The sequence below is a fragment of the Macrotis lagotis genome, chromosome X (assembly GCF_037893015.1).
Source record: "Macrotis lagotis isolate mMagLag1 chromosome X, bilby.v1.9.chrom.fasta, whole genome shotgun sequence".
NCBI classification, from domain to species: Eukaryota; Metazoa; Chordata; class Mammalia; order Peramelemorphia; family Peramelidae; genus Macrotis; species Macrotis lagotis.
In genome coordinates, this window is record NC_133666.1 from 562,747,976 (window position 1) to 562,820,064 (window position 72,089).

At 33.8% G+C, this 72,089-nt stretch overlaps 2 pseudogenes; both read left to right on the plus strand.

The window, feature by feature from the left end:
• The first annotated feature begins 20,913 nt into the window (after positions 1 to 20,913).
• On the plus strand, positions 20,914 to 21,006 carry LOC141503784 (U6 spliceosomal RNA; annotated as a pseudogene).
• Positions 21,007 to 32,477: 11,471 nt separating this feature from the next.
• LOC141499351 (retinitis pigmentosa 9 protein homolog pseudogene) lies at positions 32,478 to 38,940 on the plus strand (annotated as a pseudogene).
• The last annotated feature ends 33,149 nt before the right edge of the window (positions 38,941 to 72,089 follow it).

A 72,089-nucleotide genomic window follows, 5' to 3' on the forward strand; every position in this document is an offset into this window, starting at 1 on the left:
CACAATTCAAAAATCATGCATTGAATCTTCTTGTCCTCTTCTTTCTCCCAAAAGTTTCTCATTCAATCAGGAAACATGTTTCTCTGCCTATAAACAATATCATAGGACTATCCTAAAAGTAACCTTCAAGTACATCTATAATGAAGAAAAGTTATTAGTTATTAAATTATCAAATGATTAATTAATTGCTATTAAAATATCCAAATAGTTATTAAAAGTTTAAGAGCCAGAGCTTTTGTCTTATTAATATTGATCTGTATTTTCCAGCAGTCAATGGTAAAATTTCCCCTAAGAATGAATTCTCTCAATTCCAGAAAGTCTGCCATTAATACACTGGGTTGGATTGTCTTAATCGAAATTAATTTAAGATAAATGACTATCTACCAGTCTTTTCATAGTTATTTTTAAGAGGATATATTTAATGAGGTCTTGTACTTTCAAGGAAATTTGCAGCCAATACAAGTCTAAAAATCTATCAGAAAATTCCTCCTATTTGTTGAAAGAATAATTTTAACAAAGAGCAACAACAGAGTTAGAGAATTGACTTTGGGTTAAGAATTATATAGATTTAAGTGTCTTTTCTGGCAGACACTGATTGTGTGAGCCCTGGATAAGTCTCTTAAATTTAGTGTTCCTCTAGGCAATTGCTTAAGATTATAAATTGAAGAAAAAGCACTGACATTTATTGGCAAAGGGAGTTTGTAGGAGTTCCCTCTATTAGTGACATCACAAGTCTTATCCCTAATAATAATAAAGCAATAAACAACAAAATGTACACAGTAATCCCAAAGACAAAGAAACAATGCATTTCTTCAAAGAAGAGTTTGCCACTAATTCACTGTTTCACCTTGGGCAACCAGTTTACCTTTTGGTTCACAGTTTCTTGATTTGTGAAATGAGGAAATTAGATTATCAGCTCTTGGAAGTACCTTCCAGAAATAACATTCCATATTTCCGGGCTTACAAATCAGTACCTCTTCTACCAATGCAGGTGGAAGAAAAAGGAAAAGATACTGTTGACAGGCTCTGTCTTGACTGGCACAAAGGCGAGACTGGGATTTGGGAGGAAGGGAAGAACTGTTACTAATTTGTTTCATGGTATGGGGGGGGGATAAGAGGGGGGGAAAGGGGAGGAGAGGGAGGGAAGGAGGGGGGAGAGAGAGAGAGAGAGAGAGAGAGAGAGAGAGAGAGAGAGACAGAAGATGAAGGAGGAAAATAGAAGGAAGAAGAAAAAGAAGGTGGACAGAAGAGGGGAGGGGAGGGGAGGGGAGGGGAGAGGCCAGGAAGAGAGAGGAAAAGGGAAGGAAGGAAAAGGGAGGAGGGGAGGGGAGGGGTGAGATAGAAAAGAGAGAACTAATTGAAGGCATTTGTATTTGCATATATTTAATTTTCTTGGAGTTGATAGTGCTGTAGCCTCTGCCAAACCCCAGTGGAGCAATTTATAGTAGGTGTCCTAAAACCTTTTTGGTTCCAAAATAGTTAGCACTTTTTTTTGGAGGGGGGGTACCCTGGGGAGGGGAGGGGAGAGGGAAGGTGTAAAATACACCGCAAGCAATTTTTTGAGCATGTAGTCCTTTCCTCTTCACCCCTTCCAGAGGCATGAGTTGATTTCAGCTTGCTTTAACATCTTCAGGAATTGTCTATTATCCTTCAGTGATAAAACCAGAATCAAGGAAAAATGAAAAGAAAAAGGTAAAAACAGTCATAGTGTCCTTGCTTGGGTATTAACAGAAATTTTCAGAAAAATATACAAATGGGTAAGTCTTGTCCTCCTCCACAAGTTGAAACTTTGCCAATGACTGCTTAGTGAGTCAGATTTTATTCTGAAACATTTTGACATTGCATCAGGGATCTGTGCTCAAATATCCTGTAAATGAAAATTTAAAAATAGTGGTGGTAGAACTGTAGCCTACTTTGCTCCTAAATATGAATGGATTCAGGTAAACAGAGGATCAAAAAGTCATGACTGTAACATAAAGATGTCATAGTCTGAGCAAAGAATCATTTCTTCTAGTTCATAGAGCAGAACCTATGTTCAAGATGAAATCAAAAGATGTATTTAAAGTGTGCATCTGAGAAGAAACATTTACATAGACATCATCTAATCTATTTTAATTCTTTTTTTTTAGCAAGGCAATGGGGTTAACTGACTTGCCCAAGGTCACACAGCTAGGTAATTATTAAGTGTCTGAGGCTGGATTTGAACTCAGGTCCTCCTGACTCCAGGGCATGAGCTCTATCCACTGTGCCACCTAGCTGCCCCAATATCATCTAATTCATGCCCTGAAATAAATTATTGGACATATTCTAAAAGTTTACTCTAATTTTTGGTTTAAAAATCCTTACTAACAGCAAGGGTTCTTTTCATTTAACTTTTTTCTTCTTAAGAATGAATATAGAAAAAATATTTTGGAACTTTGGAGTGTTCCTCTTTTTGTAGAACTGAGAACAAGATTTTATTAAGTGCAATTATGTGCAGGTACTGTGCTAAATCCTTTACAAATTTTACCTCATTTGATCTTCATAACAATTCTGTTTCAAAATTTTACAATTCAGGAAACTTAGGCACACAGGCATTTCAATGATTTGCCTAGAGATAATACAACTAATGTCTGTGACCAAATTTGAACCAAAGACATCCTGATTCCAGGTCTAGTTCTCTAACAACTGTGCAAACTAACATTTATTAAGATTTGACTATGCCAGCTATTTTTAATGCATTTAGATTTCAATACATCATCATTTTCTTTTCCACATATCAGTATTTTATAGAATTAGGGCATTGCAGAACTTGGGTGACATGTCTAGCTTCTTGTATCAGTCTTATCTGTTGGAGGGACTAGGTCCTAGAATAGTATTTTATTTATTTATTGCTTAATGAATTATCTTAATTGAACCTGAAATTTTATTAAATTTCAAAGTTATATATCTCAAAGCAACAAAAAATCAAAGTTAGGACAAATAAACCCTAGAGAATGGCTTGAATAAAATGAAGAAAGTGGGACTTACATTTCTCATCCAAGATCATAGTTAGTTATAAATAATAATGTCCCTGGGACAAAATATTTCAAAATGAGAACCAAATGTATTCATTTTCAAATATTCTCATAAGGATCATAATGAGAAGATTGTTGGTTATGAAATACCCAGTATTTATCCATTTTGAGTTCTCCTTATAACCAAGAATACCTGGAAATGAGATACACTGCATACCTAAGGAACAATTTTATGTAGTTTTATGTAGACTTGGAAAATTATTTGAGGAAGCAGTGGAGTGTAAGTATAGAAACAAGTAATCATCAAGGGAAGAGAAGAAGCAGGGAACATCAAACCAGGCAAATACCAGAGGAGAGAGAAAGAGGAAGAGGGAAAGAAGAGAGGAGATGGGAGGGGAGGAATGGAGGAAAGTTGGCATGGGAGAGGTGAGGAGATAGGAAGTCATAAGGGGAAAAATAAGAGGAAGTATGATACAATAGGTGGAGAATAAAATTGGGGCTCAAGTTCTGAGTTATATTCATGAAAAAATCACTGATCTCTTAGTACCTGAAGCAATTAAGACACAGGTTCTTATTCTTTTCTCATGTGTGCCATAGTCTACTTTGGAAGTAAAGTCATTAGAAAGGAATCTTCTCAGAATAAAGTTTTAAATGCATAAGATAAAATACAGAGAATTATAATAGAAATCAATGAAATTGAAATGAGAATTATGAAAATATTTTCTAAAAAAGTTCATGGGCTCCAGGTTAAGAACCTCCAAGACAAGAACATATAGACAAATTGCAGATCTGAACTGGGAAGGAATTTTGATACCAGGATTACACTACATAAATTTCATTATCCATCTGGATGCAGACACATATTAATATATCTTGAGAAAGAATGATGAATGAGTAGGAGCACATATATACAAGCACACTTATATAGCTATCCAAATTCTTAACCTGGAATAAGCAACAAGAAATAGGAGATTATGGGTATGGAACTTTACATTTATTGTCAAACTTGCTCAACAAGCTTTGTTGAACTGACATTTTTTCCCTTTTTTTTAAACAAACAATTACCTTTCTGGTTAGGAGGGGACATATATTTGGAAATTAAGGTTATATAAAAATAAAATATATCAATAATTTTTAAAATGTTTTTATTGACATCTGTTTCTTATATCAACATAGTGATTCCAAGTTATCCCTTTACTTGACTATCTCATATAACAAATAGTGTTTTTTAGAGAAGGAAAAAAATCAGCAAAATTGATCAATATTTTGAAAAGTTTCAAAAACATGTACGATGTGTAACACCTGCAGACTCTTCCCCACCCTTAATAAAAGGGTGAGTTTGGAGTGTCCTCTCATAGCTTTTCATTTTTTATGATTTGTTAAATTGACTTTTGATTTTTTGATGTGTAGTCACTCTTTCCAATTACACTGTGTAGTTACTATGTGTAATGTTTTCTTGGCTCTGGTTTACTTCACTCTGCATCAGTTCACATAGATTTTTCCATGCTTCTCTTTATTCAACACACACACATTTTCTTTCATTTTTCCTTTTTTTTGTTTTATTAAAGATTTTATTTATTTTGAGTTTTACAATTTTCCCTCAATCTTACTTCCCTCCCCCACCCCACCCCCAAAGAACGCAATTTGTCAGTCTTTACTTTGTTTCCATGTTGTACACTGATCCAAATTGAGAACACATACATTTTCTTACAACACAATACTATTTCATTATATTCATGTGCCTTAATTTCTGTAGTCATTCCCCGATTGATGAGCATCTGCTTTATTTCCAGTTTTTTGTACTTATAAAAAGTGATGCTATAAATATTTTGTTGTATATGGGAACTTTCTTCTTGATGGTTTCCTTAGAAAATAAGTCCAGCAATAAAAATGTGCATACCCTTTGATCCAGCAATACCACTACTGGGTCTATACCCTGAAGAGATCATGAAAAAGGGTAAAAACATCACTTGTACAAAAATATCCATAGCAGACCTGTTTGTGGTGGCAAAGAATTGGAAATCAAGTAAACGTTTTTCAATTGGGAATGGCTTAGCAAACTGTGGTTTATGTATGTCATGGAACACTATTGTTCTATTAGAAACCAGGAGGGATGGGAATTCAGGGAAGCCTGGAGGGATCTGCATGAACTGATGCTGAGCAAGATGAACTCAGAACCAGAAGAACATTGTACACCATAACAGCAACATGGGGTTGATGACCAACCTTAATGAACTTGCTCATTTCATAATATCAGGGACAATTTTGGGGTATCTGCTATGGAGAATACCATCTGTATCCTGAGAAGGAATTGTGGAGTTTGAACAAAGACCAAAGATGATTACTTTTAATTTAAAAAAAAACCCCACTATCTCATTATGTAATCTTGCTATCTCTTATATTTTATTTTTTTTCTTAAGGATATGTTTTCTCTCTCAACACATTCAATTTAGATCAATGTATAGAATGGAAACAATGTAAAGACTAACATTGGGGGGAGAGGAATGAGATTTAGGGAAAAATGGTAAAATTCAAAAATAAATAAATAAATTTATTTAAACATTACAAAAAAGAAAAGAAAAAAGCCCAGGAAGCACAGGAAAGGACATTTTTCCTCACTTTATTGGCATGATCTCAAATTATTTCCCAACCACCAACAATTTACTAGTGTGTCTATTATTCTACAACTCCAACAATAACTATTGCCATTTTTTATCATTTTTGCCAATTTGTGGGGTATGTTTTTTAAATTTTTATATCTCTGTATTAGTGATTTGTAGTATTTATGTGGTTATGAAAATTTTTAATTCTTCTGAGAACTTTTTTTCATATCTTCTGAGCACTTACCCATTGGCAAATGATTAATAGACATACATACAAAATATATATGTGTATATATGCGTATGTGAATATGCCTATATATGTTTGTATTCATACATATCAACACAAACACATACATACATATACACACAGTTTATATATCTTGGATATCAAACTCTTTTCAGACAAATTTGATACAAAATTTTTTCTCATTTGACTACTTCCCTTCTTAACCTAGTTGCATTAATTTTGTTTGAGAAGAAACTTATGAGATTCATATAATCTAACTTATCTATTTTATCTTTTGTAATTGTCTAACTCTTGTTTGGTTGATAATATATTTTTATCTACAACTTTTTTCTTCTATCTCTCTCTTAATTTTTGATAGCATTATGTTCAATATTAAGGTAATGTATTCATTCAGAATAGAGAGTGGAATATAGTATAAGATACTGGTATAAGCCTAATTTCTCCAGACTTCTTTCTGGTTTTTCCAGCAAGTTATTTTTATAAGTTTTTTTCCCCTAGGTAATTTATGTCTTCCACTTTAGTATATATAGGGTTATTGAATTGTATTGTTTATGATTCTCCTTTGTCAGTTCCATTGATTTATCTTTTTTTAAAAAAATAATATCAGATGGTTTAGATAACTACTATTCTGTAATATAGTTTAAGGTTTAGAAGTATTTTTCCTTCTTTTTCTTTGTTTTTTTACTTGAATTCCCTTTATATTTCTGCAGGGGTGGGGTGGGGGAGGTTTGCAAGGTAATGGGGTTAAGGGACTTGCCCAAGATCACACAGCTAAGTAAGTATTAAGTGTCTGAGTTCAAATTTAATCTCAGGTCCTCCTGACCCCAGGGTCACTGCTCAATCCGCTGTGCTACCTAGCTGCCCCTACAAGTGAATTTTGTTATCATCTTATTAGGTTCTACAAAGTCTTCCCATGGCAAATTGATTGTTACAGAATTAAAAGTGCAAATTATTTCACTACTAGCACCATTTTTATTAAATAGGCAGAGCGAATCCGAACATTAATTCCTTCAACTAATTAAGTTGTTCTCTATTCCTTTAAAGAACACTTTGGAAATGAATCTATTCTTTTTTTCTGTGGTTTTGGTAGACTGATTCCCAGATATTTTATAATATTTGTAGTTATTTATAATGGGATTTCCCTTTCGATTATTGCTTCTTTATATCAATAAATTTTTAAAGTGTTGAATTCATTTTTTTGCCCTAATAATTGAAAATCATAGAATCAAATTTCTTTGCACTGGCTCTCAGTTTCCTCATCTATAAAATGAGGTGGTTGGACTAGATAGCATCTGATGTCCCTCCCAGTTATACCACTTCAACTTCTATTTGAGGATCTTCTCATCTCTTTGCTACTTTTATAGTGCTCTAATGATAATAGAACTGTTTTTCTGGTTTCTTAATTTAGGTGAAATGTATATACTGGTACTATAAAGTGAATATCCATGGCTAATTCAATAGCCATTCATCATCCAACAATCTGACAGATCATAGACTTATAGCAGATAAACAATATGCCCATGGTGAAGTACCTGCAAAATTGGAAGATTAAAGACAGAATACAAGCATTGTCTCCTAGAGGGTGGTCTTACCACTGTTCCATTTTGCTGCCTAATTTTCATGAATGAACTAGATTATAGTCTCCCTGGCTTGGTTGTAAACACATTGAGGGCAGGTACCCCATCTTATTTGTCTCTATACAACCATCAGGAGTCAGGCTAGTTCCCTATCTAGAATAAATTCTCAGGAAATATTTGTTGAATGAATAAATGAATGTGTAATGTGTAGTTCATACCTTTTAACAGAGTAAATGAATTATGCAATAGAACTACAGTTTACTGCTTTTAGAAAAAATTTCCACTTCTTGCTATGAATATTTTTTAATATCTACCTTGTTTTCTTTTTCTTCCAGCCAAGACATCAGGAAAGCTGGTACACACAGTTCCTAATTCTGTCCACATTTCCTTGGGGAGATACGATTCATGGTAAAGGATCAGGGTTTCATTTTGAAGGTTGGGAACTTTCCACTGTCAAAAACACATCTGACCTAGGCCTCTGACAATGAGTCAGAGAAGACTTGAAAACAGCAAAGACCTTATGAAGACTGTATTAAAAAAAATGAAACCATCTCCACTCATCTTCCCTGAGTGGTGAAAGACCATTTTGTTCTAGACATGATGACAATTTAAAACTTTTTTTCAAAGGGATTTTTTAATATGCTATTGATGCTTTCTTCATGACTTTTGGATTGTTTCCAAAAACTGCAAGTCTGCAGTATGTGAAGAGATGTTGGCAGGGAACATGTGTCTGGATGAAGACCTAGTTCCATTGAGGCAGAGACCCAGTTGCAATCATTCTAAAACCAGCCAGAAAACTCCCAAGGGCTGAAGGGAACAAATTAAAACAATTACTTTCTCTGTCACTGAATGACTTTTTACAGTTTGGCTATCACAAATGTGCCAGAAAAAAATAGGTCACAGTTCAGGCTAAATTTTATTCTGCCCAGTTTGGCTGAATTTGCAGACTTACAGGTCAGTTTGGTATCATTTAGAATAGTGGCTGTTGGATGGGCCACACCTTACAAGTAATGCTACTTTCATCATGTTCTTTTAGGGTTGTTGGAGGTTCTGGGTTAAGAATTCCAGGGAAAACTTTCTTCTATTGGTAGATTTTTTTTTTGCTGTTTTTGCAAGGCACTAGGGTTAAGTGAGATGCCCAAGATCACACAGCTAGGTAATTATTAAGTGTCTGAGGTCGGATTTGAACTCATGTCCTCCTGACTCCAGGGCTGGGGTTCTATCCACTGTGCCACCTAGCTGCTCCCTATAAGGTAAATTTTTGCTTGTAAACTGGACTCTGGGCTGCTAAGTCTATGGCTAAGCCTGGCTATATTTCCAATTGCTACTTAAGGAAGGAATAATTTGTCATCCTATGAAAGAATGTTGCACTTTCAAAATGAACAAATAGTCTTCTTTGTATCAATAAAGTTATATTAAAGGACTGTTCTTTGAGCCTCCTCTGTTACTCAGCTAACTCACTAAGCTAGCTCTTTCACTATTTTTCTCATCTATTCAGTTAATGGAAAAATGATAGATCATGGGAAATCTCACTTTTGTGTGTTATTTCTTCAACTGTGTCCCCTTCTCCCTTTCCTCAAGCTTTTTTCCTGTGGGCATAACAGACTTACTCAGTTCAGCTTTAGATTTTGATATTGCTTTGGAGACAGCAAAGATTCTCAATATGACACTAACTTGTTATGCATATCTCCCTTCAAACCCTCCCTTTTTCCCCATTTGCTGTTTATTGTTACCCTTCTTTGAACTCTCCAGCAGGTTTGCAGACTACTTCTAATCTTCAGTTTTTTAAATATACTCAATTCATGCATTCAATCTGCTGCTGAGTTCAGTCTTATCTCTTCTATCATCTCCTTCTTTCCCCTAATATAGCCTCACCCTACAACTCAGAGGGGATTTCCCCACCTTCTCCCTCGACCCCAAGGGCCAATAGTTTCCTTTTTATCCTAATTGCATTGATTTTGTTGGGGGCAAAGCTTTTTAAATTTCTTTTAATTAAAATTATATATTTTGTCTTTAGATATTTTGAGATCACTTCTGTCTCTTATTTGGTTAAGAGCTCTTTCCTGCTATGGGGATGAATGGCAACTATTTTAGTTTGGGCTTTTTGTTGTGTTTTTGTTGGGGTTTTTTTTTGCAAGGCAAGGGGGGTAAGTGACATACTCAAGGTCACATAGCTAGGTAATTATTAAGTATCTGAGATTAGATTGGAACTCAGGCCCTCCTGATTCCAGGGCCAGGGATCTATCCACTGCGCCACCTAGCTGCCTCTTGTTGTTTTTTAATGAAGTGACTTATGACATTTGATCATGTATTGTTTTGTGATATATTGTATGAGAATTAAAACATATTTATTAAATACCTTACTAAGTAACAGGGAGTGTGCTAATGTTAGGGAATCATTTTTAAAATGTTAAAAGGGCAGCTTGGAGGCAAAATAAGTAGAGCACTGGCCCTATAATAAACAGACTGAAGTTCAAATCCTGCTTCATACTTGCTAGCTATGTGATTCTGAGAAAGTCACTAAATCTTTGCCTACCTTGGTTTCTTTATTTGTAAAATTAGGATAATAAAAACATCCCTCTCCCAGAATTGTTATGAAGATAAAATAAGACATAATACTTATAAGTACTTCTAAATGTTAAAGTGATTTATAAATGCTAACTATTATTATGGGGGAAGTAGTTCCTAACCTCAAAATATGTCTAAAAATAGCAATAAGTGGTCAGAGTAATTGCAGTTATATTGTTTATGGAGGGTGTAAATAGAATAATTAATAAGGAGATTTCAGGTTATTATTACAAAACAAGTTTGTGTGAAAGAATCATGTTAATTGTATATTGCAAAAAAATCTCAGCAAGAAGGAAAAGAGCTTAGAACATATGTAATAAACTTTTTGTAGTATATATGATTTCTATTAGTGTTTATCATTATTCCATATTAGACCCACCTCAGGATCATGAGGAGCCTTGGCAACTGGAAAGATAAAGTATTTATTATATCCAACCCAGTTTATCCCAGACTAAGATTTAGAATGAATCTTAGAGGTCCCTGATCCAAACCACATCTAACAAGAATTCTCTTCAGCATTTTTCTGGATTTCCTTGACTAGGCTGCAGAATTAAAACATTGTACACAGTCACAGCAACACTGTCTGATGATCAACCGTAATAGATTTAGCTATTCTCAACAATACAGTGACTAAAGACAATTCCAAAAGACTTGTGATGAAATGCCATCCACATCCAAAGAAAGAATTATGAAATCTGAATGCAGACCAAAGCATATTATTTTCACTTTTTTAAATTTTGTTTTTGTTTTTTCTTTCTCACATGTTTCTCCCTTTCGTTCTGATTCTTCTTTTACAAGTTAACTAAATATGTTTAATATTATTGTATAACATAACCTACATTGTAAACCTACATTTGCTAACTTGGAAAGAGGGTAGAAAAGAGAGAGATAGAAAAATATGGAACTCAAATGAATGTTGAAAACTTTTACAGTTTATTGGAAAAAAATAAAATACAATAAAAGTTCAACTTTTGGAATATTATTGAATATGCCTTTCACCAAGTGATTAATCAATTTTATAACATGAAAGGAGTATCAAGAGAGCCACCCTCAAGGCTAATGACCTTTAAGGAGGATGAAGGAATAGAGGCCGTATGTGTATATACACATACTCAGTAGTTTACATGGCTTCCAAGTATACTTCATCAAAGTATCTAAAAAAAAGAAAATATTTTTATAAGTGTTTCAAAGTAATATCTTATTAAAAGAGAAAATTTACTCCTTGTTGCTTCAAAGTGTTCCTGAATTCTGTCAATACATCTGTTAACCCCAAGTTTTTATCTGTCTTAGCCACTTTCTGAAAACTGTCTCTCCAATACTGAAAAAGATTTCTTAAGAGATCACTACCATTACTCATAAACACGAAGTATTTTTGTAGGGTTGGATTCTCCTATTGCACAGGAATAAAAAATGACAGAGAAAGAAGACATAATGTATTAAATAAAAGTCTTATAATCTTTACCATCATAGTTCAAATTTTCTCACAAAAGAAAAAACCTGTTCAAAACATTAAAGCACTAACATGTCAGACACAGGAGACATACCTGAATAGAAATGCATTTCAATTAAAGTCAGCTGAAGTCAGAATGAACAACTGAGATCTGAGATTTCAAGTGTTGTGTTTTTGTATGATATTTTCTTTTTTTTAAGCATTGAATGGAGATTTGATATTGGGAAATAACTCTGATCACTAATTTTTGATGGAAAAATTCAAATCAATTAAAATGCATTTAAGGGGCCAGTTAGGAGATACAGTGGATAGAGCACCAGCCCTGGAGTCAGGAAGATCTGAGTTCAAATTTGACCTCAGACACATAGTAATTGCCTAGCTGTGTGACCTTGGGTAAGTCACTTAACCCCATTGCCTTAGAGAAATATTTTTTTAAAATGATTTAAGTGGAAAAAGCAAAAAAATATGTCCTTAAAGTGTTCATATTCTACCTGAGAAATAATATATATGTGTGTATATATATACACACACACACACACACACACACACACACACACACACACACACATATTATATTTCATTGGAACAAAACAATGATGAAGTGTGGTCAAATAGCTACAAATTATATGTTGGGTCTATCAGACTTGTCATGATGCAGACATATAGGCTGTTAAGTGGTATAGTGGCCAGAATGCTATACTAGAAGTTAGGAAGATCTTAATTCAAATCTTGCTTCAGAAATTTACTAGATATATTGACAAATCACAATTCCTCAGTCCCCTCATTTGTAAAAATAAAGATAAAAATAGACCTCTCATCACTGCACTCGTAACACTTCATACTTTACTGCCTTTTCTCCTAGCAACCTCTTTACTTTAGAAGTGTTTCAATCCTAAAGGCCCCTCTTCAGAATATTGAATTCCTTCCTGGACCATTATTTTTAAAAATGCCTTACCTTTTCATGATCAATTATCTCCTGGCTTTGCTCCAGAATGTGTGGACTTTTCCACTTGCTCCTGCTTGAGTACCATCACTTCCCTTTGACTCTTTCCTTCCACTTCACTTTTCTGTGTTTTCTTCCTTTATTAGAATGTGATAAATTCCTGGAGGATAAGGATTTTAATTTTTCTTTTTATTTGCATTTCCTGTGCTTAGCATAGTACTTAGCATCTTATCAGAGCTTAAAGAATTTTTTATCTATCTAGTTATCTATTTTTCTTCTATCTATCTATCTATCTATCTAATAAGGTTATTATGAAGATAAATGACAATATTTAAAATACTATATAAATAGTAATGATAACTTTTATATTTATTTTTTATAAAAGCATATTAAGGACCAGGACAAAGAATCATAAAGTAGGAGTGAGGAGGGGCTATGCGTAAATAATACTATTTTGTCTCTTAGATGGACTATGACTGAACAGGTTGGGAAAATGGGAATAAGACTTTTATTTTTAAAGCTAAATCAAAAATCTGATTAAAATAAGCATCTATATATAAGTATAGAGCCACTTTTAAAACAAAAATATGACAAATTTTATTTTTTCAAATTTGCAATTCTTAATTCATAAAACATTTGAGAGGTGGAAAATTAGCAAAGATGTGGATAGAAATGGACAGGTAGAAGATTAGCTATATCAATTTGTGTGATTTGGTTTGAGAAATATAGAACACATATCAAGGAGTTAGGAAAATGAAAAGCCTGTTGTGAAAAAGCTTTCAGTTATATTACCATCTATTTAGAATTAGAAGAGACCTTAGTGTTCATCTAGCCTAGGTCCCTCATTTTTCAGGGGAAGAAACACATCCCAGAGAGAATCATATTTTCTGAGAGCTGGAAGAAAACTCTGTGGCATCTTCTCCAACTCATGTTGCCAAGAATTCCTTCCTTGACATCCTTGACAAAAAGATGTCCAACTTGTCAATAAATTTCCAATGATGAGAAACAGACAACCAGTAAATCATGTTCCCATTCTGACCCTATTTGTGTATAGGATGTGAGATGTTGGTCTATACATAGTTTCTGCCGTACTATTTTCCAGTTTTCTCAGCAATTTTTGTCAAATAGTGAGTTCTTATACCAGAAGCTAATCTTTGAGTTTATCAAATTATAGATTACTATACTCAATTACTATTTTTTTTCTTCTGTAACTAATCTATTCCACTGATCTACCACTCTATTTCTTAGCCAGTACAAATGATTTTGATATGCTTTATAATAAAGTTTTAGATCACTTTCCTTTGCATTTTTCACTAATTCCAATGAAATTGTTAGAAAGCTTTTTCTGTATATATAAAAAATACTTTTACTTTGAAAACTCTTCATTAGTTTCCATAAAATAATTGATTTCAGTATCATAAATTGAGCAGTAGAAGGGACTTTAGTGGTCAGCCAGAAGGGTGCTAGTTAATATTTAACAGGTGGGTCTCTAGGAAAAATAAAATGCTTGCACAAATACAATTTTTATTTTAATTTTTTTCAATTATATTTAGCTTTTTTAGCATTCATTTTTCTAACATTTTTCTCCCTTTCACACTTCCCCCATACTAGGATGACAAGTAATCTGATATAGATTATAGATGTACAATCATAGTACATATATTTCCATCTTATTAACTCTGTGAACAAAGAATCAGAATAAAGGGGGGAAGACATCTACGAGAAGAAAAAAAGGGAAAAACTAAATTTAAATAGTGAAATATTAGTATGTTTTGATCTGCATTCATATTCTATAGTTTTTATCACTGGATGTAGCTGATGTTTTCCATTACAAATCTTTTAAAGTTATCCTTGATGACTGAACTGTTGAAAGGAGTGTTAGTATTGATGTGTTCAATGTTCTCCTAATTCTGCTCACTCAGCATCGATTCATGGAAGTCAGACTTACTGGAATACAGTTGGACAAAACAGTTTCAAACTATTACTTTGATTTCTTCCTTATTGAATTCATCCTTTTCATTTTTGATGAGGTGATTTGTCTTATTTTTTAAATCAAATTAACCAAAAATTTATCTATTTTATTTTATTGTATTTTAGTTATTAGGTTAATAGTTTTCATACTTTCAATTTTATTAATCTTTCCTTTGATTTCTGAATTTCTAATTTGGTATTTAATTGGAAATTTTTAATTTGTTCTTTTTCTAGTTTTTTTAGTTGCATGCCAAACTCAATGATCTGCTTTTTATTTTATTCATGTATGTATTTAGAGATATACAATTTTGCCTAATAACTGCTTTGACTGAATTCCACAAGTTTTGATATGATATGTCATTATTATCATAGTTTTTTATTAGTTTTTGCAAGGCAATGGGGTTAAGTGGCTTGCCCAAGGCTACACAGCTAGGTAATTATTAAGTGTTTGAGGCCAGATTTGAACTCAGGTACTCCTGACTCCAGGACTGGTGCTCTATCCACTATGCCACCTAGCCACCCCTTATTATCATTGTTTTTGAAGAAATTATTGATTATTTCTATGATTTGTTGTCTGATCCACTCATTCTTTAAAATTAGGTTATTTGCTTTCCAATTATTTTGTGGTCAATTTTTCATGACCCTTTATTACATGTAATTTTTATTGCATCATGATCAGAAAAAAAATGCATTTACTATTTTTGCCTTTCTACATTTGACTATGAGGTTTTTACGCACTAATCCATGATCAGTGGTTGCATAGATACCATGTACCACTGAGAAAAAGATAAAAGACCTTTCTCCAGAGGTCTACAATATCTAAAATTCTATTCACCCTCTTAACTTCCTTCTTGTTTATTTTGTGGTTAGAATTATCTAATTCTGAGAGAGGGAGGTTGAGGTTCCCCCGACTAGGATAATTTTGCTATCTATGTCTTCCTGAAATTAATTTAAATTCTCCTCTAATTATATGAATGCTATACCATTTGGTGCATATATGTTTAATGTTAATGAATCTTACTGTCTTTTTTTGTTTAGCTGAAGCTTTATAAATTCTGCTCCAGTTTTTTACTTTTACTCTGTATGCATCTCTCCTTCAGATATGTTTCTTGCAAGCAACATATTGTGGGATTCTGTTTTTTAATCACTCTACTATCCATATTCATTTATGGAGGAATTCATCCTATTCACACTCATAGTGATGGTACTAAATCTGTATTACCATTCATTCTATCTTCCCCCTGTTTGTACTTTTCACTTTCCTTTTACCTTTTCCTTCCTAAGCAGTGATTTGCTTATGACTATAGCCTCCCTCAGTTTGTCCTCCCTTCTACCAGACCCCATCTTTCTTTTATTCTTCCTTTTCCTTTCTACTTTTAACCTCCCTTCTGTCCTTCCTCCTTCCTCTTTCTTTTCCCTTTCCCCTATTATCTCCCTATAGGGTAGAATAAGTTTTTAAACTAATTGGGAATGTATCTTTATTCTCTATTTGAGCAAATCCTTTGAGAGAAAGATTCAAGCAATGCCCATGTTCTCCCTTCTTTCCTTGTACTGTAAAAGAGACTTTGAGTCTCTTCTTATGATAATATTTACTCTCTTTCTGTTTCCCTCTTCTTTTCCCAGTATAATTCTTTTTCTCCTGTCTTGATTTGTCTTATACCCACACTCTCTTTTTAAGTACATTCCTTTCAACTGTCCTAATAAAAATACAATTCACAAGAGTTACAAGTATTATCCTCTCCTGTAGGAATATAGACCGCTTTGTCTCATTGTCTAATAATTTTTCTTTTCATTTATTTTTTTACATATCTCTTGAGTTTTGTATTTGAAGATCAAATTTTCTGTTCAGTTCTGGTCTTTTTATCAGGGAAGTTTGAAAATCCCCTATTTCCTTGAATGCCCATCTTTTCCCCTGAAGGAATATGCTGAATTTCACAGAGTGATTGATTCTTGGTTGTAATTCAAGTTCCTTTGCCCTCTGGAATCTCATATTCAAGTCCTCTTATCATTTAATGTTGAAGTTGCTAGTCCTAGTCTTAGTGTAATATTGACTGTGGCTTCTTGGTATTTTAGTTGGGTTTTTTTTGGGGGGGGTGCCTTGCAGTATTTTCTCCTTTAATTTATAATTCTTAAATTTGATTACAATATTCCTTGGAGTTTTTATTTTGGGATCTCTTTCCAGAGGTGAACAGTGGATTCTTTCAGGAAGTATCTTATCTTCTTGTTCTGGGATACTAGGACAATTTTCCTTGATAATTTCCTGAAAAACATTTTCCAGAATCTTTTTTTTTTTTAGGTTTTTTGCAAGGCAATGTGTTAAGTGGCTTGCCCAAAGCCACACAGCTAGGTAATTATTAAGTGTCTGAGGCCAGATTTGAACTCAGGTACTCCTGACTACAGGGCCAGTGCTCTATCCATTGCGCCACCTAGCTTCCCCCATACTCTTTTTAAGATAATGGCTTTCATGTAGACTAATTATTCATAAATTATCCTTTCCAAACCTATTTTCTAGTTCAATTATTTTTTTCGAAGGTGTTCTTTACATTTTCTTCTACTTTTCACCTTTGGTCTTGATTGATGGATTCTTGATGTCTCATAGAATAATTATTTTCCATTTACCCATTTCTAATTTTTAGGGATTTATTTTCCTCAGTTAGTTTCTGTGTTTTCTTTTCTACTTGGTCAGTTCTAATTTTAAAGGCATTGTTTTCTTTTTCCATTTGATCAATTCTACTTTTAAAGTTATTCTTTTCATCAGTCAATTTCATAATTCATAATTTTTCATAATTCTCTTTCCTGACTCTCATTTCTTTTCTCAAATTTTCTTTTTTCTCTCTTATTTAGTTTGTAAAATCTGCTTTGAGCTCTTCCTAGAGAATTTTTTGGATTTGTCAACAATTCATAATCCCCTTTCAGGCTTCACATGTAGGTATTTTGTCACTGCTTTTCTCTTCTGATATGGTGATTTGATAGCAACTTTTTATGGTTAATACTTTTCTTAGTTGTTTTTCTTTTTGCTCACTTTGAAAGTTCCTAGGGCACAGGGGTACAGGCTCCAGATTTTTGTGCTGGGGACAGTGGGTCTGTCCCTGGCTTTCCATATTGGGGTCTCAGGTGTTCACAGGGCTTGCTCCCTGAGTTAGGGTAGCCTGACCCAGTCCTACCTTTTGTACCAGCCTTTGGAGGCTATGTCTTCCAGGTTGGGGCTGGGGCTCTTATTGCTGGCCTGCTGTACCATTGTCCTCCCTACAGTGGACTGCACTCCCCTTTTACTTGTATGAGAAAGACATTTCCTGAAGTCTCTCTAGGATATCTTGAGCTGAAAAGTTGTTTTACTCTATTTTTGGGTTCTGTTGCTTTAGGTCTGTTCAGAGGCTTCATTTAAAATTGTTTCAAAGGGAAATTGGGAAAAGTTCTGGCAGCTTCCTAGCTTCTCTTTACCATCTTGGTTCCACCCAGGAAGTCTTGATGATTGATCCATTGACACACTTTTAAGTTTGCTGTGTATTACTTACATTTTCTTTCTTGCTTCCTAACTCTAGACAGTCAATAAAGCAGTGCTTGAAGTCCTAATTTGTTAGAACTTGACAGTTTTTGAGATATAAATACTTGCACTGAAAATTTAACAATTGACTCTCATGAGCTCTTGTCAACTGTCTCTAGCACCATCCTGGAACAAACTTCCTTTTATAGTGAGTAACTGAAGTGAAGAAAAGTTAAATGGTATACTCTGGATCATACACATAGTAAATAGAAAAAAATTAAATTCCAATTTGGGTCTTCCAACTTCACATTTACCAAATGACTCTCTAATATGTGACTATCACATATATAACCATGTGATACTTTCTTTTGTATTCCTCCTACTTCCACTCAACAGTAGTTCCCTATTATTTGCTTTTTTTAAATGATGCAGTTTATTATTGTTTTTTCCCTGGGTAGATGCAAAAACTACTACTCTCCTACTATTTGCTTCTGTTTCTTCAACTGAAAAATAGAGATAATAATAAAATTTGCTGCCTAAGAGTGGTTGTGAGAATCAAGTGAAATTATATCAAATTGCTTAACAAGTACCTAGTACATAGTAGGCACTATGTACTCTACTAGTTCCCTACTCCCCCTCTTAATAGATTAAAAATGTATAATCATGAAAAATATTGCCATAATAGCTATATTGTAAAAGTAGGTTCCCATTTATTTCTGAAATCAAGTATAAAATTCTCTTTTTGACTTGGAATATCCATCAAGACATAGCCCTGTCCTACTTTTTCAGTCTTCTTACATAGCCAACTCATAATCATTATGAGTAATAAATTCCTAAAGGCGATAACATAATTTAATTTGCCTATATTGATTTATAATTATGTAAAATATAGTAAAATATATATTGGTTCAACCCAGAAGTTATATGTAGTACAAATTATGATAATGTTATTTGTGAAGATTCACTATTCTAGACCTAGCTGTATTTTGCTACTCTTTCCCTACAATATAAGTGGCATTGGATTTCTTAATGTTCTCCTATAAGACATTCTACCTCCTTATTTCTTGCCTTTTCATATATCTGCTTCCGATGTCTGGAATGCTTTCCATTTTCACTTCCTTGTTCCTGATTCCTTTACTTCCTTCAAGACTCAGGGCTCATGAGCAATAGACTTTCCTGGAGCCTTAACTTTGTAGAAGGACACATGATAGTTTCTTTTCTTTCTCCTTTCTGCTCTTGATCTGATTTTCTGAACTTCAGAACTTGACCCCCTTCTCTTCCTTTTTCTCGCTCTCTCTCCACCAAGCTTTTAGATCTCCTTTTGTATATAGGTAGATATTCCTTTCACTTAGCACAATTTCCAGCACATATAAAGAGTTTAATAAATTCTTGTTTGCTTCCTTACTTCCTTCCCACTTTCTCTCTCTTTTATACACACACACATTCTTCCCACTACTAATACATTCTCTTTAACAGAGTACCTCCTACTTACATTTATATACATATATATACTCATTCATAAATATGTGTATGTATATATATATGTATGTATATGTACACATATATAGTTTTCTGTATGTTATCTCCTCCATTAGATGTGAATTCCTTAAAGGTGAGGAGAATAGTTTTACCTTTCTTTGTATACCTAGTCCTTAGTTCAATGATTAGAATATTAAAAATGCATTATAAATGCTTGGTGATAGTGACTCTTTTTTTTTATTCAGTCATTTTTCAGTCATATCTGACTTTCCATGACCTCATTTGGGACTTTCATGGCAAAGATACTAGAGAGGTTTACATTTCATTTTCCAGTTCATTTTACACAAGAGGAAATTGAGGCAAACAGGGTGAAGCAACTTGCTCAGGATCACACAGCTAATAAGTGGTTGAAGCCAGAATTGACCTCATGAAAATGAGTCTTCCTGACTTTAAGCTTAGCACTCTGTTATTTTTCTACTGTTTTAGCAAATGCAAGATGTCCTAGGAGTGTAAAAATCAGAGAAATCTGAACCCTAAGAGGCATCTTGATACTAAATTCCCCTCCATATGAAATTTCTACTTTCATTTTGTTTATAAAGAATCCTATTTGAGTACCTCTGTTTCTGAGCATCTGTGTAGGAGCTCTCTCCCAAACTGATCAATTTTCCTGATTTTTGAAGCTTAGCACTATATCTTACCTGCCAAGTCAGAGAATCTCTCTTTATTCCATGACACATGGCTTGAGTTGAAATCTGCTTGACTGCAGTTTTTCACATTTTACTCACATTATTCCTACTGCTTCTATCTAGGTTCCAATACATCAAACCTAATGATTCTACTTCTAATGACATCACTTCAAATAAAAAGATTGCAGTCATTTACTTCTTACTCTTCTCTAGGAAAAAATTTCTCAGTTCCTTCAAGAGTACTTTTTATAATATTGTCCTCAGTTCCTTCATTATGTTATCTGTCATTTTCTTCTGTACATATTTGAGAAAGTAAGAAGAGAAAAGAATAAATATTTATATAGTGCCTACTATGTACTAGGTACTTGTTAAGCAATTTGATATAATTTCACTTGATTCTCACAACCAGTCTTAGGCAGTAAATTTTATTATCTCCATTTTTCAGTTGAAGAAACTGAAGCAAACAGGCTAAGTGATTAGTCCAGAGAGATATACAGCTAATAAGGGACTAAATCTAGATTTGAACCCAGTGTTTCCTGACTTGAGGTCCAGAATCTTATCAAATGAGTCACTTGTTTCTAAGATGAAGTGATTTGTCCAGTATCAATGGTGTTTGCTCAAGAATCTCAAAGAGGACCAAGAAATGAGGGATGTGATGCCATGACATGCAAGTGAATTGGATTTGAGTGAGAGGGTGCCTCACTTTCTCCTCTAGAATCATCGGGGTGTAGTGCCAGGTAAGAATCAGGATGACTGTAAGTGTCCCTGGATGAGAAACAATCAGTGTCAAGTGACTTACCCAAGGTCACAAAGCTAGCAATTGTCAAGTGTCTGAGGTTTGATTTTAACTCAGGTCCTCCCAACTCCAGGGCTAGTGCATTATCCACTGTGCCACCAAGCTGTCCCTATGTGCTCACTTTAGCAGAATATTTAATAAAATTGGAAGATTAGCATCCCCTGCCCAAGGATGACACGCAGATTTGGAAAGCATTCCAAAGTAATACAACTACTAAGTGACAGAGGCAGGGTTCAAACTTGTGTCCTCTGACTTCAAATCCAATACTTCTTCAATTTTGACATCTAGTTCAGATTGTGGATAATAAATGAACTTAAAGGAGATTGGTCAAGTATGAAAGAAATTGTGAGTCAGAGGCAGCTAGGAGGTCCATAGAATAGAACGTGAAGTCTGGAGTTTGGAAGTCTCATTTTCCTGAATTCAAATATAGCCTCTGATGCTTTCTAGTTGTGTGACCCTGGGTAAGTCATTTAACCCTGTTTGCCTTAGTATCCCCATCTATAAAATGGACTGAAGAAAGAAATGGCAAACTACTCCAGTACTTTGCCAAGAAAAGCCTAAATGAGATCACAAAGAGTCAGACATGAGTGAAAAAAAAAATGACTGAATGACCTGTTAGACCATCAGCAAGCATTTATAATATATTTCTCTGTTCCAGTCATTGAATGGAAAGAGTTGAACAGACTTATTAAAAACCTTCAGATTTCCACAACCATATATTTTGTATGAATTCCCAAATCTTTGTCAGAAAACTATAATAAATGAACTAAAATAAGCCTTGCTTTTTTCCATTTTAGAAATGACAAATTATTATTTTAAAAATTCAGTCTTTTCTATTGTACTTGGAGCATTAGCCCTATAATTACATTCCACTGTAAGGTTAATTGGAGAATAGCTTTTTTGCCAATAAAACTTGAACATTTTTGCAATCATCTAATTCTTATAACTGCAGTAAATATTGAAAAACAATTCATTTGAAGCTATTTCCATTCCTATGACTAAATAATGAGAAAATCCATAGAAATCATGTCATTTTGACAAATAATCTTTCAGTCTAACTTAACAATTGCAAGAATGAAAAGGGAACATTTATATGGGCAGGGATGATGCTTTCCAAGACATTTTGATTTTCAGACATGTTTTCTGAGAGGACAATTAAAAGCTGTTTTTATAGATAGTCCAGACTGGAAATTTGATGGTACTGAAAGGCACTATTCACTGTGTGGGATGAAGAGACTTCTCAGGTACAGTACTCATAGAAAATCTAAGTCATCTCCTCAAATGTTTTTAATGCATTTTGCCTGTTGTAAATAACAGTCTTTTTCCCTGCAGATCAGTACTTCATTGTCTTTGAGTTAAATGATTCCTTCTTACTTGGAAAGAGAATAAATGCTACCATTTAGACAGCTTTTTTTTGAGGACACAGCAAATCTCATTTGGTCCTCATGAGTAATTACACTTGGTTACAATTAGCCTATGTTGTTTCTTTTCATGCTGTAGAGCCCACAGTTTCATTTAAAACCCACAGAGAAGTCACTGCTTTGCACTAAGGATAGAGCACTTCAGTTCATAAAGACTGACTCACTCAAGAACTGGTCATATTGGAGAAACAGGACTCAATTAACATTTATTGAGTTCCTCCTAGGCAATGTAAGGGACAGAGGAACAGTAATTTACATTTTAATTCATTTCCAATAATAAGGTCCTTCTAAGTGTAAAGACCTGTGCTACATTCTGAGGAAGACATAAATGTTACTTATGAGGTATATTTGTTTCCTTCATAGAGTTTCTAATCTAATACACAAGTAACTATAATAATACAGGATAAGTCTGTCCTTCATAAACATGGAGTTCTTGCACCTAGGTACCACGTGCATTAAGGGTCACAGATCATATTTGGGACTAGGTTCTCAGTTTTTATTTGTTTCTTTTTTTACCATAATTATGAGTGAAGGGGAAAAATAAGTCTATTCTGTAATTCAAACTGAAAAGATGAGGAACTGAGAAATTAGTGACTTGCCATGTCTTGGGCACAGAATTTTAACCTAGAAAAAAACAGGTTTCTGTACTAGTCATCCCACTCTCATTCAATCTAAAACTGAACATTTATTAAATCTCTTCTATGCATGAGCCAATGTGCTAGGTAATAAGAATACAAAAACAACGAAAAACAGCTCTTGCCCATAAGAGTTTGGAAGGTTGTTGGTCATAACATATCAGAAACAATTCTCATAAAATATATGCAAAGGTAGATGAATAAAGAAAAACCTAGGAGGCAAGCTAGGTGGCACAGTGGATAGAGCCCTGGAGTCAGGAAGATATAAATTCAAATTCGTCCTCAGATACTTAATATTTATTTAGCTGTGCTACCCTGGGCAAGTCATTTAAACCCTTAGCCTTGCAAAAGAAAAAGAAAAGAAAAAGAAAAACCTATCGATGCTTACAGAGGCCTTCAAAGTCCATAGGATCTATAAATGAATACCTCTCTCAATCTCAGCCTTAATTCCAACACTCTATTTCTAGCTACCAACAAATTTTAAATTGCAATTTCTCTGAGTGTTCTTGCTTGATTCACATATAGGTTGAAGTGTCAAACCACAGTCCTTAGTAGTCATTATTCTATTTTCTAGCAACTTCTTCTTGTTCCTTGGGTACCTCCTGTGCTGTGGTTTTTCCTTTGGGATTTTTCTCCATTCTCTCAGGAGAATGTCTTACTTTCAAATTCTCTAGTCCAACCTTTCATTGCCACATCTACAGCTTTATGGAAAATTTAATAATAATAATAATAACTAATATCACCCCATTTCCCAAAGTCCATTGATCTTTCTCCTCAATAGCGGAGTGAACGTCCTGCCCTACATGGGGGTTAAGTGGTGTTGAGGGCAGAAGTTTCAGTCACCTACAAGTCCTTTTGGGATCTCTTTAGACCAGAGAAACTCATCAAGTTTCAAGTCTTCTTTGAGATTTAAGAAGTTTCAGGCTTCAAATTTTGAGAGGAAAGATAAAAGAGACCAGTCCCACTTTATACTGGTGAAGAAAAAGACTCTGGGAAGACATGAGAGGAGGTGGAAGTCTCTACTATGTTCTTATCCCCCTTTCACTACTCTACAGACAATAGGAAATTTTCCCTTTTGTGAGATCAAGCATACTCTTTCTTGGATGAGTTGAAATATCTCAGCTTTCAGTGAGAGAGTTTCTTCATACTCTATGCCCCCTATGTTAAAAACAAGATCTGAAACTAACAGTGGCTCAGATCTTGAGCTTCTTATTACAAAATTCAGCTTAAATTGAAGAAAGTGGGGGAAAGGATCAGATCATATAATTATGACCTAAATATTATCTTATGAATATTAAGTAGAAATGAAAAATAGATTTAACCTGAATAATATTTCTATTCTCTATCTAGTACAGAGCATAAGACATACATAAAAATGATTATAATACATTTAGAATATGGTTTAGTTTACACTATATGATCTCAGAATTCAAAAGGAATCTAAATCAATACATGCCAGAATTCTATCAAACATTCAAATACCAATTTATTCTAATACTCAATAAATTATCTGAAATAATAGGCAAAGAAAGAATCCTACCCAAACTGCTATCTAAATAAGGAGGAGTAAAAGGAGAGAAAGAAAATTATCGAACAATTTCATTAATGAATATGGAACCAAAAGTCCTAAATAAAATGCTAGCTAAAAGATTACAGTAATATAATACAAAAATAATACATTATGACCAAGTGGGACTTATACCAGGAATGCAGTGATGGTTAAACATATGGAAAACTATTAATATGATTGATTATATTAAAAATAAAAATAACAAATCTTTTGATCATATTAATGAATGCAGAAAAAACTTTTGATGAAGTACAACACTTATTTCTATTAGGAAACACTTAAAAGTATAGGTATTAATGAATTTTTATTAAATTGATAAGAGAAAACACATTTATTTAAAACCAACAGCAGGCATTATTAGAAATGGGGATAAGCTAGAAACCTTTCCAGTAACATAAGGTATGAAATAAGGATGCCCACTATTATCAATATTATTTAATATTGTGTTAGAAATCCTAACAAAAAGCAAAAAGACAAGAAAAAGAAATAGGAGTTAGAATATGGAATTAAGTAATAACTGCCTCTTCTTTTGCAGATGATATGATGGTATGTTTGGAAAACCCAAAAGACTCAACTAAATTTAGTTGAAAAAAGTAAACACATAAATCATCAGCATTTCTATATATTTCTATATATTACCAATAAACCCTGCCAGAAGAGATAGTAAAAGATACCATAATTTAAAATAATTCTACAAAATATCTGAGAGTATATATGCCAAAACAACCCCAAGAATTACATAAACCAAATTATTGTTAAAAAATTATTCTAATAAAATCAGATTAAATTAGTTGGAAAAAATGTTTATTATTAATGAGTGCATGGGTCATCATAATAAAAATGACAGTTTACCTAATTTATATACTCAAATTAACAAAATTATTTTACTGAATTAGAAGTGATAATAATAACAAAATTCATTTGGAAGAAAAAAGTCAAGAATATCAAAGGAAACAAAGGAAAAAATGTAAAGGAAGGAGGTTTAGCAGTATCTGATCTTAAAACTATATTATGTCAATAATTATCAAAACTATTTGGCACTGGCTGGAAAATAAAAAGGTAGATCAATGGAATAGTTTAGGCATATGATTTATAACAGCAAATAAATATAGGAAACTTGTATCTGACAAATGTAAAGACTTGAGTTTTATGGATAAGAATTCATTATTTGGTAAAAATTATTGGGCAAACTGAAAAACAATATGACAGAAATTGGGCATAGACCAATAACCTACACTATTTACCAACAAAAAGTCAAAATGGATATATGATCTAGAAAATTTGAAGAACATGGAACATATAACTCTTCCCATGTATGGATAGGTAAGCAATTTATGAATAAACAGGATAGAGAGCAGAATGAGATATAGATTGAAAAATTTTGATTATGTTAAATTTAAAAGTTTTAGTACAGATAAAAAAAATGTAGCCAAAATCAGAAGGACAGCAGAAAATTGGGGTCAGGTTATATAGAGAGTTTCTCAGTTAAAGGACTCATATCTCAAATATATAAAGAATTTCACAAAATCCATAAAAATACTGGTTATTTCCCAATTGATAAATGGGCACAGGATATTAACAGGCAGTATTGCAATGAAGAAATAAAAAAATAGCAGTCATATGAAAAAATGCTCTAAATAATTATTGATTAGAAAAATGCAGATTAAAACTATCTCAACAAAACATTTTACAGCTGATTAGCTACAGTTATTGAAAAGAAAAGCAACAAATGTTGTTCATGACTGTGGAAAAATTGAGAAACTAATTCATTGTTGATGGAATCATGAACTGACCTAATCATTTTGGAGAGCAATCTGGAATTATGTTGAAAGAGTTTTTAGACTATCAGTATCCTTTGACCCAGCAATACCATTACTAGGTCTGTTTCCCAAAATGATTAGGGAATAAGCAAAAGAACCTACATATTCTAAAGTTTTTATAGCAGCTCCTCTGTGGTTCCAAAGAATTGGGAAATTGTGAGAATACCTCTCAATTGGGAAATGACTGAAAAAGTTGTGGCATATGATTACGATGAAATTCTTTTGTCCTATAAACAATGAGCTTTATGGCCTTAGAAAAGCATGAAGAGACTTGAACAAAATAATGAAGATTGAAATGAGCAGAACCAAGACAATATTATATACAGTAACAGCCATATTATTTGAAGAATGACTAAGCAACTAAATCATTTGAATATTATAAAAACCCAAATTAAATTCAAAAGATATATAGTGAGTAGAAGTATGTATAGAATGATTTTACATCTATACATAAATATTTTTTTTCCTAATGGTAGTCATCTCTAAGGTAGGGAGGAAGAGAGAAGAAAAAAAAATGAGATAACTTTATTATATGTTTAAAAGGAATAGCAAGGAGTACAAAACAGATTTGTAGTTTCATGTGCAGACATCTTTTTTTTTTACTTTTTGTGTTATGGAAATACTTGTTTCATTTCATTTCATAAAATAATTTTTAAAAGGTTATCTCTGCTACAAACCACTTTTGGTTCCCTATTTGGACTAGAAGACCCAAGGAAGGATAAATCATTACATACAAAGACAGATCTTTTATAACTTTGGGACATCTTTCATAGCTAGAAAGCTAGAGAGCTTTCTCTAATATCAAGCCTTAATTTGTCACTTTTTTAACTTCATTTTTCATGTTATTCAATAAATGCTAATTGTTCCCTATTATCTCAAAAATAAAATATAATTTTTTGATATTTTGCATTTCAAAATCTTGTTGCTTCCTACAATTATTAGTCTTCTTATACTTTATACTCCATAAATTCTTTGAACTAGCTACTCTGGCCTAGTTGCTTCTCACATTTAATAATCCATCTCCCATCTATGTGCCTTTGAATTGGTTGTCCCTACTCATTTCTACCTCCTGATTTACCTGAATTCTTTCAAGAGAGAAGTTGCAATACTGCTAGACTATCCCCCTTCTATTCTCTGAATTTATCCTCAAATTTAGTCTTTAATTTAAACACTTAATCAGTGCTTCTTGTTGACTAATTGAAACTAACATTTTTACAAAATCATATTATCTGTATTAGTAAAAATTAAAGTTTAAGACACTTTTTAACTGAATGCTGTTACTTATTACATTATCTCACAATGGTTGTGCTTTTTTTCCTTTCTTTTGAGGCTCTTAAGAAAATCATTCACTGATCTACTGCCCTGGTAATGAGCTTGCCTCCCAGTGAAATATAAGTTATACTTCAGATCATATCATTTCTCCAGTGGAAGGGACAACAGGCACCCAAGGCAATGGTCTCATGGTATCTCTAGAAGATAATTATAGTTTTGTCCTGGCAAGATTATTTACTATCATGGAATCCAAAACTGAACAGTTCAGAGCTTCAGGCTTCTTAGTTGTAAATGGATTTATTTTATTTAGCTCTATCTATAATACATGTCTCCTCAGGCTCTATCTTTTCTCTCCTACTACCAGATTTATTCATGTAACCATTTCACTGTATATGCAAACTTTTCAATTCAAAATCAAGGCATGACCATTATGCAAGGATGTCATACTACAGAGGGACTGCATTTGATCAAGGGATTAAAAATCTTTGGTTTTAGCTAATTGTGAACTATGAGTGCTTAAAAGGTATAATGTTATGAATAACAACACACACAAAGTACATTGGAATTATGGAAGTAATCTTCTAAGGGAAGTAAAGTAAGCACAAGGATAATTCAAAAGTATATCCTAAAGTAATAAATCATATTTAGCATTTTGAGGTTAGTAAAACTCCTTATGATTCCATTATACAACAGGTGTACATATTAGTTATTATTAGCCTTATAGATGAGGAAATTGAGAATCAGAGAGATTTGTTGTCTTGTCCATAGTCACATAACTAATAAATGCTAAAGGTCGAATTCAAATCTCTTGGTTCCAAGTCCAATTTCCTTTCTATCATATGATGCTGCCTTTATTGATAATCTTAGACACCTGCTCTTACAGGTATAAATCCAGAAGTTTCTTTCCCTCTACTTCTTACTATCATATCCTAATGTTCATGTGACTCAATTCTATTTTCTTAGGTTCTCCAACCTTGAAGTTGAATAGTCTCTTACTAACCTACAATATGTCAACCCAAATGAATCTTCTCCTCCTCATATCCCAACTACCCTGAACATCTTGTCACCTGCCCTACCATTGACTATCCCTCCCCTTCTTCTGCCCATCAAACTGCACATACGATCATGGATCTTGTCAAGAGATTCTGTAGTGTTCTGAAGTTTGATAAATTTAATCTAGTATTCTATATCAACAAGAGTAGCATGAATAACTGAAGAAGGTATCCCTTTTTATTTGGATTGCAAAGATGATTTTAGCTTAATATTTTTTTAAAAAATTAACTACTTACATAGTTTATACTTTGATAGGTCTTTGATTTCATCAGTACAGATATTCTTTACAATGATATGTAGATTCCTAATAGATTTCTATTCTTTGTGAAGTTAATTCATCTAGTGCCATCAATTGAACTACTGTTGTCACATATGGGTGGAGCAATGTCAAAATTCTCCAATTCAATGCAAGTTTTGTTCTTGTCATTCAGTCATGTTCAGTTATTTGTGACCCCCATGGACTATAGCATGCCAGGCCCTTTTATTCTCCACTATATCACAGATATGTCCAAGTTCATATTCATTTTTTCATGATATTATCTTCTATTCTCTGTCATTTACCTTCAAACTTTTCTAACATCAGGGTTTTTTTTCCAATGAGTCCTGTCTGTTCATTATGTGACCAAATATTTGACTTCTCAATGACTAGCCTGAATTAATTTAATTTGATCTTCTTGCTATCCAACAGACTCTAAAGTCTTCTTCAGAACCACAATTCAAAAACATTAATTCGGCAGCTCAGCTTTCCTTATAGTCCAACTCACATAGTCATATATTGCTACTAGGAAAAATATGTTTGACTTAAGGAACTTTGCTGGCAAGGAGATGACTCTGCTTTTTAACATGCTGTCCAGATTTGCCATACCATTTCCCCCCCAAGGAGCTCTAGTTGCCAAATACAATGATCTTTGAGTCCAAGAATATAAAATCAGACATTGCTTTGCCCAGAGGTGATGAAATCAGTGCCATCTTAGCTGCTTTTTTTTTAAAGCTTGAGCCTGACCAGTTTTTTTAAGCTTTTTTTGTTTTTGGCAAGGCAATGGGTTTAAGTGACTTGCCCAAGGTCACACAGTTAGGTAATTATTAAGTGTCTGAGGTCAGATTTGAATTCAGGTACTCCTGATTCCAGGGATGGTGCTCTATCCACTATGCAACCTAACTGCCCCAATTTCTTCTTTTTTAAATTTCTCCAGAACTTCTAAGACTAATCATGAACCTTCCATATATACTTAGAAAAAAAATGTGCAATGCTTATTGCTGTTACTAATCTCTCTCTCTCAGTCTTGTTTTTATCTTATTTGTTTAACAATCTGTTTAAATTTGCAACTTTTCTAATCTTTTTGGATTTATTTTATCAGAATACACATTTATAAAAAGATAATTAAGAAAAATTACAGATAGTATTATATAACAATTTGTATGTATAAGTATAATATACTATGTGCAATATATATTTAATATATATGTATATATATATATAGTTATGCCAGATAAAAGTTACAGATTTTATATATACAGAGACAGAGAAGAAGAGGGAGAGGGAAAGAGAGAGGGAGGGAGAAGGGGATCAGTGTGTGGCATGTGAATAGAGAGCCAACTTTGGAACTAGGAAGACCTGAATTCAAGTCTTTCTTCTGAGACCAGAGTTTCACATCTGGTCAAGGTCACTTAACTTCCCAAAGCTCTGGAAAACTCCCTAAGACTAAAAGTTTTAGAGATGTTCAAACTATATTGGTAGAGAAGTTTCCTTATCCAGCAATTCCTTATAAAAGAGAAATCATAGCCTGGTCTTATCAGTCTGTCATTCAGTGAATAAACATTTATTAGGGGCCTACTATACAACTGAGATTTAAAAAAAAACCTTCACCTCACACCTATCAGATTGGTTAAGGTCACAGAAAGGGGAAATGATCAATGTTGGAAAGGTTGTGGGAGGATTGGAACATTGATTCATTACTGGTGGAGTTGTGAATGGATCCAGCCATTCTGGGGAGCAATATGGAACTATGCCTAAAGAGCAATAAAACTGTTCATAACCTTTGACCCAACAATTGCAATTCTAGGTCTATCTACAGAAGAAATAATTTTAAAAGATGGTAAAAATCCTACGTTACAAAATATTCATAACAGCTCTTTTTTGAAGTGGCAAAAAAATTGAAAATTGGAGGGATACCCATAAATTGGGGAATGGCTGAACAAGTTAGGCTATATGAATATTATTGTTTTTTTAAGAAACCATAAATGGTCTGACTCTAGAAAAGCATGGAAGGAACTACAGGATCTGATGCTGAGGGAAGGGAACAGAACCAAGAGAACATTATACACATAAACAACAATGTTGTGAGTTGATCAATTTTGATGGAAACAGCTCCTCTCAGCAGTTCAGAAAGCTAGGACAACCATATTAGACTGACTATGGACAATGCTATCCCCATCCAGAGAAAGAAAAACAAAACAAAGCAAAACAAAAACCCCCTTCAGAATCTGATGAATAGTATGTTCACTTTTTAAAAAATCTCTCTTAGGTATTTCTTTCCCTTAATCCTAATTCCTCATAACAAAAATGAATAATCTATAAACATGTTTAACACAAATATATATGTACAATATTAACCTAAATGTTCACCACTGAGGGGAGGGGGGGGCGAGAAGGGAGGGTGAAAAGTGTATTTAGCTTTTGTTAGTTGCAAAGTCAAGTTAATTTAAGATTGAAAAAAGAAACCATTAATTTTGGCAAGTAAGAGATCATTGGTAATTTTGGAAAAAATAGTTTCAGTGAATTTATGAGGTTGGAAGTCAGAATGCAGAGGATTTAAAGGACAATGAGAGAAGAGGAAATGAAGAAGTTGGTTGTAGGTGGCCTTAAGAAAGTTATGCAAGAAAGGAAGGAGAGCTATAGGACAGTAACTAATAAGTTTGGGCAGATCAAATGAGGGGATTTTTAAATAGTAGGGGAGACATGAACATGTGTAAGAAGCCAGAAAACAGCCAGTATATAGAAACAGATTGAAGAATAATGAGAGAATGGGGAGGGGTGGGAAAGGGTTCTCTATTTGAGAGAATAGGAAGGAATAGGATTAAGGGTACATATATAGGAGTCTGCCTTGACAAAAAAAAATAGGTGAAATAAGAGTGAAAGAAGAGATAATGAGAGATGATCCTGGGAGAGATGTGACATAAGGAGAATGGAAGAAGATTGAACTTGGTGATTAAATTCTATATCCTTTGACTCAATATCACTACTATAGGAAATCAAATCTAGAAAAAAGCAACTTATATACATGCTTGCAAACACATACATGTGTATGAAATAATATTTATAGAAATACTCTTTTTTAAAAAAAAATTATTTAAGGCAATAGGGTTAAGTGACTTGCCCAAGGTCACACAGCTAGGTAATCATTAAATGTCTGAGGTCGAATTTGAACTCAGATACTCCTAGTTCCAGGGCCAGTGCTCTATCCACTGCACCACCTAGTTCCCCCTCAAAACCAGTTTTTACACTGTCCTCTTTCACTCTCTACCATAACAAAAGGCTTCTTAATTCTTCATTTTTTTGCCATTAGAATGGTATCATCTGAATATCTGAAATTATTGAAATTTGTCCTGGCAACCTTAATTCCAACATTTTGATTCACCAAGACTGTAATCTCACAAGATGTTATCTGCATATAAGCTAAATAAATAAGATGACAATATATAGCTTTGTCATACTTTTCCAGTCTTAAACCAATTACTCATTCCATATTTGGTTCTCACATCCATGTTAGGCTAGTTGGGGGGTTTTTGCCTTAAAATGAATCAGAACTATCCTATAGACTTGATTAAGTTAGGTGATTAAAAGTTCAGACAACTGAAATTCTTTGCTGGTTGCCCAGGCACAAAAGATTCAGAGGCACTCCAAGCATGTCCTCATTCTTGCTGGCAGACTGTGATGGAAAATTGAAGCAAGAGAGCATTGCTCAGCTGAACCGAGTTGCAGTGTCCGCAGCGTATGGCTAAATAAAACATCTTTTGTTAACTGTTGAATAACCTTCAAGTTGCATATTTCATTCCAATATTAAATATAAACCACAGAGGACTCCATCTGGGCCAGTTGAAGAATCATGAAGCTCTCATCTTTTTTCCACCATTCCATGCCCATCAGAATAGAAAGAAGAAAGTATTGTATAGGACCAAGAATCATTTTCTATTTATACCCATTTCAAAACATGAAATTTTACCACCTGATAATTAACCATTTCTTCATGAGTCTCTATGTGTAGTGAGAATAATCCTACAACAATGGATACATAGTTATTCACTGAGCTATACTTGAAGTCATTTTTTTCCTTTTTTTTCTTGAAGTTTTTTTTTCTTCCTATTGGAACCTGCTCATAGTACATTGATTTAGCCTTCAAGAACACAGTGTCATTTCCATATCATAATGAAGCATCTATTTGAGACTTGGAAGCAACAATATTGTGGGACAAGGAAAGATGATAAGCTTGGTAATATGGTAAGGAAATCTTCCCCTTGAAATTCTATAATTCCAAATTTTTAAAAATTAAAATTTATCATTTAACCCTATATTTCCTTCAGATGACAAAAATATCAATTTCCATTATATATATTCAGTACAAATAGCCTTTGCTTCTCTTCCCAACATCTTCTACTTTCCTTGTTCCACATTCACTTTCCATATTCCCACTTTATCTCTTTGCTACCAACCAACACACAATTGAAATACCAGTATATAGCAAAATATAGTAGTTAAAATTCAGTTTTTATAATAGTGGAAGCATGACTAAAGTGGTCATGGCATTTCAAGTTACATAACTAGCAAGCCGCTAATGCTGTCTAATCCACTCTGACCTCTTCACATTAGTGTTTGTCTTTGAGGAAAGAAATGACCCCCATGTTCTTGTCTTCAGGATACAATGCCATGAGATTTCCTAATATGAAAACTTAGAGCCTAAAGCATTGGGCTCAATGTTAATGATCTTATTAAGTGGTAGAAGTCAATGTTAATCCAGATGTTTATCATTTGAAAGAAATAGTAATGTTCCTCTTAGGAACAAACTTTCACACATGCTTGAGATAAAAATTAGAAAAATCATAGAATAGAAAGCCATAGGAAACCTTGGTTGTCATTGAAAGGGAAACTGAATGAATTTTTGCACATGTAATCTAACCTTTTCATTTTCCAAAAAAAAATTAAGTGTTTGTCACAAGTAATAACAAAGCTAGAATACAAAATAGATCTTCTAACCAGGTCTAGGACTCTGGATCATAATATAATGTGGAAAAATAATGGGCTTGGTTACTGGATTCAAGTTGAGGTTTGGATATTTACTAAATTTGTAATCCAAATTTTCTGAGTCTCACTTTCCTTATCTCCAAAATCAAAGTAGGGAGAAACCAAAGAGGAGAAATAATCACCCCAACCTGACTAGGTTGTTAGCAAGATAAATAAGGTGGGGTTTTAAAATCCCTTGGAATCTATAAAATACTACATAAATGTCAGATATTACTGTCCTACCAAATCACAGCTTCACTTTCCTCTGAACTCAAGGAAGTAGTACAATAAATATTATTTTCTCCATTTTACAGAAAATAAAACTGAGCCATGCCTCTGCCCCCCAGGTTGGCTGGGAATTAGCCCAGCTGCAGCAGTAATAGCACCAGAACAGAAGTGATGTGTGCCTGAAGCACAGGAACAGGAGCAGCTGCTGTATCTCGAGTCTTTATGAAAAACCTCCTCCTGGACTTATTAAGGAAGATGAGACCAAACTAGAAGACTATAAACTAGATGTACCCGTCAATGAAAATGCCAAGAAACTTCTGATTCTTGCTCCAACTAAAGATCTCTGAATGTACCTATGGAAAGAAGTAAAGGTTGAGTAATGCTGGTACTGTGAACTCTATGGACATAAAACAGTTGATAAAGAATGACTGTTCTTCATCAGAGACAACCAGAAATTAGAATAATCCATAGTAGCACATGAAGATCTCATGCTATCAGAAGGGAGAATAAGTGTCATGAAAAAGATGTGAGGAGATAATGTTAAAGAAACCACTAGATGATTCTACCTCAAATGAAGATGGCAGTACTTCTAACTCCTCAGAATGGAAGAAGCATAAGAGAAAAAAGGAAGAACCATAAGAAGAGAAAAAGGAGAAAAAAAAGGGGGGGGGAAGGACAAATCTAAGCCAAATGAGAGTTCAAAAAGACTAAAAATGTAATTTCCTTTAATTCATCTCATTACTTCAGAATCATAGTCAGAGGTAGTGAAGGAAAAGTAGCTACAAAAGGACCTAAGTAGGCAGAAGAAAAGGAATCAAGGGATGTGTGTAGTTTGCATCACTTTTGTCACATTTTGCTCTTGCTTCCAAAAGTGATGAATTCAATATAATGTTGAGTTGCTTATATGCAGAATACTAAAGTATTCTCATTGTCATCTCCCATGATTACTATAGGTTGTGTTGAATTTTTTGAAGAAAATCAAGAATAAAGTATAAAGACATTCTAGGCATTTCCAAAAGAGATTCCCCCATGAAAAAAAAAGAGGGCTAGTGGAGCTGTATATAGGCTGACTTACTTGAACAAGTCTAGATTTTCACCATTTGCAAGTGAGTGCTATTTAGTGTTAAATAATAAAACTCTGTTATCCTTATTATAAAGCATCAGTCATCAAAACTGTCTGGTATTGGCTAAGAAATAGAGTGGTGGATCAGTGGAATAGACTAGGTGCAATAGCACGAAATGATTATAGTAATCTGATGTTTGATAAACCCAAAGACTCAAGCTATTGTGATAAAAAACTCTCTCTTTGATAAAAACTGCTGGGAAAATTGGAAGTTAGTATGGAAGAAACTTAGATTAGATCCACACCTCACATCCTATACCAAGATAAGATCCAAATGGTTACAGGATTTAGACATAAAAAACAATACTATATGCAAACTAGAAGATCAAGGACTAGTTTACCTGTCAGATCTATGGAAAGGGAAGCAGTTTATGACTAAGGAAGAGATGGAGAACATCACTAAAAACAAACTAGATGATTTAGATTACATTAGATTAAAACACTTTTGCACAGACAAAACCACTGTAACCAAGATCAAAAAGAAATGTAGCAAACTGGGAGACAATCTTTACAACTAATGTTTCTGACAAAGGACTCATTTCTAAAATATACAGAGAACTGAGTCAAATTTTTTTTTTAAAAAAAGCTCTTCCCCAAGTGATAAATGGTCAAAGGATATGCTAAGGCAGTTTACAGATGAGGAGATCAAAGCAATCCATAGTCATATGAAAAATTGCTCTAAATCATTACTTAATAGAGAAATGAAAACTAAAGCTTCTCTGAGGTATCACCTCACACCTCTCAGACTGGCCAATATGACCAGAAAGGATAATGATCATTGTTGGAAGGGTTGTGGGGAATCTGGAACACTATTACATTGTTGGTGGAGCTGTGAACTCATCCAACCTTTCTGGAGAGCAATTTGGAATTACACCCAAAGGGCAACAAAAATGTGCATACCCTTTGATTCAGCAATACCACTACTGGGTCTATACCCTGAAGAGATCATGGAAAAAGGGTAAAAACATCACTTGTACAAAAATATTCATAGCAACCCTGTTTGTGGTGGCAAAGAATTCGTAAACAAGTAAATGTCCTTCAATTGGGGAATGGCTTAGCAAACTGTGGTATATGTATGTCATGGAACACTATTGATCTATTAGGAACCAGGAGGGATGGGAATTCAGGGAAACCTGGAGGGATTTGTATGAACTGATGCTGAGTGAAATGAGCAGAACCAGAAAAACAGCAACTTGGGGGGTGATGATCAACCTTGTTGGACTCACTCATTCCATCAGTGCAACAGTGTAACAATCAGGGACAATTTGGGGCTGTCTGCAATGGAGAATACCATCTGTATCCAGAGAAAGAACTGTGGAGTTTGAACAAAGAACAAGGACTATTACCCTTAATTTAGGAAAAAAACCTGATATCTTATTGTCTGATTTTGCCATCTCTTATACTTTGTGTTTCTTCCTTAAGGATTTGATTTTTCTCTCATCACATTCAATTTGGATCAATGTATACCATGAAAACAATGCAAAGACTGACAAATTGCCTTCTGTGGAGGGTGGCCGGGAGGGAAGTAAGATTAGGGGGAAAACTGTAAAACTCAAAATAAATGAAATATTTCAAAAAAAAATTTTTAAAAAGTGTTATCTTACAAAAGGAAAGCAAAACTGAATCTTAGAAAATTAAAAGAATTTATCCCCATTCAAACAACAGAAGCACCAGTGTCAAAGTCTGAAACCTAAGATCTGAATCCAAGTGCAATAGTCTTTATTATTTTAAGTTAGTAACTGTCTGCTGGTCACTCTGGAAGAACACAGTGCTACATAAACAGATCATTTGGAACAAGATTGGCTGAAGCAGCCTTTTTGTGGGTACAAGGATGTTTTACACCATTTCAATGCTCCATAGAATTCAGACCCCTAGAATTTGCTTTAAACCATTCTAATATCTTTGGACTGATACCAGGCAAAAGACTGAAGAAAAAGATGTCTTCCCTTTCCCTCCCTCCCACCCCAACATTACCAATTTTGATCTTTTTTGCCTACATTCTAGCCATTTAATTCTGAATGCCAGACTAGAGTTTGGATTTTATTCATTAGGCAATGGGGAACCAGTGAAAGGTTAGAAATGAATTTGAGAGATGGCAAGCTCTAAGGACTGTTTTTGAAGTTTTCTGGGTAGAATGGATTTGACTATGAAGTAGTTTAAGACATAGCAACTGATTAGAAGATTATTACAGTAGTCTAGATATAATATAAGAATAGTAATACCAGAATTGAAGTGATAGAGGAAAGTTGGAAAGGAAAAACAAATAGCAATTTGATGAATGAAATGAAAATTTGGATAGAGGAAAAGTATAAGCATATTAAGGAGAAAGGGAAATCTATGATTTAGGTGGGAACCATAATATTCAAAAAGTATTAAAATATAGACTAACTGCTTTTCAACATTTTAAGTATGAAGGTCGGTCAGAAATGAACTAAAGTGTATTATAAAGTTATGTTTTTAAAGAGTCTATATTTGATCCTCTTTTTTTAACTGATATCACACTTCTTTATTCTCACTAAATGAATTCTCTTCACTTCCTGAGAGCATCCAGATTGTGTAGCAAGGATGGGGGAGGGGAGAGAGGAGTGATGGGAAGCAAAAAAAAAATGTTCAATGACTCAGACTCAACCTGCAAAGAGTAAGAAGGATTATTACCATTTCAAGAGGACTGAATCAAATAAATGGTTTTACATAAAGGAGTGGAAAACTAGGCTCATAGTTCATCAGTAATTGCATCTTGGATAAAGAGGGAGTTTGATACTCCCTTTTTATCCAAGATGCAATTACAGATGGGTCTTTTGGTGAATTTCTATATTATGCATATAATAAACTCCATTCTGACGCACAGCTGAGTCAATGGGTGGATTTGCAATTAGGTAGCTGACTGGTGAGAGAGAAACCTGTGCCACTGGGGCTTAGACATGGACTATATTTACAAAAATGGTTCCTTTATAGTAGGATGTTTAGGAAATTGAGAGCTTTTCTTTTTACTTTTAGCTCAATTTCAATTTGTTCCAAATTTCAAATAAATCTAGGACATTTCACAGAAATGACTCATCTTCCTTTTTACCTTCTATGAGTCACCCTATGGCGTATATATTTGCTTCACTAGATGACACAGCCAGAGGTATGTATGTCTGAAAGTCACAACTTAATCAATATCTATTTATTTGATGCTGCAGACAAGATTGTGAACATTTTACCATGGAATTTTTAGGTTATTTTAGAACTTTGGTAACAACTTAGGTTGATTTTAGAACTAGCTCCAAATGTATGTTATTAGCACCAAGTTCTATGTCTTCCAAAAATGTGTCATGTTCACCAGATGTGATCAAATGGTTCACCTCAGGGAATCCATTAGGCATATATTTATCTGTTGTTTCTTAATCCTAAATCCTTTATTCTTAAAAACTTTTTTCTTATGTGAAGTCCAAAAATTGAAGACAATTTGATAAAAGCCTTTTCTAGAATATAAAATATCTTTTTAAAATTGACTTTATTTCAATATATTTTCTTGATGACTACAGGAAAAGCTAGATAAAAGATGGCAAAGACAAAAAGAAAGTATTATATTCTCCTAAGGAAACAGTATTGGAAAGAGAGAGAAACATCATATTAGTCAACTAATAAAGAGAAGGAAAGTCAAGAAGGGGGAGAAAAACAATAAACAGAAGTGGGAATGCTTTGGGGAAAACTTTAAGGAGGGAGTGTCACTTGACCAGAACCTTGAAAAAAGATAATTATTCAAAGAGTCAGTCATAGGTTGAAGGTTCTCCTAGATGTGAATATTTATCAAAAAGAGATGAAATGTTGAGTTTTGTTAAAAGGTAAAGTTTGTAAGGGGGAATGATATGAAATCAGACAAAAAGGGTGAGTGGGAACCAGATTCTGTATGTGTATGTGTATGTGTTGTTGTTGTTGTTGTTTAGTCCTTCTTTGTGATTACATTTAAGGTTTTCTTGGCAAAGATACTGGAGTATTCTGCCATTTTATTCTCTAGTTCATTTTATAGGAAGGAAGGTAGACAGGGTTAAGTGACACAGCTAATCACACAATCAGTGCTGAGGCCACATTTGAACTCAGAAAGATGAGTCTTCCTGATTCCAAATCTAGTACTTTATCTATTGTGTCACCTACCTGCCCAACCAGATTGTTTTAAATTCATTTGCCAAGTGTTGTCAATTCTACTTTAGTTATATCTCTTATATCTGTGTCCTCTCTTCTACACTATTCACTACCCTACTTGAGACCTTCATTAGCTCTCTTAGAACATTGCAATAACCTTCTAATTGATCTAAATGTCTTAATCCTAATCCAATTCATATTCCATACAGCTGCCAAAATTGATATTCACAAGCACAGATGTGACCATGCTACTATCCTATTCAGGAAGTTCCAATGACTTCTCATTTGCCTATCAGAAACAATAGATTCTTCTATTTGTCATGTACAATCTTTCTCTTTCTGATTTTAGTCCACTTTTCTAAGTTTCCTATGTATCTCCCATTCAGAGACTACATTCCAGCTGAACTGGTCTATTTGTTGTTTCCTTCAAATGCCATCTTTTACCCAAATACTATCTCCATCCTTTAATTGCTAGTGCCCTTAACTTGCCACTACAGAGATTTCTTTTTATTTCTTTTTGACATATTTCATATTTATTTGTCTATATTCAACTTATTTCCAAATAAGAGATATAAGCTTCATAAGGGCAGAAATTCTTTCATTTTTAGCATTCGTATACTCAGTGACTAGCCCAGTACCTGGCAAATAGTTGTCACTCAAAAAAAAGTTTGTTGAATAAATGAACAAAAGGCTATTGGAACAGGAAAGTAAGAGATGTTGATATTCATGGAGAAAGGATATTTGGGTGAGAAACCTAATTGCAGATAGTTGAGAAGGAAGTCATTGGTATCCTAATAGTAAAAAGGGGCAGTTATATAGTAAGATACTTGAAATATCACATGTTTAAGAATGAGAGAGATTGAAGAACATTTGTTATCTGCCTATACCAAAAACTGGATGGGGAAATACCCAGGATGAATTAAAGAGGAAATGACTACAAGAGCAAGCTGCCGAAAGATGCAGAAAGTTTTTGAATCAATGATACAAGGAAAAGTATTGGTACTGGCAAGGAGAAATGTCACCTTGCCCTTGGAGATTGGGCAAAACAATTGATTAAGAATGAAGTCTTAGTATTGTTTTGAATTATACAGTGGGGAGTTGGAGAGGCTGAAAAAGAGCATTTATTAAGTTCTTATTATGAGTGCTTATGAGCACATTGTGCTTAGTGCTGAGGAGACTGGAAAGAAAAGTAAAACAGGCTTTTCTCAAAGACTTTACATTCTAATATGATGAAACAACACAGAGTAAGTTCTTGCTATAAGTTGTATGGAAATATTTTGTGGAACTTAGGGTGCAATGACAAAGTAGATTGTAAATGTATCTTCTTTAATGTCATTTCCATTGATAAAATGACATCTGTTTCTGATGTTGAATCATCTAATGATGATAATAACTTTGGTAGGAGGAACTTTCTTTTCTGGAGTTGGAAGGAAACTCTAAAACAGGGATGGTTAAGCAGAAAGGGATCAAAGAGCAGGCTATGAACAAGTGAGAAGATTCAAACCTCATGAGAAAAAATGGCCCAGGGATATAGTATTTTTTAGAGAGATTAATTGTAACACAATATGTGCATACTCATCTTCAATGCAGATATACCTACATAGATTTGTGTATGTACACAATATACACACACATATATACATATATGGTCAGGATAATAGACATAGGAAAGATCTTAGAGGTTATCTGATTCAATAACCTTATTTTACAAACAGAAACAAGTTCAGAGAGGAGAAACTGGTTCAATGTTTTGTATAAATGTTCCTGCCATTTAGTTATGTGAAGAGCATTGGATCTGAAATGAAAGGAATTAGAATCAAATACCCAAACTAACATTGCTACTTACTACCCATGTTAGCTTGGGCAAAATCTTTTACCCCTCTTTTCCTCTGTTTCCTCCTCTGTAAAAGTGAAATTAGACGAAATGGTCTCTAAAGACTTATCAATCCCCAAATTTTATACCACTGTACTGGGTGTTATCATGGAAATGAAGGGGATTTAGGAAAGTCAGCTTACAATTCTACTAAGTGGAAGTGTAATGTAGGTGGAATCCATGAGACGAAGGGAAGTTGTTACCATCACCATAGAGTATAAAACTGCCTGAAGTAAAATAGGTTTTGCAATCAAGCAAGGAACCAATCTAAGCAAATATTTCATATGTGGGAAATCACAGAATCATAGAGTATCAGAATGGATGACATGACAAATGATGACATGACTGATTAGCTATCTATAATCAAATGAGAAAGCCCATCACCTACCAAGATAGTCCATTCTACTTTTGTACATAATAACTTTCTTAATGGAACTTAAACCCAGCTTTCTACTACTCCCACCATTACTCTTAGTTCTGCCCTCTGAGAAGAAAAATTCTAATCCAAATCCCCCAATGACAGCCTTCTAAATACTTGAAGATTGGCATTTTGTTTCCCCTTAACTTCTCTGCTCCAAATTAAACCCAGGTTTTTTCAACTAATTCTCATTCAACCTGGTCTCTAGATTTATTACCATCCTAGCCATTCTCTTCAGGATATGCTGAAGTTTGTCAATGTCCTTCCTAAAATGTGGCACTTGGGACAGAACTTAATTTCTAGATGTGGAATAACCAAAGCAAAGTATAGCAGAATTATATATATGTATATATAATTTTCATTCTGGACATTGTCACTACAAATGCCACTATGATTGAATTAGATTTTTTTTAGTTCTCACTATTGACTCATCTTGAGCTTAATTCTTTACAAAAATCACTAAATATTTTCCATAATGATTTTAATTTCTACAATAACTGTCTTAAGTTGAACAAAAAGTAGGGTCTATTAAATTTTTGTTCTCATATTCCCAGTATCTAGTGGGCCCAGTATCTAGATCATAACAGGTGCTTAAATATTTACTGAATGAGTAATTGATCTAGCCACATTTTTCTACCCTGTTCTAAATACTTGAAGATTTCTACCCTATTTTTATCTTTAATATCTTTATTATTTTTTATAGTGAGGATAGGATTTTACTTTTATCTCTATTAAAGTTCTTATTATTATATGCAAAATTCTTTCTAGGCTCTCAAGATCCTTTTTTTATTTCTTATGTAACCAGTTATCTCTACAAATTTTGTGTTATGTGAATCTGATAATCAGAAGATTGATGTCTTTATTTAAAACATTGCCAAATGTGTTGAAAAGCCTAGAGTAAAATGTAGATTCCTGGGTGGCATTCCATTTGAGTACTCTCTTTATATTGAAATCAGTCCATTCATTACTTCTCTTTGGTCAGTCAATCAGTCCCAAATCATCTAGCCCAAAAGATTTATTTTTAAAGTTAACATGGGGCAGCTAGGTGGTGCAATGAATGGAGCACTGGCCCTAGAGTCAGGAGGATCTGAGTTCAAATCCAACCTGAGACTTAAAATTTACTTAGTTGTGTGTCCTTGGGTAAGTCACTTAATCCCATTGCCTTGTAAAAAAAATTAAATAAATAAAAATTATCATGTATTTATGTTCTCTCTCTCTTCCACAGTCCCACTCCCCCTGAAAAAAAAATTAACAAATATGTGAAGTCACACAAAATATGATTATTTTGTTTCTTAAGTGCATCATCACTTTGTCAGAAAGTAGGGGGAATATCCTTTATCTTCTACCTTTTGGAATAGTGATTTATATGCAAATTAATCAGAGTTCTTAAGTCTTTCAAATTTATTTGTTTTTATAATGGAGTTATTAGTGTATAAATTGTCTTGTTTCAGCTTATTTCACTCTGTATCATTTCATATATCTTCATAGATCTTGCTAAACTTTTCCTTTTAATCACTTCTTCTGTAATTGTAGAGGTCAACTACATTCATATATCACAATTTGTCTATGTTTTTATTTTTTCCAAGATAGCATAAAAGAGTGCGAAATATTTTTCTAAAATCTTGGTATACTATCACATTCATCATCTATTAGACTAGTAGCCATGTCAATGATAGTTCCTGCTCTTGATTTCAGACAGTTAAATGGCACATTGGAAAAATTATTGGTTATGAAGTCAGGAAAATGGGTTCAAATGCTGCCTCAGACACACATTTAGCTTTATGTCACTGAGCAAGTCTCTTTACCTTTGTCTTCCTCAGTTTTCGCATCTGTAAAATGGAAACAATTATAGTCCCCAGCTCAAAGTGTTATTACTATGAAGGTAAAATTAATATTTGTGTAGCACTTTGCAAGACCTAAATCTCTACAGAAATGTTATTATTTTCAAATCATGATGACTCAGTGATTAGTGATTTAAACACTCAAAGCTATCCTTTTTCCTTCTATAATTTTTTCAGGAATTCGGTGGCTCAGTAATCATGTGAATTAGTACTTTTAGTATTTAGAGATGTAGTTTTTCCATGTTTGGTGATGCAATTTCAATGAAGTCAAGCCAGTAATCTAATTATTTATTTTCCAATTCTACTAATTATTTGTATTCTATCCTACTCAACAGATCATTATTCTTAATAGAGAAAATGGAAACAAAATAAGGTTTAAATAATCCTGCCTTCTCTTCATCATGAATTGATAATAATTTTTAAAATATGATGATAATAGAATGATAATAATTATAGCTAGAATTTATATAGCACTTTAACAATAATACTGTTTGTCCTTCATTTTGAAGACTACAGCATCAGGATGGTGATGCCATGACAAGCACATGAATTGGATTTGAGTGGGGGTTGCTATGCTAGGTCATTAGTCTCACTTTCTCCTCTAGAGTCATCTGGGTTCAGTGACTAGATGTGAATCAGGATGACTGGAGATGGCCCTGAATGAGAGGCAGTTAGGGTTAAAGAACTATAAGCAATGAAGGTCTATTTTCTAAATTGATCTTCTTACAATCCTACAAGTTACTATTGTTATTCCCATTTTATAGATGAAGAAACTGAGTCATTTGCTCAGGATAATATGGCTAACAGAAGATTTGAACCTCCTTACACCAAATCAGTGTTGCTACCCATCATACCTCCTTGTTGTTATTATCATCATTATACCCACCCTTAGTCATAATTCTATTCTTTTTTTTCTAACCTACAACATAACTTAATTTTGTGTTCTGCCACTCTCCTCTTATTCTAAGCTTTTTTATATTCTGGGGTCATGAGTTTTTTTGCATACATTTTCATTTTCATTTACCTCCCTTCCTTTTATCATATATACATATATATATATATATGTCTTTTAAAATCTAATCTCGATGAATTCATCATCTGTTCATGTACTCTCATCAGTGTGTTATATCATTACACTGATCTGCTGGGAAGATGTTCAGGATAGGGAAGAAACCAACTGCAGTGGGTATTGATCCAATGTCCCAGTATCTCTGCCTCTTCCAAAGGGCCTTGATTTCTAAAGCCAAAGGCCTTTTGTTCAGCTCAGCTGATGTAGTCTTAAAAAGTTGATTTGTGGACCAGTCTTGATACCATTTCAATGGTTAGGGATTATTGTCTTTAGAGTTCTTTGCCCTAGATAAATTTTCTCCAAGGACCAGTGTTGCTAATTACAGCTCTGTACACCAGATTGTGAATAATAAACAACATTAGATATGGGAATATACAGAAAAGAGAGAAGATCAGGTAGTCATGTCTAGTAAAGTCACACAGGCAAATAAGGAGAATCAGGATACCAACTCAGGTTTACAGCCAATCCAATGTTCTTTCCATTTTATCATCCCTATACTCTTGGAGTTTAGAATCAATTAGAAGAAAAAGAATAAACTCAAATTTTTGAAAACGAGAGGCAAATCCACAAAAATCAGAAACATGTAAATGTAGAGACCTCATATAAATGTCCACACAGCAAAGCAATTAAAGTCATCAACAACACCTATTATGTGTCACACATTATGCTAGATATCAAAGATACAAAGGCAAAGCTGTAACAATCCCTGTCTATTTAGTCAAAAGAGACAACATGCACAACATACAGTTAAAAAAGATTTACTATTATTTTATAGAGTAATTTCTATTTAATTAAAATATATTTTATTTGCAAAATATATTACAAATAATAAATAATATAAAATATCTTTTCCAAATTCCCATGAAACTAAAGCTTCAGCTTGTAATATAACTTTGAGCAATCCAGGAGACATTGAAGAGAAACATTTTGGACTTCAGGTCTCCTTTGACAGTGATAAATGATATGACTTGCATCAAACAAGCTACTTCACTTTGACATTTTTACCCAGGGTGGTCATGTCTCATTAGACTTTCTGAATGTGCTTGACCTATACTCATCTGTCATTGTTCAAAAAAACACAAAGGCAATGCAATAAATTTTGAGTTTTTTTCCCTAACAAGGCTTCAAAAAGAAGGCTCACGTCTTTGATATTTCTAGGGAGACTTTAGAAGACAGGCATATTAGAGCAATTGATGGTAGCCTGTGAAGCCCAGGACCACCTTTGTTAAGCCAGATGATGCTGAGTGTCTTTTCAAGATCAGCTATCATTGCCAAGGCATGCTTCCTCCCCTGGATCTCAAAGACAAGAATGCTTAATTAGCAGGTCTATGAGACAGTTCCCTTAATCATGATGATTCACAGGTTGCATTAAAATTAACAGCAGTTTGTGCAATTGCAGATCCTTCGAAAGTACACAGCTGTAACTTACAAAAAGGAATTTATAATGGCAAATCAAAAACCGGAAATGGAAATCTTGAGAAGTCATTGAGCATATTTTTGGTCTTTATTTCTCCTGCTTCTAAAATTCCCCTCATTGCATCGCTTTAGTGGGGGTACAATTCTTTTTGATCCTTTGTCCCTATGTGAGTTTTGCAGCTGTTGAGCTGCCTTTCCCCAAGGGTACTCCAATCTGGCAAGTGAAAGTTTGGAAACTCCCTGGCTCATTGGCTCTTGAGAGTGAATAGTCTCCTTTCTTCACTTTTTTTCATCAAGTCTAAGAAAAATGCACATGGCATAATAGAAAGGGCACTGGATTTTGGAATTGGAGGATTTGGTTTGGTATTCCAGTTCTGTTACTCCCTTGGATGAAGTTAAGCAGGTAACTTAATTATTATAACCTATTTTTCATCATTCTTGTAAAAGGTAGATTTTGGATTAGATCATGTCCTTATTTCCTTTGATGAACAAATCCTCTGAAAAGCCTTCCACAACTTAATGTTTTCCATTAATGTCATCATATTAGAGGTGTTAGAATTGAGACAACATTAAAAAGCACATTAATTCCAAGGATTTTTACTGAATTTAGAAATAAGAAAAACAGCTAAATTATGATCAAGGTAGTTTTGACAGTAGTCTGCTAACATAATTTCTTTCTTTTTTTTCTTCCTTCCTTCCGTCCTTCCTTTCTATCTTTTTTGTTTTTGATGAGTAGTTATGATTTCATTGGTAAAGGGCAAAGTATTCCCTTGTCATGGACAGAAAATATGCAAAAGAATATGCCTAGAAACAGATTAAGATGTCATTAGGAATGTTTAACAAAATAAATAAAAATATAAAGTAATATTAAAAAATGTTCCATATGTGATTTTCTAAGTTGGCATGCTCTGATCGAAGATCTTTTCTATTTTGGTTTGATACCACTGGGAAATCTCAATGACAGAACTCCATGCACTACTGAACAGAACATTGGATCAAAATTAGGAAAGCCTAGGTTCAGGCATGATTCTGACAAGTCATTTAAATTTTTTGTTTCAATTATTTTTTTCTATAAAATGAAGGGGACAATGGCTTTGATAACCTTTAAGAACCTCTCTGAGCTCTAAAATGATGATTAGCTAAAGCAGATCAAAAACACTTCTGTAACTGACAATCATAGTGAATTATCTGCAACATCTGAAAGATAATTAATTTGTTCATATTCACAGTTTTTATGCATCACAAACCCAAAATTCCTTTATACCAAGACTTCTGGTCTTTTTTTACTTCAACACATATCTTTGTAAATATATATATATATATATATATATATATATATATATGTGCATATATATATATATCATAAAATAAAAAATTCATTAATAAAAAGCATTAAGGCATTTTAAATACAAAGTTAAATAACTATAACTTAGGACTCAAGTGTGAAAGACATATGTCAACCTGAATCAGATTTAAATTGTAATTGGGAGATATTTAATAAAATAAATAAAATTACAATAAAATATAGGTATTGTTAGTATGTGGTTTTCCAAAACAAGATTGGAGACTGTGGCCCCATTTCTATTAGAGTTTGATGCCAGTGACTTAGGATTTGTGGGTATGTGTAAGGAAATTATCTGAATTTTGCAGGTTAAAAACCTCAAGGCTCAGTGGATAGAATGCTGGTCTAGAGTCAAGAAATCTCATCTTCCTGAGTTCAAATATGGCCTCAGACACTTGATAGCTACATTATTCTGGGAAAGTTACTTAACTCTTATTGTCTCAGTTTCCTCATATATAAAGTAAGCTGAAGAAGAAAATGTCAGTATTTTTGCCAAGAAAAATCCAAATGGGGTCATAAAGAGTTGGACATGACTGAAAAGCAACTGAACTTGTCTACAATTTACATTTTCTCCATAATAGTAAAATTCTTTTTTTTTTTTGGTCTGGATAGATGGTATCCAAGAGGAAAATAATTATTTTCCTTGTCTAATAAAAGTTTCACCTAGGCTGTCCTTAAAAATGATCACAAAACCCCCAAATATCCGAGTCTTCCTAAATTCTCATTCTCTTGTTGGCTATGACTGATTTATTGCTTCTTTCATAAAGGAAAGTAATTTTAAAATGTTTTATATACCTTAAGGCTCTACATTCATGTGAACAATTATTATTATAATAATATATTCATAGATTAGAGTTTGAAGGAACCCTCAGAGGGCATTTCTATTCTACTACTTAAACATGGGTTATTATAACTATTGCAATAGGATAATAGGTTTAGAACTAGAAGGCCTCTTACAGATCATTTAGTCTAACACTCTCATATTAAACATTAGACTAGACTAGACTAGTCAGGTGAGAAGTCTAAAGAAGATTAGACAAATGAGATTCCTTGCCAGGGTCTCATAGGTATTAAGGTTTAGTGATGGGAGTAAAACTTAGATCTTTGAGTTTCAAATCCATTGTTCTTACCATTATCCATACTATTTCATAAATGAGAAGAGAGAGAGAGTCAAAGTATGGATGGCTAGAGCCTTGAACTTGAATTTAGGAAGTTGAATTAAAATTTGACCTCAGAAACTTGCTGGTTGTATGACACTACACAAGTCACCTTACCTCTTTCTATCTCAATTTCCTCATCTGTAAAAAATAATAGCAACTACTTTCCAGACTTGTAAGGATAAAAAGAGAATATTTTTAAAGCATTCAGTAAAGTGATTAGAACATTTTGTTGTTGTAGAGAAGGAAATGGCAAACCACTCATGGAGAATCAGACAGGATTTAACAACTGAACAACAAAATACCTTACTACATAGTCAGTGCTTAATAAGTACTTATTAAAATTAAATTAGACTAATTTAAGATTATATAGCTGTACAATACTATTACTAAGTCTATATTCCAAAGAGATCATAAAAATGGGAAAAGATTCACATGTAAAAAATATTTATAGAAGGATTTTTTTGTAGTGGCAAAGAATTAGAACGTTATGGAGTACTATTTTTCTGTAAGAAATCGAGAGACTTTAGAAATGAACTCCTGCTGAAAGAAATGACCATAACCATTAGAACATTGTACACATTAACATTGTGAGGTGATCAACTATGATGGACCCAGCTCTTCTCAGCAGTTCAAAGATTAAGGATAATTCTAAGAGACCTGCTATGGAAAATGACATCCACATTAAGAGAAATAATTATAGAGTCTGAATGCAGAGCAAAGCACACTGTGCTCATTTTTTAAAACTTCTTTTATCTTTTTTGTTTCTCATATTTTTCCCCTTAGTTCTTTCACAATATGCCTAATATAAAAATATACTAAATATGTATATATACAACCTATATCTGATTGTTTGCTATCATTGGGAGGGGGCAGGGAAGGAAGAGCCATAGAAAAATGTGGAACTCAACTTGCAAAAGAATGAATGTTGAAAACTATCTTTACTTAAAATAATAAGCAGTATCTATCTAAAACCATCAACAAACATTATATGTAATGAGGATAAACTTAGAAGCATTTACAATAAGATCAGGGTTGAAACAAGGATGTCCATTATCACCATTACTATTCTGTAAAGTATTAGATATCTTAGCTTCAGCAATTGGAGAAGAAAAAGAAATTGAAACATTTAGAATTGGCAATGAGGAAGCTCTCATTGAATTTAGACACAAAGGGCAATACTATAGACCAATTAACAGATCAAGAAATAATCTGTCAGATCTATGGAAAAGGGAGAAAATTATGATAAAATTAGAAATAGAGTTCATTAAAAAATGGCAAAAGGATGATTTTGACTATTTTTAAATTAAAAACTTTTTGCGTTAATAAAACCAATGTGGCCAAGATCAGAAGGAAAACAGAAAGCTGGGAAACAATTTTCATAGCTAAGAATTCTGATGAAAGTTTCATTCCACAAATATAGAGAGAACTGAATCAAATTTACAAGGTTACAGGTCATTCCCCAGTTGATAAATAGTCAAACAATTTGAACAGGCAGCTTTCAAATGAAGAAATTAAAACTATATATAATCATGTGAAAAAATGCTCCAAATCATTATTGATTAGAGAAATGAAAATTAAAACAACTATGAGGTACCTCCTCATATCTATCAGATTAGCTAAAATGACAAAAAAGGGAAATTGATCAATGAGAGAGGTTGTGGGAAGATTAGCACAATAATACATTGCTGGTGGAGTTGTAAACTAATCCAATCATTGTCAAGAACAATATGGATCTTTACCCAAAGAGCACCAAAACAGATCATACTTGGGGCGGCTAGGTGGCATAGTGGATAAAGCACTGGCCTTGGAGTCAGGAGTACCTGGGTTCAAATCTGGTCTCAGACACTTAATAATTACCTAGCTGTGTGGTCTTGGGCAAGCCATTTAACCCCATTTGCCTTGCAAAAACCTAAAAAAAAAAAAAAGATCATATTCTCTGACCTAGCAATACCAATATTAGGTCTATATCTAAAAGAAATCACCAAAAAAAAATGGGAAAAGTGCCACATGTTCAACAAAGTTATTGCAGTTCTTTTTGTAGTGGCAAAGAGTTAGAAATTGAAGGGATGACCATATATTTGCACATAGTTGAACAAGTTAAGTTATATGAATGTTACGGAGTACTATTGTTCTATAAGAAACCATGAATGGTCATACTTTAGTGAAGCATGGAAAGAATTACATGATCAGATGCTAAGCAAAGGGAGTAGTACTAAAAGAACACTGTACACATTAACAACAACATTGTTGAGTTGATCAACTATGATGGATGCAACTCCTTTCATCAGTTCAGAGATCTAGGATAACCCTGGAATAAATATTATGGTTAACACCATCCACATCCAGAGGCAAAAACAAAAATAAAAACAAACAAACAAAAAAGAACCACCCCCCCAATCTAAATATAAACTATGTTCGCTTATTAAAAACTTCTCATGCTTTTCCTCCCCATCCCATGGTTTTCTTTCTTTTCCCTTAGTCCTAATTTCTCATACACAAAATGACTATTATGCTAAACATGTTAAACACAAATGCACATGTGCAACATTAACTATTGAGGGGAGGGAGCTAGAAAAATGTGAAATATATATATATATATATATATATATGAAAATGGATATATGTTGAAAAACTTTCATAACATATAATTGGAAAAGCAAAACAATATATAAAACATTTTTAAAAAGAATGAAAAAGAAAACTATATGTGATTAAAAAAATAAAATAATATGTATATTAAAAAGATTACATAGATGAAATTATGAAATAGCACAATCTCAGAGGACTCAAAAGTGCAAATGGAAAAGGTCAAGGTAAGGCTGTAGCACATATCTGTGGTGTCTTGTATGTATAATGTTTTATAAATTATGTAAACAGGGACTCAAGCCTGGCATTTGAATAAAACTTTCTTCATTGATGAAGAGCTGTGGGAGGGAGAGCATTCATGAGAATTGGTGAAAGGAGAAATTCTAGTCTTCTGACTGCCAGTTCAAAAGTTCAAAAGAAGACTGATAAAGTTCCAGACTTTCTTCAGGGAGAAATCCTTGGAAAAAGAGAAAGACTGTGGGAGAGTACCTATATAGAGGGCCTGGTGATTCAAGCATGTTATATTTCTAACTTGCCACACTAAAAACTTTGGGGAATTTCCCATTAGATAAGAAGGGTACTCTCTCTGGATGAACCGAATTATTTTCCTCCCAGTAGGAGAGCTCTTCCCCTCTGTTTATTCTTGAGTACTTTCTAATCTTTATAATATATCTGATTTCTGTTTGATATTGGCTTAAAATAATAGGTTGCTTTCTATTCACTCTAAGTGATAATGTCCTTCTGACAGAGCTAGAGGAACTCCTCTGTTGGAAGATAATGACCTGGAGACTGTCTGGAATCTAAAATTGTTTATTGTAAATTAAGAATATATTAATAATTTTATAATTTTATTAGTATCATTTGTACATTAGATAAATGTGATTCTAGACTTTGGTGGGAAGTTATGTTTTCAGAAATAGGTTGAAGAATGTCTTCTCTATTAAGAAATTGTGACTAGGAAAGAGTCTTGAACCTAAAAATCATTTCCTCTGTTTGGAAGATAGATATGATTGTAGTCTGGTATTCCCTTTCTAAGATAAGCAAGATAGTTAACCTTATGACTCCAACTACCTTCTCTCATGGTGGATTTCTTTTCTTTTAGTGATAGGCAAAAAAGATTCTAGAGATATTTATTCAAGCTATTTTGTGAAGCACATCTTTACAAACCCAAATAGACGTACTTAACTTACATGGGTGACACCTAACTTTACAAAGGAAGGACATTATAGTTAAAAATTTAGGTGGAGTAGTCATATAAACAACATTAAGAGGAATTAAGATATTTGAATGTAGGGTCTAGTCCACTTTTATATTTGTATTCCCAGTACCTGGTACATAGTAGATGCTTTTTTTAAAGCTTCTTGATTGACCAATTGTTTTATTTAGGGAGGATGAGGGATGATAATCAACAATATTAAATAATTATTATCAATAAATATTATTTAATCAGAAAAAAGGATTCTAATATACTGGGTCTAATATACTGAGTATTCACAAAAAGTTATGCATGAGAAATGCACAAGATAAGAAGACAAAGAAAACGTGTTACCTTTGCATATAAAAGGAGCTTTCACACTGATTAACCCATTGATTGATCAAAATATCAAAGAAAAGTTACATCTGCTACAGGGGATATTGTTTTGGTAATATGGGTTTGACTATAGCTGATCATTTTCCTTTTCTCAATATTGTTGAAATTATATTTATCTTAAGCTAACCCCCAAATTGAAGAGAATTTGAAGAGAAAACTTTAACATACATCAATTCTCCCTCAAATACCTTAACTACCCAATACCCCAATAATCCTATGAATTACTTCTCCATCCCAACTCAATGATACACAAAGATGGCCATTCTCTTGATCTTGCTAAAATTAACAAATGTACTATCTCTTTATCCAAGAATTGTGAATCCCCCTTATCCTACATAATCTTATTAATTTTTCACCTAGCCTTTTGTCTTTTCTTAGATAACCCTACTCTTCATCTGTTCTAAACCCCATCATTTGACTCTTCAATTCTCTCTTCAACCATCTCCTTTGCATGGTGATCTCATCAGCTTCTGTGGATTTAATTAACATCAGCTGATGATTCTCAAATCCAACTTCCCTGAACTGATCTGCTGGTCACTAATATCAAATCTCCAATTGTGTTTCAAACATTTCTAATTGAATATACTGTAGTCATGTTAAAATCAATATATTCAAAATAGATTTCATCATCTCTCCCCTATATCTTTTATTCTCCTGCCTTCCCTTCCAAACTCTCTGGTTTTTAAACTAGGAATCATCCTGGATACTTCACTATCTCTCATGCCCCACATCCAAGCTGTGACCAAGGTTGCTGATGTCACCTTTGTGACATTTCCCAAATATGTTCCTTTTTCTCCTCTGACACTGCCTCCACTCTATTGCAGGCCTTCATTGCTTTACAACTTGATTAATGAAATAACTTACTAGTCAGCTTACCCACTTTAAGTCTTCTCCCCTCCAATCTCTCTTTCATTGAGTCACTAAAGTGCTTTTTCTAAAATGTAGGTCCCAATTGAATAAAAAGCAGACTTCCAATTGCCTCCAGCATGAAATAAAAAATTCTCTGTTTAGCATACAAAGCTCTTCATAGCCTTTTTTTTCTATCTTTCTAGTCAACTTATACCTTATTCCCCAATATGTATTCTTCAGTCCAGTTGTTCCACAAAGAAGACACTCAATCTCTTGGTTCCCAAGCATTTTCTCTGACTAGATCAGATGTCATGATGCTCTGATTACTGAAGTCCCTGGCTTCTTTAAGTTCCAAGTAAAATTCTACCTTTGACAGAAAGTCTTTCCTAACCTTTACTAATTTCTATAATTCCTTCTTTTAATTATTTTCTACTTATCCTATTTATAACTTGCTTTGTAAATATTTGTTTGCATGCTATCTATCCCATTAGATTGTATTTTGTTTTTTGCAAGGCAAATGGGATTAAGTGGCTTGCCCAAGGCTAGGTAATTATTAAGTGTCTGAGACCTGATTTGAACCCAGGTACTCCTGACTCCAGGGCTGGTGCTTTATCCACTGTGCCACCTAGCTGCCTCTATCCCATTAGATTGTAAAATCATTAAGGACTGGTTTTTTTTGCCTCTTTTTTGTATACTTCCCTCAAGGTCTGGCACAGTGTCTGGCACATAGTAACTACTTGATAAATGTTTATTTATTGAAAGGAAAAATAGGAAAAAAACAATTCGTTTTCATTTCTGAGTCTCAAAGACTTAACTAGAGTAGGGAGTTTGAGGTTTGTTCCCTGTTACTTAAATTTGGAGAGCCACTGAAAGTGCTAACATCTGGTATGTTTCCAGCCCTGGATGGATTGTCCTTGCTATTTTTGGTTTACTTTTGTGCTTCATTCTTGAAGAAGACGGTGAGATCAGGGAGGTGATGTCTTGACAAGCACATGAATTGAATCTGAGTGAGGGGATAGTGTGCTAAGTACCAGCCTCACTTTCTCCTCCATAGTCATCTGAGTCCAGTGGCCAGATATGAATCAGGATGACTGGAGATGTCCTTGGATATGAGTGGATCACAGTTGAGTGACTTGCCCAAGCTCACTCAGCTAGTGAGTATCAGGTGTCTGAGGCAGTATTCTAACTCCTGTCCTCATGATCCCAAGGTCAATGTTTTATCCACTGCACCATCTATAATAGATCTACTCTTGATTTATTCTGTTCTCTCCTAGGTGTTGCCCCAACTAGTATGCAAACAACCCAACCCAACTATTTCTTTAACCCCTGTGCCTTTTGAACCATTTTTCTCCCTCTGCAATCCCTAACAGCCTAGAATAAAGGTGATTTAAGGATAACAGACAGATCTGAGTATTTGTATGTCTCCTTTAGACTCTTCATACAAGTTGGAATATGGAGATGAAGGAGGGTATATGGGGAACAGTTCAGTCTCTAGACTTCTAGAACCAGTTGATGTTCAGTTATTTTAGTTAAATTCCATTTAAGGTTTTCTTGATTAAAGATAATAGAGCACTCCTCCTGCTCATTTTCCAGAGGAGGAAACTGAGGCAAACAGAGTTAAGTGACTTGCCCAGGGTCACACAATTAGAATGTATCTAAGGTCAGAATCAAAAAGATTGATTTTCCTATGTCCAGTCTCAGCACTCTAGTCACTATGACACATCCCCTCAGGAGTACATTCCCTAGACCCCAAAGGGACTATGTTTTTATTATCAGAAAATTTTGTCTTAAACATCATTAATTATTCTGTCTCCTCCATCTCCCATTCAGAAGCCTTGAATGTTCTTTCTGCCCTGGTCAGACCTCACTTACCACAGGTAGTCCCCCTTTAGGGTAACCTTTTTATGACTTTAGTTTTCCATTTGAAAAATGAAGGCATTAGCCTAGGAGACTTAAAAACTGAAAAGGTCTTCAGTACCCACCTCAAAAATGAATCTGTCTTAAGAGACCTTCTGGGGAACTTCCTGAGGCACAGGAATTACTCTACTTACTGTTCCTGCTACATGCAAATTAATGTTTGACTTCCTTTCACCTTCCAATGTCATTCCAATAGTCCCAGAGCTTCTTATTTCACCACTGGCTTCAACCTGAACTCTGCTATGAGAAGCATTACTGAAAATCTAATAATCACAAGAATTTAGATCCAATAATCACTGGTTTAGGGTTATAAAATCATAACACTGTGAAGTATTGAAATAACTTATTTTTAAAAATAGAAACAAGGGATATATATCAAATGAGATGGGGATAGAAAGTAAGAAAGGAGAATCCAGTTTTAATTATCTTTAATTAAAATTTGAACACCGGGGGATATAGCAGAGCAAGTAGCAATTACCTTCAGTTACTTTTTACTCAGAATAGGTAGGATGAAAAAAAGTAACTACTAGAAAGTTAAATCAAATCATGAAAAAAACCCAAAATGTTTTCTTATAGTCTCACCATTTTTTGACTGACTGAAAAATATGAAATCATACAACATAGTAATACATTATATACTAAGGAAACCATTGCCAAAGTTAACATAAGTTTTGATTAATAGAGGAAAACTTGTAATATGTATGTTTCTTAAAACTTCTTCAAAGCACTGAAATACATTCTCCTCAGGCCCTCTGAAATCATATTGTAAAAACCTTGTGTATAGTTTGAGTATATAATATTGAGCATAAGATATCAAAAAGTGATAACTGATTGGATTTAAGACATGAATGAATGAAACTACCATTGCAGACCTATGTGAGCTTGACCTTAAAAATAATAGCTCCTGTTCTTCGTTATCGAAGACCAAAATGACATCACTTTGTGATGTGGATAATGTGAATAATGTTTCACATTTGTTTGAGACAAATAAGTGTGGCTGATCAGACCGATGTACTCAAATTATATACAATTTAAATGGAAGTGATTTGGTTTCCTAACATGGTGCTGTAGACTGTCCAGGTTTCACAAGCATTATAGCAAGGAGGTCAACACAATGACTCTGTAGACTTTTAGTTTGATAGTCTAGTACCTCTTTTCTCTCACACTTTCTTTCAGAACCTCACACATGCTGAGCTAACTCTGGCAATGGCAGTGTCAATCTCATTGTCAATGTGTACCTCCCTGGAAAGAATACTGCCAAAGTAAGTGAATTTGTCCACAGGACTCAAAACTTCTCCATTTACTATAATAGATGATTAATAAAAATAATAGACTAAATATGTTAGTATTCAGAGTGTGCCCTAATAAGGGAGAATCGTTAACCTCCAGAGTTTGGTCTCAAAAAAGAGCAAAATAGAATTAGATTAACATACATGTTTATTAATAATTCTCTAAGCTGACTGAATTTGCTGTTGGTGGGGTGCAGATAGCAGACCCCCCCCCAACATGGAGTCTTGGAACTGACTCTTTGGAACTGGGTCCTTATATATTCGACTTAACAGGAGGCAGGATCTGAAAAACTACTTCTCCATCAAAGGAGTGACCTTCAACTTAGGATGGGAATGGATATGAAATATAACTTCTATCCAGAAGGGTACGCCAGTTCCCAAACTCAGGAATCTTATACCTTATCAGTTATGCTAAAATATCATAAAGCAAATGATATGCTAAGAACTCCACCAAACAACATGAATTTTCCCACTGCAGGATGCTGGCACCACCCGATGACTGTCAATGTAGATTAGAGGTCATCATCAATTTTACAGATTGTCAAAATTATAGAGAAAGTATGACATGACACATTTTTTTTATATTGTGGCAAATATGGCAGTCACATCTGAATCCAGGACCTCTGACTCTAAGTAATTTTTTTTTCCTGTGAATAATTTTTAATCATCTTATTATAATGCCTAAAACATTTTTTCCTGAGACTAGAGTATTTTTTAATTAAATTAAATGATATTTTCTGAGAATATAAAATATTAAAATTTAAATTGAATGGAGGGAAAAGATTCAAAAGGCCTGTTTTATTTTTTTCAAAGAAATCTTTCTGTAGCTTGACTCCTTTAAATGAACTTGGGTGCTTAGGCTCACAGAGACTTTTGAACTTGGTCTAAATTTAAAAGGCATGATATGACTTCTGAATATAATCTCAAGATAAGAAAGCTTCTATTATATGCAGGACAGAAAATGTAAAGAGAAATGGATAAGATTTGAATCTGCATAAGAGGGAACCATGAGCAATTCTCTTTCATTTGTTTCTTTTACTATCAAAAGCCATTGTTTGCACTTTCTAGTCAGGAAAAAAAAATCACTGTGGTCATCTGTTAAATGCATTGCCTCACATTGAGCCAATGTGCAATCCTGCTGCTCTTTTTGAATTGAGCTTCATTTAAATTATTATTCTTTCTTTATAGTCAATGTTCAGTCACAGAAGTTATTATTCTGCATTAAAAGACATCTGTTTTCTTTTAAAACAGGGTAATTATTCCTATAGAGCTCATTTGTGGTTGACAGAATTTTTTATATATTTGTTAAGGTTTATTTTTGTAGATTGTCTGAGTACCTCCTCCAAAATAACTGCTCTGTTTCAAAGTCATGACTAAGAAGATATGGAAGTAGTCCTGGCCTTAGGAGTAAGAATATGCATGGCCAAGTGTGCACCTCTAACTGCTTTTGAAAGCCAAGCACACGTTATATTTAAAATTTTATATAATGAAGGCTAAAGAGGGTAGTCATTGAACTGACCCTCTTGCTTCCAGTGCACCCCAACTTGGCACCAAGAGAAGACTTGGTCAACTATGAAATAACAAGCTCCTATCAGTTTTCAGTCATATGTGATATGAGGAATATCTGGATGTTTGAGTTGCATAAGAATGTGAAGGGAGGATGGATAGTTTACATTACAAAGACTGGGGTCTGCCTATATTGTTGCCTATGGGCAGGTATTGAGTTAAGATAAAAGACATAGATTTGAGCAAAAAATGCCCCACCTGTTTTTAAGTTAACCTAGTCTTGACCTTCTCCTTTGCATATGCTCAAGGAGATAGCTGTTCTTGCTCATTAGTATAAAGAGCAGGGCAGGTGAAATGTATAGGAGCCAATGTATGGTATCAATTAGATTTGTGACCCCAGTCTGTGATTGGCATGAGAGGGCAGGAACAAAGCCTTTCAAACTGCATAAAAGACCTTCCATTTCTGGGATTTCTTGCCCCTCCCTCCCACCATGAGGTAGGTGTGTGCCATTTTTATTAAGATATCTTAATTTAAAGAAACATTTTAATCATTCCAGCCTAAGTATTCATGAGCCATTTATAACATCTGATTTAATATTGAAAAGGATCTGATGCTATGAGATAATGCTGAAAAACCTGTCCATTGATAGTGTCTAGAGAGTAGATTGTTGCTTCATTTGAAATGGAGAAAGAAAGCTTATGACTTATTTTCTTCGTTCTACTCCATTATATTCATACACCACAATTTGTTCAGTCATTCCCCAATTGATGGGCATTCCCTCAATTTCCAATTCTTTGTCACCAAAGAAAGAACTGTTATGAATATTCTTGTAGATGTGGTTCTTTTCCCTTTTTTTGTGATTTGTTTGGGATTCAAATCTAGTATTGGTATAGTTGGGTCAAAGGTTATTGATCAGTTTTTCCCTCTTTGGGCATAGTTCCAAATTGTTCTCCAGATTGACTGGATCAATTCACAACTCCACCAACAATGCTTTAGTGTCCCATTTATCCCACGTCTCCTATGATATTGATCATTTTCCTTTTCTTTCCCATTAATCAATTTGACATGTGTGACGAGGCACTGTAGAGTTGTTTATATTTACATTTCCCTAATCAATAGTGATTTAGAGCATTTTTTCATAATAGATTTTTATATATTTTGACCATTTATCAATCAGGAAATTTTGCATTTCATAATATTCTCTCTTGTTTGGTCATAAATCTTCTCCTCTTCATAGAACAAATAGGAAAACTATTCCTTGCTCTCACAATTGGTTTATGGCATCACCCTTTATGTATAAATCATGTATCTATTCCATTAATCCATCATTTTATTTCTTAGCCAGTACCAGATAGTTTTAGATCTGGTATAGCTAGGCCACCTTCTTTTGCATTTTTTTTATTAATTCCCTTGAAATTCTTGACCTTTTGTTCTTCCAAATAAATTTTCATAATGTTTTTCTAGCTCTAAAAATAATTTTTGGTAATTTGGTATGGCACTGAATAAGTAGATTAATTTAGGTAGAATTGTCATCTTTTTATTATATTAACTACACCTACTGAGCAATTGATAGTTTTCCAGTTGTTTAAATCCAACTTTTATTTGTGTGAAAAGTGTTTTGTAATTATATTCATATAGGTCTTGGGTTTGTCTTGATCAGTAAATTTTAAATAGTTTTCTTTCTATCTCTTGATGGTAGGTTTTGTTAGTAATATGTAGAAATACTGATGATTTTCAGGTATATTTTATATCCTTGGTAATAGTTTCATGTAACTTTTTAGTTGATTCCCTAGAAATCTCTCAGTATACCATCATATCATCTGCAAAGAGTGAGAGTTTTATTTCTTCATCACCTCTTCTAATTCCTTCAGTTTCTTTCTTCTCTTATTGCTAAAGCTAGCATTGCTAATACAATGTAGAATAATAATGGTAATAATGAGCATCCTCGTTTCATTCCTGATCCTTTTGGAAATATTTCTAGCTTATCCCCATTACATATAATGCTTACTGATGATTTTAGTTAGTGTGCTGTTGGTTTTAGATAGATAATAATTATTTATTATTATTTACTTGTTCTTTGTTTTATTGTTAGTGGACTTTAGGATAAGTCTTCATACTAACAGTTTTAAATTATTTCTTCTTAAGCTTCCAATTTTCTTCTCTATAAATGAGACAACATATGGAAAATTCTCTATAAATTCTAAAACACTATAAAAATGTTAGCTATTTTTGTTTATGTTATTCATTATTAATAACTTTTTACAAGACTTGACTTGTCTCAAAGAACAGAAATGCCCCACTGTCTGTATGAAAGACAATATTCAGATCAATACCTTGTTACTAATTTGTATGCTTCTCTTACACTAGATGGCAGTGCTAAAAGAAGAAAGGATCATGCAATACCTAGAATCAATTCTCATTCATAATATAAATGTCAGAAACTTGAATGGAAATTTTAATTAACTGTGTTTGAATTAGAAGACACTATTACTAAAGAACAAACCATATCATAATGAGGTTTTATAATAGTGAATGATTAATCCAAGAGTTTCTATTTTTTAAAATGTTCCCCCAATTATTTCTCTTTGGGAAAGAATTTGGTGTAATATAGTTAATTTGACATCTGAATCAGTGACTATCCACAGGTGATATTCAAGATTGTCTTGACTTTCAACAGGGAGAGACCTTAGAGACAATTGCTACAAATTGCTACAATCTTATCAGCTTAAATGATCATATCTACCCAGATTACTAGGGTTTGAGTCACACAGGATTTAGAATTTCAGTTATGGAACATAAGGTCTTTAATATTAAGTTGGTCTAAGGCTCTAATTGCCATGAAGATGAATACTAAAATAAATGTGATGCAATGGCTCAGTTCAACAAACATTCATTAAGTGTTTTCCTTTTGTAGATCATTGTGTTAGGTGTTGAGAGATATAGCTTGTTTATATAATCCATAGCTCCTGCTCAGATATAGCAAACAGTCTATATAGACTATATAGTCTATATAGATATAGAATGTCATATGATTAAGACTTTAGAAAGGTGAAAAAACAGGTGCTAAATTAGGTGTTTTAAACAAAGGAGCAAATTAAATTGAGTTTCAAAGGATGAACAGGGACTTAACTGAAAATTTTAGGCAAGGAAAATATTTCCAGGGCATGTGACCACAAGAGAAAGGCATATGAAAGGAAAAGATTTGTCCAGTTTCTTTCGAACACAGAATATAGGAGAAGAAAGGGAAAGGTTAATATTCTTTACTGGTGAACCAGACAATAAGGACCATTCTTTTAATTATATACAGCTATTCCCTGACAGCTTCTCCTTGAATAGAAGCTTAGGGAGCCCTATTTCCTGCTATGATCAACTCACAAATCTATTATAATTGAATTCTGAGTCAGAACATCTGATGACTGAGGGGATTTTAAAAAAGCAATCTACTGGGCTCTTCAAGTCTCTCTTTCTAGATATGAAGAATGTGGACTGTTTAGAGCTGATCTTGAGAGTCAAGTGGTCAGTGGAAGCTGGTATCCCTGTCTTCCATCCAATATCGATATGACCATGAGATCATGACCTCTTTCACCTTGTGCTTTCTTTTTCTTAATCTTAGACAAAGAAGCCCCCCAGAATGGAAGTGTCCATGAAATCTTGTGAGTTTTTAAAAGTTTTTCAAGCTGTGGTGGAAACATCAGCTACTACAATAGTAGCAGTATTGATATTGATAGTGAATTTGTAGAACCAGAATTAATAAAGCTTAAATTATATATAAAACACCTGTGAGCTCTACAATAGCTTTTATCCAAATGATAATTGAACCCCATTTCCTTTATAATTTTATTTTTTCATTATTAACCTTTGCAATATAGCCTATGCCAGACACAGCATGGAGTGTTAGCCTTACTTTTGTGTAATAGAATTACTTCTGTTCCCTCTACTTACTCATTCTCTAAATAACATCTTTTCCCTACATGTTACGGAAGTAATCATAATTTTATGAAAGATTATAAACCACTGGACCAGAAACATGGTTCATTAGATAAGAAGAGAGAAAGATAGAATAAACACAGTCTCAGCATTAGCTGTATATCCCAATGTACCCAAAGTAGTGGCATCTCTGTAGAGGCACTCTTTTCTTGAAAAATGAAAAATTATTAAAGGAATTCAGGTAAATTCCTCCAACATTTTTGCACTTAGATTTGCAGTTAGTCTTATTATGAAAGGCTTAAAATACAGAGGTTTTGCCTCAACAACTTGACATTTCCTTCCATAAAAGATGTTTCCATGAAGTTGACTGGTGCCTCATATTTCAATATTAATACTTGTTACAAAGATGCCATCAGTATGATTTTGAAATAAACTGTTCAGCAGTTTTTAGAGATTCCACTCAGAATTGTTTTTTTTCTAAGTATATCAACAAAGATATTTGCTTTTATCTTTCTGTTGGTCAAGGGTTCTTAACTTGGAGCCCATGAACTTATTTTTAATATTTCAATGTGATTGTCTTTTCAGTTATATTTACATTTTAACATAGTCAGTTTCTTTTATAATTATTATATTTTATTTTAATCATTTGAATATGTCTTTCTGAGGAGGCCATAGTGTTTCACCAGTCAACAACAACAAAAATAGGTAACATTTATATAGTGTTTTGGAATTTATAAATTTTTTTAAAAATTTACATATGTTGTGCCATTTTATTTTTCCAATATTATTAACCTTTGCAAAGTTGGCATAATAACCTAAGCCACAGACAGCATGACAAGGGATCCATGATACATAAGAGATTAAGAATATCTGTTCTAGGTCTTCAGTAGCAAATTCCAAACAGAATCACTTTTGCTTTTTTGTTTTTAATCGTGAAACATAATTGCAACCTGTCCATCTAAGTAACCTGGTCAACTTTCCATAAATGGACAAGTATTATTGGTATAATCATTAAACAGAACCAAATGGTTCATACTAAACACAGTTCAATCATGACAAAAAAACCCAGTGAATCTTCTCCATGATAGTAATTTAATACTCCTAAATTTGATGAGAATCCTGAGATCCTTATAGCTCAATTTTTAGGTCATATATATAACATTACCTGGATAGACATAACTGATTTAAAGAATACCTTACCACCACCCCATCACTCCTGGGGGAAACAGTGGAACTTAAAGAATTTAGATCCTTTTTCAACCCCAGTGTTCTGGTTAAGTTGAACATATGAACAAAGAATTTAAGACGTAATTGGCAAAACTTATATGACTTCAAGTATTCCCTTTTACTTTATTTCATCTAAAAGGAAAACTTAGTGGGTTAGTGGAATTACATCTTCTTTGAAATGTTTTTTGGTCATCCTCCTATTAAAGGCAAAACCTCCCCCCCCCCCACTATCTATATCTGGGTCTGGGTCTGGGTCTATGGTCTATATACACACACACACACACACATATATTATATATATATAATTACTGGTAATAGATACTTCTTTTGTATCTTATGTACAGGAACTTCAAAATAGACAAGGAATTTCATGACATGGGACTGTAGTACTAATTGAAATTTTCACTACATAATTTTCTTAAAGTAGATAAAGTCTACATCACAAATTTCCATTGGACTACTAGAACTCATCTTGACTGAGAAGGCCCATTACAAAAATTTGTAACAATAGCAACTGCCATCGTGCGAGAAAATACTTTTGGATACATCCCATGTAAAACCTGCCTTTTACTATTTTATGTAAGAGCACTATAGGGAATGTTTTGTATCCTCTAAAAACAATTGGTACCCCACAGTTGTTGAATTTGCTATTGGATCCACTTGTGACCCTGATCAATGGGTCCATGTTATTGAAAATGAAATTCTCCTACAATCAGCAGATTACATTAACACTGGGTATCCTAAAACACTGTCTTCGAAAGGAGTTTTAACAACATTTGCTTTAGCCACTTGTAGCATTTATGTCCCCAGATGAAAAATAGAAGTTAACACCAATATCACTGACAACTTTATAAAAGAGAAGTTATTTTCAAATTTAACAGTATTCATGATGCCATCAAATTTTGGACTGTAATACTTATAGCTTCCACTCTTTTCTGAGTTTTCATTTCTATGTCTCAAATGATATTGGAGATTTAGAAATTTTGCAGATTAACTTTTGTTTTTCCTGTTATTGTCAAAGGAGATTCTTTTATTTGAGACTGTGTTTATTGGTGCTACAATCTGCCTCTATAATGAGATAAGAGACAAGAAATCCCAGTGTACTTTTTTGGCCAGTCTTACTTATAATGGTTTTAGTTGGATGAAGTATGATGTAAACTTCAATATAAATTCATACTAACAGAATAATTAATTTTGGAGAATTAATAATCCCCTTTCATAAATTCCTGAGGGATTAGTACTCTGGTTTGAGATTTAATGGGATCATCTATTTGATCACACCAGTATCAGTCTTAACTGTAATATAGGACTAATGATAAAGAAAGCTACCAGAAATCCCAAATTCAAAACTATGGAACATCATGGAAAGAGGATGTTTTTGGTCCCTAATTCCATATTACATGGTCTTTGAGTTGGAGCAGACAGCTAAGAACCTCTCTGGTGGAAATCTTTCTTCTGGTTCACTTGGTCGCAGTAAAATGTCATATTAGTCACCATAGGAAAATGAGCTCTTCTTTATGATTTATTATTATTCTTAGGCTCTGTATTAACTGTCTTACTAAGCTATGTGAAAAGACACTTCTTATTGTGTTTTTCTTGGCTCAAGAAGTTGATAATGAGGATATAAAAATCTTTATACATCTGACTTATATAAATAGTAATCCATGATGACGAGGAGGACTGACCTTCCTAAGGATCAAATGAGGAAATTATGAGAACCATACTAACTCCATTGTATGAATTACCTTCATTTTAAGATTTATTCCTGTAAATCAACTGATTTCAAAGAACAATATCCATTCACTCTCCTTCTCCCAACTCAGAAAGTTCCAAATCTAAAGCATATTACCTAATCTTATATTCTGTTTTACATTCAGTTTTTGTTTTCTTTTATGAATAAAAATCTGAGCAAAATCTGTATTCAGGGTCTTTGGGACTGCCATCCTTTGACCCAATTTATTATGTTATACATAGACAGACAGATAGCTATAGTTAGATATACAGATATATAAAAATTAAATGTGTATATAATATCATTATAATTATGTAATTTTCTCATTTTATTACAATATGAGACTTAAACTAATGAGAAAGCTGGAGTCAGACTTAATCACTTCTATCAGTCTAACCATCTTGGTCTAGTTTATTCTGCATTGAAATTTTTTGTATTATCTTGTCATATTTACCATATTTATGACTTTTTTTCTAACTATCCTCTCTCTATTCCTGAGATTTTTTTCTCCCTCTCTTCCTTTCCTCCCTCCTCCTCCATGACAGTGAGAAATCTGATATAGGTTGTATATGTACAATTTTGTTGCATATTTCCATAGTAGTCAGAGGCACATACTAAGTAAGGCTATTAAGAGGAAAAAAAAACATGAGAAAGAAAGAAAAAACATTAAAAAGTCCTAAAAAAGTTAAACATAATCTACTTTGCTCTGCATTCAGAATCCATAGTTTCTTCTCTGAATATGAATGGCATTTTCCATAGCAGGTCACTCAGCATTATCCTTGATCACTGAGAGGAGCTGCATCTGTCATAGTTGATTATCTCACAATGTTGGTTGCTTTTAATGTATACCATGTTCTCCTGGTTCTGTTCACTTCACTCCACATCCGTTGAATTAATGTTTTTTTTAAGGACCTCAAGTGAGAGAAAGCTCACACTTTCCAAAGGCAGACTATTCTATTATTGGATTAGTTTAATTTTTGTCTTGTTTTTGTAAATTGGACTCTTACACTTAATGCGTATTGTTATTAGTTTTGCACCCTCTAGGGTCAAAGAGTACTTCTGTTCCATATGACAATCTTTAAAATAGTTGAAATCTAATCAAGTTGATAAGCCTTTAGTAATCAACTTCTATTTATAAGGCCCTTAGTTGCCTGAGGATACAAAAAAAAAAAGAGAACTGATTTCCCCCCTTCCCAAAAAGGTCCAGTGCAATAAGAGAGACAATATGAAAACAATATATGAAAAAAATATACAGGATATCTTAGAGCATTGCAAGAACTGGGAATGGTTACCTATAAGGGGTAAAATTTTAGCTGGGATCTGAAGGAAACCAGAAAAATCCAAGAGGCTGAGATGAGAATAGTGAGAATTTCAGCACTGGGAATACCTAGAGTTAGGACATTGTCTTGAGAAAAGAACAACAAAAAGACCAGTGCCACTGAGCACCACAGTATATGATGAATTATAAAGTTAATTTTTTATTATTATCATTATTATTATTATAAAAGGAGGCAAACTGTTTACATAGCAATAGCAAAAGATAAAAGATAAAAAGCCAAGACATTGAATTGAACCCACAAAATATTAAATGACCTAAAACAGAGATGTGTAACCTGACATCTATAAAATTGCTTGGTTTTTAAAATATATTTATGAATGTATTTCATTATAACTAATTTTCTTTTATTCCTCTTTCTTTCTTTTATGCATTTAAAAAAATTACTCCAGAAGGGACCAGAAATTTTATCTGATTGACAAAGGAGTCCATTATACAACATGGGTAAGACCTGCCTCCCCTTGACCTAGAAGACCACTAGCATTCCTGGTAAGTTTTCTCTGAAAGATTTATAAATAATATAAATATAAATATAATAAATATAAACATAAATTAAAAATAATATATGGTGAAATGGACATGTTAATGACAATTAGAATAGGAATTGTTAACTTTGGGTGATTGGAGAGAGTAATCATGAAGCAGCGGAAAATGTGTAGAACAGATCAAATGTTTCAGCAAGAAACAGAAGTTAATGAAACTATTGAAGTTTGCAGAATGTCTAGAAAAAAAGTAGACAAGAGCAAAGTAAATTTGGAAGTGATAAAGCCTTGGATTACAAAATGAATAACTGAAATTCTTGGATTTGAGGATGATGTAGTAATTGAATTCACATTCAAACTGGCTGGAAATGAAGACTCCAGATTCCAAAAACAATGCAAATTAACCTGAGTGAATTCTGAATGGAAAAAATGCTAGAAAATTTATGGGAGAGCTGCGGCCCCTGTTGTTGAAAGCATGTGAAAACATAGCTGGGATCCCTTCTGCTTTCTTGGAACTGAAGGATGGAAATAAAACAAAGACAGATTGAATAAGAAAAACAAGCATATATGAAGCAACAAGATGGAGACAAAGATTATCAGAACAAAGAAGAAAAGAAGAATAGCAGAGAAAAAAGGGAGTAATCCAGAAGACCCCAGAAGACACAAATTCAGATCTCCTTCCTCTAAATAGTGAGACTACCAAGTTTTCCTTCTTTCTCTTTGCATCCTTCCAAATGTAAAATACTTTTACAGGATTTTTGTGAGAATAAAATGAAAATGTATGTGAAAAGGGAAGTACAACAAATGTAAATCTTTGAGAAAATTAGTATTAAAGCTGTAGCAATGACAGACCCAGGACACAGGAAAATTCCACTTCACTGAAAGGATGCTTTTTAGCATGAGTCATACTGACTGTAAAATTGCCAAAGGACCTGATCATAAATAGTGATCAAAGAAATAACCTAGAAGATTCAACTGCTTGGTCATTCAGTTCTCCAGAAGTAGCATAGAACATGAAGTCATGCAAAAGGGATGCTTCAAAGTTTGACAACAAATTAGGGGACAAATTGACCAATAACTTCTAATTAGGTACTTCTTTGAGAATCTTAGTAATGACTAGACGCTTGAAGCTTGAGTTAGCATGTACATAGTTAACAACTGACCCAATCAGTGTATTAGGATCCAGAGAGTTTGGACAAAAGGAAATGGGAAATTTTGGTCACTTGGATTTCTATTCAACTGAATTCTATTCTATTCTATTCTATTCTATTCTATTCTATTCTATTCTATTCTATTCTATTCTATTCTATTCTACTCAACAAACATTTCTTAAATACCTTCTATGTACTCATTGTCATTTTCTTGTTGACTTGGTTTAAGTCATGTCCAACTCTTAGTGATCTCTTTTGGGGGTTCTTGGGAGGCAAAGAGACTGGAATGATTTGTCATTTCCTTCCCCATATTATTTTAGAGAAGAGAAAAATGAGGCAAACAAGATCAAGTGACTTGCCCAGGGTCACACAGTTAGGAAGTGTCTGAGGCCAGATTCAAACCCACATGTTCCTGACTCCTCTGGATCTGACATTTTACCCCCTGTGGCATATAAATGTTGCCATGTTCTAGGTCCTGTGCTGTGTTTGGTATACCAAGACACAAACAAACAGAACCTACCTTCAAGGAGTTAATTTTCTATTGGGGAGAAGCTGCTTTTATTCAAAAAAGTAATCCAAGAAAAACTCTTGTCCTTCAAATTCAAAGAGAATGTTGATATTGAGGTACAGTGTGTTCTATTGTGGTTGATCAGACCAATATGAATTTGTACTTACCACAGGTTGGGCACAAATAGTCTATTCAGGATGGGGAATTCTCTGGATTTGTGCAGTTCATCAATTCTGCTTTGCTCATAGAGCACCTTCTTTTATGTGATCATTCCATGATGGGAGGTCCTGTGCCAGCATCTTCAATGTCTTACAATCAGTACTGAAGTTCTTCAGAGAGACCTTGAAGATGTCCTTGTATAGCCTCTTCTGACCTTCATGTGACTACTTACCTTTGTGTGAGTACCCCATAAAATAGTATTTTTAGTAAATAGGTGTTTTGCATCAGAAAGGTGCTCTCTTCGGTAAAGGAGGTTCTGGAAAAGATGAAGAAAAATGCCCTTTGAAGTGCTCTTCCTTATTTGTACAATTGTATTGGTTAATCTCCCAATCATGAATACATAAAAATACAGCAATTGACTAAGAAAATTTTTGTTTCTCTTTTATTTGAACTCTAAAAAAAGAGTGGGAAAATATCAGGAACCATTCTTTCATTTACCAAAGACTATGTGTGCATGCATATACACATGATAGATATAGATATTTTTATTGGTATAGGATGGTCTTTTCTTTTTTTTTTAAACTTCTCAATTCTTGCATTTATTCCACAAGCAAAAATAAATTATACCATAAGGCTACAGCAATTTAACAAGAGTAAAGAAGAACCACAGGGAAGGAAATACTGTACAACAGTTCAGTCCAAAGTGCAAAACTTTCAATAAGAGCTGTTCTGTTCCCATGGTGGAATAAATACAGAATCTTCATTTCTGGAATATTTAAAGATCAGGCATATAACCTCTTTGAAACTATATGACAAAGTTACAGGTATTATGGATAGTTAACAGAAAATAATTTCTATTAATACCATGCTGCAAGATGAAAAAATTCCCCAAATAAAGCAGCAATAATTAAAGTTATTTAACTTCTGTTAAATGTTTCCTCAGTTCTTGTCACTCATTAGGTCCTTCTTCCAGTAACTGGCCTTTGACTCTAACAATATACTAGCTACTTCGTTTGTCATGTACTTTATCTGTTCCATTGATCGAACTATTTTTTAAAGTAGCATTAAATAACTTTAATTATTGCTGCTTTATAGCATAGTTTGAGATCTAGTAATAATAAACATTTCATTTTCATTTTTCCCCATTATGACCCTTGAACATTTTTTGTCTTACATATAAATTTTATTATTTTCTTAGGATTGGAAAAGCATTGGATAAATGAACTAATTTTGATAGTATTGCAATTTTTTATTATATTAGATCAACCAACCCATGAGTAAATAATATTGAAATTGTTAATTAATGTTTACTTAGGTCTGCACCTCCCAGGTTAAACTCATCATCTCTAATCTCATCAATACACTCAGATCTTGATAGAAAATTTTAAATCAATCTTCTCTCCCCACTCTGAACTGAGAGTTGGAGGGTACAATTGGAAATTTTCAGCTCATCTCAAGTTATATATTTTGATCTTCCTGATCTCAACTCCAAGGAACAATATGTCCTCCTCCCTTTTTGTCCTTCCCATTTTCTTGCCTCTTTTTTAGGTTGTCTCTCTAGCACCACTATAATCTAAGGTCCTTGAGGGCAAAGATGATTTTTTTTTATTAATTGAATCCACAACACATAGTGGTACTTGCTATCCTTCATTCTCAGTGAGGACCAAAATAATACTATTATGTTAGGGTTAAGGTACAGAGTATCTGAGACTGATCAGACAAATTTTGGCTCAGAAGGCTCTACCATGGGTTGGTTTTGAGGTGGGGGGAGGGGGAAGGGAGGACCATGCTAAGTCACATCCTTACTTTCTCCTCCAGAGCCATCTGGGTCCAGTAGTCAATTATGAATCAAGATGACTGGAGATGGACCTGGATATGAGGCATTCAGGGTTAAGTGACTTGCCTAAGTAGCTGTGTGTCAGCTACTATGTGTCGGAAGTTTGATTCAAACTCCCGTCCTCTGACTCCAGTGCCATGTCAGGAAACTGAAATGTTTCCATTTACATTGTCTCAGGAAGATTATGAAGATCACCTAGCAGGAGAAGATACCAGACACTGAGGTCCTTTCTCACGTTAAACATCCCAGTATTCCAGCATTACCACAGAGAGTGTAACTATGATGGGCTGGACATGTTAGAATGATATATATACTTACCCAAAAAAAGCTATTTTATGGAGAACTCACCCAGGGCACACAAGGGTGGTCACAAGAAGAGATACTGAGACACCTTAAGGGTCTCATTGAAGAATTTTAGAATTGATTCTACAGTATAGGAGATACTGGCCAGGACCCCCCAGCATGATGTGCCCTCATCAGTGAGGGTACTGAACTCTATGAGGAAGGCAGAATTGAAGCAACTCAGAGGACATGTGGTATCCGTAAGTTTAGAGTACCTACCCCAGGTGTTCACATGGACTATTTGTGCCCAACCTCTGGTAGAGCACTACAAGCTCACTTTGGTCTGAGCAGCCACAGTTGGACACACTATAATTTGTCTCAACAATAGTAATGTCGTTTTGATCTTCTTTGACAACAAAGGTGGAGAACCAACCATGGGTGGACCCAAATAGACACAAATGAACATTTAGAGTGGAGATATCTTTAAATTTGAGAATTTCATGTTTCTTTTGAGCTACTTCAATTCTGCTTTGCTTATAGAGCATAAGGCCTTCTTTGATGCAGGCATGCCAGGCTGGGTGGTCTCATGCCAATGTCTCTCATGTCTCACAATTGATACCACAATTCTTTTTTTTTTAGTTTGTTTTTTTTTCCAGGCAAATGGGGTTAAGTGGCTTGCCCAAGGCCACACAGCTAGGTAATTATTAAGTGTCTGAGACCGGATTTGAACCCAGGTACTCCTGACTCCAGGGCCGGTTCTTTATCCACTGTGCCACCTAGCCGCCCCAGATACCACAGTTCTTGAGAGGAGACTTTATAACCGCAGAGGCTGCTTGGTTCTGATAAAGTTTAAAACTGAGGTGTGATTTATAGTTTTAGGTTCAAATATGTAATGAATTCATGAAAGGATTGACTGACCCAGAAGTATTGAGACAAAAACGTTTATTTACATATTGCTGTGGTGAGCAGAAGTTAAGGGAGAGAGAGAGATTAGCAGCAGCAGCAATAGCAGCAGCCATTGCCATTAGGGAATAAGTGGTAAAGAAGGATATAGGGGCATGAGAGTTTATTTGGGGTACAATGCTCCCCAAGAGCAGACAGCATCTCCAAAAAAGTCTATAGTGTCAGTAAATAAGCAGTAAGGAAGGGTATAGGAGCAAAAGAATCTATTTGGGGTAATCTTGCTCTCCAAGAGTGGGTTGGCCTCCCAAAGGGAAACTACTTCAACAAGCAGAGGGTGAATTTTGAAAGGAACAAGGAAGATG